General features: G+C 53.1%; 2 protein-coding genes across 4 annotated transcripts; one reads left to right on the top strand and one right to left on the bottom strand.

Annotated features, from left to right (window-relative positions):
- Positions 1-5,416: 5,416 nt before the first annotated feature.
- SLC16A1 (solute carrier family 16 member 1) lies at positions 5,417-22,122 on the bottom strand. 2 transcript variants are annotated; one of them, XM_075775568.1, is made up of 5 exons: positions 21,975-22,122; positions 11,972-12,229; positions 8,674-8,817; positions 7,310-8,173; positions 5,417-7,003 (listed from the first exon to the last, which is right to left on the bottom strand). In XM_075775568.1, the coding sequence occupies exons 2-5, from the start codon at positions 12,186-12,188 to the stop codon at positions 6,726-6,728; spliced, it is 1,503 nt and encodes a 500-aa protein (XP_075631683.1). In that variant the 5' UTR covers positions 12,189-12,229; positions 21,975-22,122; the 3' UTR covers positions 5,417-6,725. The 2 variants fall into 2 exon arrangements, with proteins under 2 accessions (XP_075631683.1, XP_075631684.1); XM_075775569.1 differs by lacking the exon at positions 21,975-22,122 and adding an exon at positions 18,519-18,609.
- Positions 22,123-41,948: 19,826 nt separating this feature from the next.
- Positions 41,949-66,337, top strand: LRIG2 (leucine rich repeats and immunoglobulin like domains 2). Of its 2 annotated transcripts, none has more exons than XM_075776216.1 (20): positions 41,949-42,238; positions 47,977-48,048; positions 48,539-48,613; positions 49,112-49,246; positions 49,775-49,918; positions 50,049-50,192; positions 50,811-50,954; positions 51,225-51,368; positions 54,128-54,208; positions 54,868-54,939; positions 55,079-55,147; positions 56,556-56,719; positions 57,917-58,237; positions 59,131-59,412; positions 60,001-60,450; positions 60,930-61,079; positions 62,005-62,286; positions 62,910-63,072; positions 64,864-64,948; positions 66,077-66,337. In XM_075776216.1, the coding sequence occupies exons 1-20, from the start codon at positions 42,006-42,008 to the stop codon at positions 66,332-66,334; spliced, it is 3,468 nt and encodes a 1,155-aa protein (XP_075632331.1). In that variant the 5' UTR covers positions 41,949-42,005; the 3' UTR covers positions 66,335-66,337. The 2 variants fall into 2 exon arrangements, with proteins under 2 accessions (XP_075632331.1, XP_075632330.1); XM_075776215.1 differs by having other exon boundaries at positions 62,910-63,135.
- The last annotated feature ends 3,034 nt before the right edge of the window (positions 66,338-69,371 follow it).

The following is a 69,371-nucleotide window of genomic DNA, read 5'->3' as shown; positions in this document are numbered from 1 at the left end:
CTGCCCTGCCGGCACCGTGTCCCCTGGAACGGGCTCCAGCAGGGACGTTCAAGCGGTGGGAGCTGCCTGGGGTGCAGCACCCCAGGGTGCTCGTGGGCTGTGGGTGCGGTGGGGACCCCCGCAGGGTGCAGTGCTGGGGGAGCGGGGCTTTGGGGGGGGGGGGGGGGGCTGCCAGGAGAGGGTGCTCATGCAGCTGGATCCGTTGCCGGGCTGCCTAGACAAGGGCAGCCTCCTGCCTGCATGCTGCTCCTGCCTGCAAGCATCCTCCTGCCCTGCCTGCACATCTCGCAGCAGCCTGTGGCACCCCCCCACCCTCCCCAAGACCACCGCCCTGCAGCGATGCGGGCCGCAGGTCTGCCCCTTCCTTGGGCTGGCTCCCGCCTGTCCCGGAGCGTTGCGGCGGGGTGCCGCAGCCTGGCTGGCCCCTGCCCGGAGCACCGGCTGCCCGACGCCTCCGTGATCCCAGAGGGTCCCCCCGGCACGGCCATGGCCCCACAGCCCCATCCCTCAGCTCCAGGGCTGATGGATACACACCGCAGCCCCTACACCCCCCACGCATGGGGACGGTTCCTGCTCGCTGCAGCGCTGACACTTCGCCAGTTCTCACGCAAGAAGCGTTTCTCCCGGTCTGCAGGGCCGTATCCTGAAATGGGCACGTCTTGGCACCATGCAACATCCATCATATGCGAAGCGGGGCTAGTGACAGGCCTGGCTCGGAGCTCCTGGAGGAGCAGGGGTTGGTGCCGCACCGAGCTGGGACCAAGTCTTTGCCCTTGCCATGGCAGGCAGTGGTCCCGAGGCAGCCGAGCCCGGAGCCATCCCCGGCACAGGTCACCGACGCTCTGCCCCAGCACTAATTCTACCAGCCACCAACCACTCTGGCTGTAAATCTTGGTGGCTGGCTCTGCAAACCACCAGCACAGTCCCTTCTCATGATTAATGGTAATAATTAAATTCATATCAAGCCACAGAGAAACGTCACAGGGCAGCATGGCAATAAAAGCTGCTGTTGAGACGCTGACAGCCCAAGAGGGACGAGCAGGCGATGCACTGTGGCCCCAGGAGGCTCTGCTGATTTACAACAGGGTCAATCAGCTCGTCCCCGCGTGCCCGGGGAAGCCAGCCTCGCAAGTTCCTCCTGCTGGGCCCGGCGGGGCCCAGGGTGGCCACGAGCATCTCCTCCCCTAGCCACACGCCGGGGCATGGGACGGGCAGGGCAGTGGGCACGGCTCTGGGCCGAGGCACTGGCCCGGTGGCTGCGGGCACCTCCTGGCTGCCAGCACGGCAGCCGTCAGCCAGCACTGCACAAAGTCTGGGGTGCTCAGGACGTGTCCGGGCTCATCGTGGGGCCAGCGCAGGCTCTTCCCACCGTGCACAGTCATGGCACGCAGTGCAGACAGGGCCAGCCTGCCCGCCGTCTGCCTCCAGCCAGCTTTTTGCACAAACATCTCCTTTGCCTCGTTGGCCCGGAGCCACCCCGAGCACCCTGCGGGAACCTCGGCTGCAGCGTCCCGGCCCCTGCCCAGGCAGCACCGTGTGCCCCCGGAACTTGGGGCTGTTCTCCAGGCTGCACCTGACTAACACAAGGACGCTCCAATTTGCATGAATCAGAACAAAGGTCTCGGGTCCACCCAGGGAAAAAGCCTGGCCAAAGTGCAGCAGAGATTGTCCTTGGCGATGTTTGCAGTGAACACAGCCCATCCGCCCCGCGGGAGCCACCCCGGGGTGTGTGCTGCGCCCTGCAGTCACCTCTCTCTGCCGCGCAGCAGCTGAGCATCACTCACTTCCCCCGTAATGGCTCCATGACACCGGCAAAGGGCCCTCATTAACAGAATATAATGTGCAGTGAAAATAATTGATGATCATCTTGTAGCAATTGATTATCTGTCTCCCGTAATGCTGCTTTGCTCATACGTTAAGGGCTGTTGCTTTTCCCCGCAGAGTCCAGACCAGGCAGCGAAGGCTGAGCGCACGGCCGTGGCTGTGGCCATCTGCCCGGTCCTGCCCATCTCCCCGCCGTGCCGCAGGCAGGGCTGCGGGGTCTGGGCCAACCTCAGGGCTGAACCGGGGCGTTCACCACGTGAGCGCAGGCAGGGAGAGAGCGCCCTGCCTGTGCCAGGGCATGAGCCCAGAGCCAGCTCTGTCCCGCAGGCAGCCCAAGGAGGAAGAGGAGGAGGAAGGTTTCCCCAAGGGCCATGAGGTCCTCCTGCAGGTTCCTCCTGCTCCTCAGCTGCAAGCTGGGGGGGTTTGGGTGATGCTGGAGGAAGCATCTCTGCAGCCACGGTTCATCTCAAAGCCTCTGTGGTAGCAGAGGTGGGTGCTGTGGGGCTGTGGTCACTTCCACGGACTCGCCTGTGGCGAGAAGGTGGCAGCCAGCAGCGGCCACCCCGCTGCTTCTCCTTGCCCGTCCCAGCCAGGGTGATCACCCACTGCCTCCCACCACAGCCGAGCCTGGGTTCTGCACACCCAGCCAGGCAGCTGGGGCCGTGGGACAGTTGCCTTTCCCCGTGGCTGCCCTCCCTTTCCCCAGCACAGTGCTCGCCTCGGCATCGCCCAGGCCAGCGCCTTCGTGGGCAGCTGGGAACAGCAGCCGTTGTTTGCAGAGCAGCAGGCCCGAGCGCTCGGCCAGAGCTGCACACTCAGCAGAACTCAAACCTCCCAAAAAACCTGAATAAACTCCCTGGGCAGAGCAGGAGCCGGGCAGGGACCCAGATCCACTCCTCATGCTTGTCACATGAATGAGCTCTGCGGCCGGGCTCCCCCCTCACCGGGAAGGGGATTGTGCCGCATTGTGGGGAGGATTAGGCTGTTTCAGGATGCCAGGAGCTGCTGCGGGGCTGCGCTCTCCCCTGCCTGTCCTGGCCCCTCGTGCTACCGCAGGCATCACAGCAGGAGGTTCCTGCCCCACAGAAAGGGGAGATGGGCTCAGGGCACCCGTGGGGCTGGGGGTGGTGGTGGAGGACACCCCAATGCCAGGGCAGAGGCAGCAGCAGTCCCCAGCCTGTGCCACTGCATCCGCCCCCCACGGTCCCCACCAGGGAAGAAGGGAAGGAAGGAGAGCAGCCCACAGCCTGGGTCTTCCTGGCTCCCACCGGCAGCACCACCCCACTGTCAGCCGGCCGGGGCTGCCACCGGCGGTCAGCAGCTGGCAGAGGTTCCCGGCCATCGGCCGGAACGACCGCCCGCTCCTCTGGGAGCCCCCGACCCCCCCCCCCCCAGCCACTGCCGAACATTTCTGGCCAGCGACCTCAGATGTTTGGGAAAACAAACTGCACGGGAATTAGCTCCCAAGTATTTCCTCAATTCTGCCTGCTATGAAGAGAATTTTATTTTGCTACCCCCAAGAGGAAGGAAGGCGGCCTGGCGGAGTACGCAAAGGAAATCTGTGCAATAACTCAGGGGAGCTGCCTTCCCAGGGCTGCAATCAGCAGGGGCCAGCCCGCAACGCCCGCCCGCTGCGGGCAAGACCTCTTGGCCTGTGGAGTTTGGGGAAACACCACGTCCCCCACGGGCTTTCTGCAGCCCTTTGTCTCAGCAGTTGCCAGCCTGCTGTGGTTAAGTGGTCCCCCGGGGTTCAGCCGGCAGGGATGTCCCTGCGACACGGGCTCTCGCTGAACAGCACAGCCCCGTGCTGGGGCTGACACCACCCCAAAGTGGGCAAAGCCGGGGGCCCCACCAGTTACACCATGCCCCACAGCTTATTTTAGCTCCCATTTTACAGGTAGGTAACAGCGAGGGGCTCTGCAAGCTGAGCACCGCTTTCGTACTTCCCAGCACTGCAGATAATTTCTGCGAGCAGAAATGATGTGACCAAATATAGCCCCACTCCTTCTGCGAGCTGAGCTGCGAGGGAGGGATGGGGGCAGAGACAGCCCCTGCCCCACCAGGCTGCTGCAGGAAGGAGAGGCTTGCCGCAGGGCAGAGTCCGCACCCTGCCACGGCATGCGGCGAGGGCCCCCGTGCTCTGCCCTTACAAGCAGGGTAATTATACGACTTCTAGCCTGAGTCACTTTGTAGTGTAATACAGAGCGGGAGCACTCCTCCTGATCCCACGCACCTTCCTCCTTCACCTGGGCTCCCAGGATAGCAAGAGCTTCGGAGCAGTCACACAGGAGGTCCCCGAGCCACAGGTCCAGACTGCACAGTGGGGACAGGGCACAGAGGCCACTCTTAGGAAACAACCCAGCATTTACTACTGAAGTGTTCCCAGCCAGCCAAGTCCAAGCAGCAGGAAATTATTTAAACAGTTTTTCCTTAGAAAAAGGGTTGGCATCCTGCCCTGGCTGCGTAATCATGCAGCGCTGGTTACGGTAACGCCTGTGTCAGCTGCGGTGCTGCGCAAGCCAGGGCGGACAGAACATCCCCTGCCCGGGGGGGGGGGGGCAGGGGAGGTCAGGCACTGGGGCGGTGGAGGCTGGGGCTGAGGATTTCTCACTGCAGAGGGCAGAGATCCCTCTCCACGCAGGCAGCAGCAGTGCTCGGCAGCCCCCACCACCACAGCCCCCTGCCCAGAGCTGCCAAGCGACCTGCCTGACAGGGAGACAGCCCCAGTCAACACCGACCCACATCTGGAAGGGAGCAGGGCAGGGCTCACAGCTTGTCCACACCTACGAACCCGGGGACACCAGGGGCAGCTCCTCAGGGTTGATTTATTACGATGTGAACCCGTTACTGCACCTACAACAGACACACCACGTATGAAAATGCAACTATTTGGCTTTACAGTATCACAGCTCAGCACTGTACAACAAAATCCTTTTGTACAAAATACTGTTGGCTTTCTAAAGTTACTCTACACTACAAAAACACCCTGGCCTGCTTTCTGAAAGATTCGGACCAAAACAAAGTCCAAAGCAACCCCACAGCTGAGGGAGCACACGGAGAGCCTGCCCCTGCCAGGGACTGCGGGTGAGCTCAGACAGGAGGACCTTCGTTTACCCCTTCGTTTGGTTTCAGCACCGTCAGTGCCTTGGCTGCGCACAGCGGTGGCCCCGCTCAGCCTGGAGGGAGACAGCACGGACAGGGGGACAGTCTGCCCATCGCTCGTTAAACAGACTAAGTGTGTGTGTCCCTCCCCCCGCAATAAAGGGTGAGCTCAAGGCTTTCACAGGCATCCTTTGAAGAAGGGCAAGGGAACAGAAGTGTCTCTAAAACCAGAGTGCATGGGGACAACTGGGCTGTGGCCATCCCAGACCCCAACCAAAGCCTCCTCGTGCAGCTGAGGAGGTGGGAAGGGGCATCTCACCCTCGCTGGATGGGGACCAGCTTCCACAGCCAGCAGGACCCGCTCAGTGGGAGCCGTGCGGTACTGGAGCAGCACGCAGAGACCCAGGCTGTACCACAGCCCCACTCTCATCTCCCCAAAACACACATCGTCTGGCACACACAAGTGTGATTCTAGAAAAGAAGTTCAACATTTGATGGGTAAATTGTAAAAAAACAAGTTTATTTGAAAAAACTCAGCCTCTTACACAATTTCTGATCAACATTTACTAGAACTTGAGAGCCATTAACCTGCTCCACGTACATTAAGATATTTTCCAGCACTAAAAAATAAAAAATAAATACGTACAAATTCTTTCCTCCCCCTTACATGTCCTAGATTGAGTGGTTAGGCATCCACCACCTTAAGATCTCAGTTGAACAGAAGCAAGTAAAAGAGGTTTCTCTAAGGGATAAAAGAGCGAAAGCAGAAGGCCTGTCTCAGGGATGTACCATCTCCACCCATCCCACCCAGCCCCTCCAACTCTGCCTGGGGTCAGCACCCAAAACACCCATCTGGGTGGGATTGATCAGCACAGGGATGCTCCAGTGGAAACCCACCCCGTGGGGGGGGATCAAGGCCAGCACCCCGACCCTGCCGTGCTGCCACGTTTGCACCCATTTCACATCACCCAGCATAAGGCTGAGAAGAGGCACATCCAGGGCAGAGTCAAGGGGCAGGGGGGGGACTGGGGGGGACCCCAGCGCTCCCCACAAAGGCTCTGTTGCAGGGGCTGGGCACATGGGGGCTGCTGCAGCCCTGGAGTGGGCAACACTGCTCAACATGAACCACGGCCATCCTTCTTCAACTCCATTATCCCATGAGAGCACAACTAAAAAAAAAAAAGAGGGATTTTAAACAACTACAGTAGCTAAAGTGTTTTCAAAACATACCTAAAGACCACCTACAGAGCCAGGAGGCACCTGGCACAGGAGCTGAAGACCACCATGCCCCGTGCCTGGATCTCCCCCTCCGCGGAGGGCCTGCAGTAAGAAGCGTGTGAAGCAGTATTCATCCGGGGCTGGCCCTGAAGCCCATCGTGCTTCAACAAATCCAGTATCCTGCTTTTTATGGCTTTTTAACAACAAACCCCCGCAAAACACAGGCATAGGCACACACACACCCATCCTGAGCAGAATACGGAGCTAAAGCACGGTTTAGAGTTAAGGCTCATCCAGATTCGGCTAGATATGAAGACTATAAGGCACATATTAGTACATTCATGTTACTGTTAAAAAGCCAGACTATAAAAAACCCCCCGCCCCCCAACACACGAGGATACTGCATGTGTAGCCCTGTTACCTTTGTTGAACACAGATGGAAAGACAATTCAGAGCCTGGTTTAAAATGAACACCTGGTTTAAACACTTCTCACAGCCACCCAGCGCCAGTGGAACACTGCCCCAGCCACCACACCAGGGCAGCGGCGCTTCCCCAACACTCCGGGATTGAGACCGGTCCCTCACATGTGGCTCTCCTCCTCTTTGACACCATCCTCCGCGCTCTTCTGAGGCGAGGGGGCCACGTCGTTGTTTGCCTCTTTCTGCTTCTCAGCCTCATCCACGTTGGTCTCCTCTTCCTTCCCTTCGTTCCTTGCCTTCTCCTCTGCCTTCTGCTCCTTTGCCACCAGGCGGTAGTTGATGCCCATCCCGATGAAGAGGTAGATCCCAGAGACAATGAGGATGATCCCGCAGGCCCAGTACGTGTACTTGTAGTCACCGTACATGTCGTTGAGCTTCCCTGAGGGACAGAGATGGGACAGCTTAGAGATGTCCCCAGAACTGCTCCCGGTTGTGGATACATTCCCAAGAACAGCCCAAGCCCATCACCCTCAGCTTCAGGCCTTTATTCCTCTGGCCCCTGCTCCCCCACCCTGTGCCAGGGGCTCAGCCCTCTTTCCCTGGCCATCCCTCAATGCTGGGGTGGCCTCGTGGCTGGTGCTCGCCCCTGCCCCAGTGCCCAAGGCTGCCCATGGATCGGGGAACCCACCACCCTTCAGCAATGCTAGGCAGGATGGGCAGAACTCACGGGCACAGCACACCATACCTAGCAGAGGGGGTCCCAGAAGCACCGGGCAGCACTCCACGATGGTCACGAGGCCAACGGCGCTGGAGAACCGCTGTGCTCCTACCAGGTCCATCAGGGTCTCAAACAGGACCGAGCTCAGCCAGCCAAAGGCAAAGCCAAAGAAGCCAGCATAAATGCAGAAGCCAGCGTAGGTGGTAGACATGGGGGCCAAGAGGTGGCACACCCCATTGTAAATCACAGAGATGGCAAAGAAATACTGGACTCTGGGTCTGATCCACTTGGTGTTTGCCACCAGTCCCATGGAAGGTCTGGCCACCATGTCTACAAAGGCCAGGATGGAGAGCAGGAAGGCTGCAGACTCATTAGCAATCTTCTTGCTCTTTGCGTAATTGCTGAGGAAGACCAAAGGAGTGAACAGCCCAAAGAACATGATCACATTGCCTGACAGATAGAGCAGGAAGCCCCTGTGCGTGAACAGGGACAAGTCTAAGAACTTGTTGATCGTCTGGAAAAATGTGCTCTTCTGTTTCTTGGCCTTCCCGCCAATGAGGTCTGTGCTAGTGTCACCATCGTCCTTTTTCACCACCTTCCCGGCTTCCTGCAGCACCTCCTTATTGGCTTCTTTCTTCAGCTGATCTGGCTTGGGGCCTATGGGCCGCATCAGGGATCCGGCAACACAGCAGTTCAGCAGGAGACCGCCGAGGATGAGGAAGCTGCCGCGCCAGCCAAATATGCCAAAGAAGAGCTGGTTCACAGGTGCCAAGGTGGAGAGGAACACGGGGCTGCCCGCCATCGCCAGCCCGTTAGCCAGGGGACGCTTCTTAAAAAAGTACTTGCCGATCATAGTTAAGGCTGGGTTCAAGTTAAACGCAAGTCCAAGACCTGAGGGAGAGAACAGGAGACGAGGGGCTCAGCTCAACCACCCCCACAAGCCAGCAATGCCAGAAGAGCTGCTGGGACGAGCAGGAGCAGGGTTTCACGGCCGACTCGGCTGTATTAACTTTGAGCGGCACTCAGCCCTCGCTGCCGACTTGGGAGGAGGCACCAGGGCAGCAGCGAAGCCGCAGGCAGGAATTTGGGAGCTGAAAGGGGAGCGTTGCCCTGGCATTGACCGGTGGGGCACAACCCTAACCTGGGGCAGGAACAAGAGATGCTTTATACCCTCGGTACCAAATACTAGTCCCATGTACAGTCACTAGTACTGTCTCTCCACATTATGTCACCGGGCCATCTCTTATTAGACTATACAACAGAAATCTAGGATTTATGCAAATTCATTGTAGATGTTCCCTTACAACTACTGGGTTTAAGGTGCTCCTCTTGCTGCCCCAGGAAAGACCTTACCTCCGCAGAAGCCCCGTTAGGGCAGAGCCATCACTTACCCCCTACGACCCCCACGCAGAAGTACAGCTCCTCCACTGTGTTGCAGAAAGAGGCTGCAATCAACCCGCAGCCGGAGAGGCAGCCGCCAGCAATCATGATGGGTCGGCTGCCGTATTTGTTCACCAGGATGCTGCTGATGGGACCTAGGGATTTGAAGGAGATACGCCCAGAGATGAGTTATCTTTGCACAGGAGACAAGATGGATGCATGCAAGCACGCTGGAGGTTTATCGCAGAGGCTTCTAGCTTTCGCACAGTGACACTTCACCCAGGGAGGGAACTGGGGTAAGGGGAAAGGACGGGAGGTTCAGAGGCAGCTGGAGATAAGAGAGTGACATTTGGTCAGCAAAGAAAGCTGAGACTTCTCTGAGCAAGCTGCCTTCTGTGGGCTAAACCAGGAGCTGCCCCCCCAGGGACAGGGTGAAGCTACTCTGCTCTGGGGGCTTGGCAGCAAGGCAAGTGCACAGCAACTGCCCATCTCCAGCAAGAGGCTTCTGATCAAGACCAAAGCTGTGAAAAAACAGCTTTGATGGGCACAGGCAAAGCTCCCTGAGCACTTGCAGGAGGAGCAGCAGCACCGTGCAGCCCTGGGGAGAAGGGGTGCTTCTCATTCCACTACTACCCCTATGGCAGGAAGAGCCCAATTGCTCTGCATGCTCGCCCTTTAAGTGCTTCGTTATTAGGAGCTTTAATCCAAAGCAAACAGCGATTAGATACTGTGAAGCATGCTCTACAGATACTAAAATGTATTTAAATAAACTGAATGAACATCCATTGAATATTAACAGACCCAGTTTTGCCATTAACAGATAACAAGGTTGTCAACATGTTATTCATGGGTCCTCAGACACTACTTGACCTTTTTGCCCAGTTTAAACAAAGCTTGGTGAAGGTTACAGAAGCCCTGCCGCCGCAGAGGCTCCCCCAGCCCTGCAGTATCCCGCTCCCCGCAGCCAGCTCAGTGCCTACATGCCGGCCAGAGCAGCCTGTGCTAGCGGCTGTGACCTGATGCCACCAGCAGTCGGGAAGGGGCCATGTCCCCAGTCCCATGAGAGGGGGTAGCAGGTCCCAGGGGCTGGCACATCACCTCAAGCCTCAGACACTTCCCTGCAGAGCTCTCAGCACTTTGCAAAACCTGTACCTTGAACTCAAACGTGATCCCCTGGACAGAGTCTAACGGCAGCAGTGGCCTTTCCTCCAGGAAATCCAGCCCAGAGCAGCAGGCTCCAAGGACAGCTAGCAGGAAGCCACTGGCTAGACAGCACCATGTACCCTGGTGGCAATCTTTTTTTTTTTTAATTAAAAGATAAAAGAATTCACACCTACTCCTATTTTATAGATTCACAAGAAGCATTTCTGACCAATTGTTAGCTGATCTATTTTGATTATTCATGCTGTGAAAAAAGTCTAAGTAACAGAACCAGAGTCCTCCCTAATCCTAACGTGGAGCTGAGAAAGGGGCATCTAAGATTCTAACACCCACGGACCCCGACAGTGACTGCCCAGGGTGGCTGCATCAGGCTGCAGGACACACTGCTCCACAGCCCTGGCCGGAACAGAAGCTACCCCAACTCTGCGCGACACCATCAGCCCAGGATGTTTTGCCAGAACATGAGCTACTTTTTTTGCCTCCAAGCAAGCATACAGTTCCCACAGGAAGGTGCCTTTGGGAACAGCGAGAACGGGATGCACACTGCGACCACTCCAGTGCGATTCGGACCCTGCAAAGGGTCTGGGCTCAGGCTGCAGGAGGCACGGAACAAGCAAGAGGGACAGCAGCACATTCCCACGCTCTGGTAGCTGGGGGATGCACCTGGGCAGGCCTGGGGTACCTTCAGCATCTCTGCCACTGGCATATGGGCAAGCAGTTGAGACCAGCAGGCTGCTGGGATTTAATGGCAACAGTTGAAGTGGAGCAGGAGAGGCAGTGTCAGCTTCCTGCTAGCTGCCCTTGGAGCCTGCTGCTCTGGGCTGGATTTCCTGGAGGAAAGGCCACTGCTGCCGTTAGACTCTGTCCAGGGGATCACGTTTGAGTTCAAGGTACAGGTTTTGCAAAGTGCTGAGAGCTCTGCAGGGGAACAGAGGACAAACCCAGGACTGGAGGAGGGAGCTCTCACCCCCACTGCTGGGCAGCTCCAGGCAGTGCCACCCCTGGGGCACCCAGGAGAACCAGCCCTGAGCTATTAGGAGAGAGGGAATGGCCCAGATTGAGTCTCATTAAGGCAGTTACAGGGTTTACAAGCTTGTTATAACATCAGAGCAGGGAAATGTGCTGGTCGCTTCGCTAGCTGAGCTAGGACAAAGCAGAGCCTGTTCCCCAAAGGAAAAGCCTCGTGCTTAGCTGGGTGCTGACGTCAGCTCCTTTCGATGCACAAATGCAACGAGGACCTGGGCAGTTTGCCAGCTGAGGATGGCAGTAGTACAAGCTCCGATTCGCCTCTGAAGTGGACACAACAGCAGGCTCCCAATAAGAGTTTCTTTCAGCTGAGCAACCCAGCGCAAAGCTGTGTTTGCAGGCAGGTATGAGACACTGGGGTTTGGAGATGGGCGAGGCGAGGTCTGGGAGCACATCACCCCGCAGGGAGTGCTCTGCCTGCTCCTCGCCAGTTAAAGACAAGCATAAACCACGCAGCCTGGGGATTAAAAGACTCCAAGAAGCCGTTTCTGAAGGATTGGGGAGGGGAGAGCTGCTTCAGTTTAAGTAGTTTTGCTTTGTTTGCTCATGTCACCATACTTCCAGTGCACTCTGCCACCCTCAAACACTGGGGAGGAAGAACAGGCAGCACCAGGTTTCGGTGCACTCCAGAGCACAGCTGAACCGTCAGAGCTGACCAGAAATTGGGGACAGATCCCTAGATACAGCCACTGTTTGCTGGATTAATAAAATTTTTTTTTAAAAATATGTATCTTGTCTAAAAGAGACCCCATGACCAGGGCTCCCACGCGTGGCTCAGCAGCTCTCCTGGCCTTCAGGCATCTACAGCACAATGTAACAAGGACAAGGGCAGAATTACACAAGTCCTAATTCCCCGGAAAGATTTTACTTAGAGCTTTGCAGAGGAGGACAGATTAACCCGGTTTTTGTATTCTGGGCATTAAATAGAACTTTTTGAGCAACCTCCTTCAAGCAAACTTGCTAACTGAAGTTTTGCGCTCACGTAAGGAGAGAATTCCAGCTTTTAGCAAAGTTTTGGTTGTTGTCACTACAGCAAGATGTGAAATCATCAGACCCAGCAGGAGAGCCGCATCCTGCACTTCAATGCGCAAGCACACGTACTGCTGCCTCCGGTCCACTTACCTCCTGCATACATAACAGCCAGCATGATGGAGGAAATCCATGAGACTTTGCTGCTGGATGCATTGAAGATGACCTCAATCTCTTTGAAGAACACGGTGATGGATTTGGGGAAGGCATAGGAAAACCCAATGGAGATGAAGGCTCCGATGACCACGGCCCATCCCCATCCTCCTTCAGGAGGAGTATATCCCACAGGGCCTCCGATGGCCGGTGGCATCTTGAACCAAGTTGGTGATGACTCAGTTGGGGTTCAAAGATCTGCAAAGGACAAAGTATTGTCTCAGCTGAAAGCAGGCGGTTGCATCTCTGCTCCCCAGCATGCAATGGCATGGCTTGTGCCCCAGACCACCTCTGGGAGAGCTGATCCGAGAGGCAAGCACTCAGGGCTCACCAGCACACCGGCCTCATAAGGCCATCCCAAAATACATGCTCAGATTGCAGCTGGCCTTTCAGAGCCCTGGCCAGCAGGTATTTATAAGCCACAAACTTCAGACACGATGCCCTGTCCTAAACTGAAAAGGGCAGGCGATGACCGTACCAGCAGCAGCCAGGGCACAGCGGTGAAGCAGCCAGGGCTACCGGCAGTACGGGGCTGGACCCACGGAGGGTTGAGCAGGGCAGCGGCCAGTCTGGCCAGGACTCGCCTGCCCAGGGCAGAGCCCCTGCAGCTTCCCCAGCAGTGCGATCCCAGCACAGCCCTGGCACACCGCAAAATCTGGGGAAGCCCCAGGGCACCCAGAGCAGGAACAGCACACCCAGGTTATTAAACACAGACACACCAGGGGAGACAAGTCCACACACACAAGCCAGGACACCTCCATTTCTGCGAAGAAAGAGCAGGCAAGCAGGTGTCACAGCACACCCACCAGCCCTGAAGGTCACAGGCTGTGGCTAAACTTAGCCTGAGCAGTGACCAGGAATGCTCCCACACGCTGCCAGCGCTGCCCGGGGAAGGAAGGGACATGGGTCTGCCCGGAGCAGCCCCAGCAGAGTCCAGCTCCCCAGGGGCTCAGCCCCAGCAGGACCCCCCAACCCAGCTGCAGCCATCCCCTCCTCCCCTGCCAAAAAGGCTACAGCTGGTTTCACAAAAGCACTCAAGTGTAAAAAGAGTTCACCTTAAAAGCTCAAAACCAGAAGCTATTAGAAAACAAAATAAATGGGGAAATGTCATCCTGGCTTGCTGAAGTGTGGAATCCCCTTAGAGAGGCTGATTCAGAGACGTTTGGAAACCAGCAGGGTCGGACTGCTCATGCATTCCCTGTGCTACAGCTGCTGCACAGCTGGATCACACCCTGGAGCCGCGGTCACTCAAAAAATAAGGTTGCTTCAGGCAGCAGAGCACAGCACAAGCCATCCCAGGGAGGAAACACAACCAGGAGCAGCTGCTCACAAACGTGGTTTACAATATGCAAAGCAACAGGAATTGCTACAGGCCCCAGAAGTCCTCTGTGCCCCTGCAGATTTTAGAAGACATTTTGACGCCCCACAGCCCTCCCCAGCCTCGCAGCCAGAGATCCCCCCTGCCCATATTAAACACCATCAGCCAAGGAAGGGGACAGACTCCTTTGCCAGAGCCCACTCCTTGCTCTGCAGTTCTCTGCTCTGCTGCTCAGGTTTCCACTTAAAGAAAAAGCTGCCTTCAAGCAGGAAAGCTTTCTTCAGAGCTCCCCCCGGTCACATCAGGCACAGCAACAACTTCAAAGCAGCATGCTGGCTCAGAGAGGTGCAACCTCTATTTATAGCATGCATTCATTCAGGCTCACAGCGATCACCATCTCATCCACGGCTGCTGACATACCAGCATCTACCTGGCACGTCCCCTGATGCCCTCGGCACACCACAGTACCGTAGGTACCCGCCTTGCTTCACTTGCTCTGTGTCACTTCGGTACACATCCAAGCCCAGAATCCAGGCATCCCAGCTGAAGCACAGCCCGTGGCCCCAAGCTGCGGGGAGCCCCTGCTCCCACCCGGCACCGGAGGCACAGGCAGCAAAGTTACCCGATACGGGACGGGGTTTGCCAGAGCCACCCGACACCTGGACATGCTCAGATGATGCCTCAGACCCACGCAGGGCAAGAGGAAGCAATGCACAGAGCAAGAGGAAGCAAAGCATGGGGAGGCTGGTTTCTGTGAGCTGCTAAGACTGGTTTAGCGTGACCTGGACACCAATTTTTTCACTGGCAGCGTATTTTCCTGCTTTCTGGCCAGTGCAACACATGACCATCACGAGCAGATCCGAGCCACCCCGCCACTCCAACAAAGGAATCATTTACAAGACGCTGCCTCGGGCACGTCCGCGGCTGAACTATGCTCGGGAGCCAGAGGAGCTGATTTCCTCTCAGGCCCACGGGGACCACAGCCGTGCCGAGCAGCCTGTTCAACACCAGGTCGAGCCCACTCCAGCGGGGTCTGGCGGCAGGCAGGCCCCCTGCGCAGAGCCCGGGGCCAGCACACACCTGCAGGCACCAGCTTGGCACCGGTAGTCGGGGGATAAAGTGCCAGGCTCTATCTGCAGAGGCCCATCATGTACCTTCAGCCTCTCGGTATGGGAAGCAAGCCACCCGCCCCTCGTGCTCTTCCTGAAAAGCCACTGTGAACCCTGGGTTTTGCTTAACATCACTTCCCCACATCGGCTGCACGCTGGAGTTTCCAGCCGCCCCTTGTTTTGAGTCATACTGAGCTTTCACAGCACTCAGTGAACTTTAAAGCATCATCTAACTACACTGATTTGTCTGAAATGTTTTTAAAAGATGAGACTACCAGGTGTTGGCAATAAAAACTACCAGCTAGGAATACAATCTACTTGTTAGCACTAATTAAAACTACTGGCAATTAAAGCTATCCAAAGCAAAAGCTGGGAGGTGCTGATGAGATATCGGGGATTTTTCTGTTTTGCTCCTGAGACACACACAGGTTTAATTCTTCCACCCCTCCCAAGGAGCTTGACAGCACCAAAATTACTGTGGCTTGGTTCATCTATTCGTTCTTTCCCTGGGAGCAGCATTCCTTCTCCTGCGGGTGCTCAGGTAGCATGTCTCTATAAAATACAAAGACTTCTGGCAGGTTAGACATGACCTCTCTTGCATTGCTGAGGCACAGTGAAAAGCCTTGTACTGAACAAGGTTTGAGACCATGAAGCAAGATTCCCAAAGACTGACGCCAGAGGGTTTACATGATGAGTTCTGCATGCCACAACATTTTTCCCTGACTCACTGAAAATCCTTATTAAGAAAGATCAGTTTTAGAAAGCTCTTCCTTCAACCGCATTAAGGCTTCTTGCTGATTTCCTCCTTGCCCCCACACAGAAGTAGTTTCAAACAAGAGACAAAAAAAGCACATGTAAGGCAGCCAGTTCAATTGGAAAGCTTCCCTCCCCTTTGCAAAAAGGAAAAATAACCACCCAGAACATAGTTAAGGCATTTACAGCTCTGTTTTGGAAGAGCTGCGACGTGTAAGACGTGTTTGGAAATCAAATTCACAGCTGCCAGGCAGCCAGCTACAGTTTGCCCTATTAGGGAATAAAATAACCATATTTGCAGTAATTAAGACTGATGAGACCAAGTAATGACTGCAAGTATCACATCTGCTCCCCGTGTCTTGACTAATCCACAGGAATGGGTAGCCTACAGCAAGCCTCCTCTGCACAGCAGTGCTGAGAGCAGGGACTCAGGTTTCTCAGGCAATGAGAACTGTATCATCTCGAAACAGATACCACAGAAGACCAAAACCCTTTCCATTTCCTAGGTTCTACACACAACACTGTTATCCCTTCTCCAGAGGGGCCTGGAACAGAAAGATTTCAAGACTTCTAGTTACATAATGCGGCAAATTGCTGTGCTTTTAAAAGCCCCGGACTGGCAGGACTCCAGAGCGGAAAGACAGAGGCTCACATTTATAAAGCGCTGCAAATGCCACAAAATATTTCTGGGGCAAACCCTTTATGAAAGTGCCCTCACATTGCTCCTTTTCGGGGTCAGAGGAAGAGGGACGTTCCATGCCCACGCAGGGGGCCATGCCAGGGCACCTCGCACCTCTGCCTCCCCTCGCGCATCCCTCCAGCCCAAGGCTTTCTTACTCTGGGCATACGCTCACCTGGCATTTGCTGCCACGTGAGCTCGCAAAACCCTTCCCTCGGAGCAGCTGGCAGAGCTGAGGCTGGAGAAGGGCAGGCTTCCCTGCTCAGCCACAGGGCAGGCAGCAGAGCCCCAGCTTCTGCTCCTGCAGCCCATCACCGCCCCAGAGCCTGCACAGGCTGGCAGGGCTGCCCCGTGCCGCTGCAAGGAGAGAGAGGTTCACCCTGCACCTCGGCACGCTCCTCCTCAGCGGGCGAAGTCCACGGTGGCTTGTCCCAGCACTGCTGTGGGCAGGCTGCCTCTGCTCCTGGCCATCTGCTCCAGAGAGGGACACGGCAATGCCCAGAGCGGGATCTCAGCGGCAGCAAGATAAGATCCCCAGGGATGTCCCTGTTGCACAATGGCCATTTGGGCTCCTCGTGCCTTTGTCAGCCAGACCCGACCTTTGGCCAGCAAATGCCAACACTGAAACACCCAGGCCAGGCAGGACAGGCACAAAGCTGTCCCTTGTCGGCAGCACCAGATGCCGCTGCTCCCTGAGCAGGCTCCTGCCTTGAGCTCCCCACATCCCTCCCCTCTGCCGGAGCAGGACACTGCTCCCTGGGAGCCTGGCGAGCACCCATTCCCACCTGCCCCATCCCAAAGCATTATCCAAACGAGAGCCTGAAACACATCTATCCCTCCCCACCCTGCCGTGGGATAGCACAGGACCATAAACACCCCCGTGGGACATTTGTCCACATGGGGAGCCAGCAGACCCCGAGCATCCCTTCTGGTCTCTGAAACTAAACTGAGATCTTGTACCTCCTGCTGGGGAAATGGAGGTGCTGGCAATCACAAACTGTTCACAGCCAATAACGCTTTATAGCTTCAAATTCAGCCTTTTTCTGGCCAGAAGCAAGATGAAATAGAAATTGCTATGAGCTAATGAGACACCACTTTCACCAGTTTTAAGCGGGTTTATAGCATTAAGCACAGAGCTGTAATTCCAGCGAGCACCCACAGCTGGGGTTTAACCTGGCAGCGCATGGCCTACATGACTCCCCAGCAGTGCAAGGGCTCTGCACCAAGACAATAGTCGATTGAGGTCCTGTTCGGCCGCAGCGTTTGCTCACAGGGTGAGGCAAGGTCAGCAGCACGGGCAGGGTTTGCTCAAGGCCAGCAGCCCGCACAGGCGAGCTCAAGGTTTTAGTCAGAAGCAGCCCGGCCCGCTCAGCGCCTCTCCCCACGGGGGACAGCGAGCGCACCCTCAGACGTGCCTCGGTCTGCCAGCCTGGTGAGCTAACGCGGGCACGCAGACAGGCAGACGCCATGGGGCACAGCGGCCGCGCTGGCAGAGGCAGCATCGGCAGCTGCCCTCCTCAGGCTCCCAGCTGCACCCCGCCACGAGCCCCAGCCTGCAGAGGCACGGAGCAGCCCACTCACCCCGCCGGCAGCCAGCGCACCCTGGCCAGAGCCAGAGCCCTTCCCTGGACGCCTGCCACGGGTGTCTCTGGCAGACAGAGACCCCCGGCCACCCGAGGACAACTCCCTGCATGGCAGCTGCAGCGCACAGGGTGTGAAAAGCTGCAAGCCGCCTTGCAAAGTGGGACCTTGGGATGGTTTGTCGGAGCTTTGGGGGGAACAACCAACCAGAAAGATGGGCAGCTATTTCTGCCTACCAGGCAGATACCAGACAAGCTCCCATCCTGGGCTGCTGCGCCCAGTTATTAGCACTCAGCCTGTCTGAGCAAGGACCAAGTGTCTTACTAGTACAAGAAAGTGTGAAGTCAGGCTTAAGCAAGCTATCAACAAGACCAAGGCAGAAAGCAGGGCTTATTTCTATACTGGAGCCTGGCTATCAACCACTGGAACAGGCTGCCCCGGGAAGCAGTTGAGTCACCATCCCTGGAAGTATTTAAAAGACACGTAGATGTGGTGCTTAGGGACATGGTTTAGTGGTAGACTTGGCAGTGCTGTGTTAATGGTTGGACTCGATGATCTTGGGTCTTTTCCAACCTAAACTATTCACGTGAAGCAGCTTTTATGGGTGTCTTCTGGGCTCACATCAGCTTCATCCCTAGGCACAGCACCCAGAGCCCCACGAGAGGACAGCTAATCCCCAGGCAGCAGGGGCTGGCAGCTGCCCACCCTGCGCTCACAGCCCATCTCGCTGCCAACCCAGGACAAGGTACCATCCCTCCAGCTCAGGGGTACTGGGGACAGAGCAAAGGCACTGCTGGTGATACAGACTCTCCTCACGCTCCTTTCTCTAGGGGAATGGCTTCCCGCAGCACTGGCTGTCAGCCCCCCAGTCTCGGGAGGGGACAGGGGGCTCTCAGCCCCTGTGCAAGATGTCACAGTCCTACCCTGAGCACAAGCCGTGCTCTGCCAGGGAGCAGAAGCAATCCTCTCTGCACTAGTGGTGCTTGGAATGCTCTTGGGACACCCCGTGCCCGCCAGGAAATCCTCAGAATGAGAAAAATGTGGTACCAAATAGCATTGGCATTCTTTCATTAGACACCCGCACCACCAGCCAGGGACACGACCACTCCAGGTTTCACAGCAGAGCAGGGTAGCAGGAGGCTGCAAAACCCCAGAAAGTCACAGTCAGAACGTAACTGCTGCTCTTCCCTAAAAGCAAGACTGAGCAGTCTTTGCTCCCAGCCACTGCCATATTATCACTTCATTAAAGCCCCAAAACCACAGCTGAAGCAGTACAGGGACAGAGATGGGAGATTCTCACCAAGGACCCAGAAGTCAGGTGACTGCAGTTTCAAGAATTAACTACAGCCCCATCTTTGGCTCCAGTACAACTACACTGCAGCAGCTTTAAGGGCACATTTGAAAGCGAGTCATACCGACATCACTAGCGAGAGGCGCTCGCTTCCTTAAAGTCGCTGTTATAGGCTGATTCCACATAAGGAAATAGGAAAAGCCATAAAAGCGCAACAATGAGATTAGGGCTACAGTGCTTAATGTGATGCAACTTGCCTCCCTTAGCCTACGTGCAGCTTTTCAACTCCTCATAAAGGATATATAAAATAATAGCACGCAAGTCACTGGGTATTTTCCACCTTAGGTGCCAGATAAGTCAGGCCAATTGCGTGAGATAGGAGCCCACAGAGAACACATGCAACCATTCGCACCTTTTTCAGGAGCCACCTCCTGGAAGGGGAGGATGCTTCACACCTTCCCGGGCCAGGACCAGGCACAGCCACCCCTGTGACTTCGTGGCAGGAAGGTTTGCGGTAGACTAGCAAAACACTTATTTGTAATTAATCACTGGGGTGATGAATCTCATAATCTAAGACTGAGAAAGCCCCTTCTGAAAGCCACAGGAGCTCTAGGGGTTTCTCTACGCCCCCCACCCCTCAGCTAGTCTGTGCCCATTTCTCAGCCCTGCTCCTTTCCTTCTAGACACAGCCAAGAAAACCTCAGAGCAAAGACACCCAGGAGAATCAGCCAGCACTAAATTACCTCACTTAGCATGAGAATAGGATGCTTGCGCACCACAAAAAGGCTTAAGGCTCACAGAAAAGAACAAAACCAGTATCATTAGACTTCAGGTTTCTTGTGATACAACTAAAAAAAACCCCATCTTTCTTCCTTAGAAGAACCTTAAAGCTCAAGAACATCAGTAACCCTTGTGGAGCCCAGCAGAAGGAGCTGTGTAACACTTCAGCTATTTGCTGTCAGAGGGGAAGGACACAAATCCCACCTCTCCCACTGCTCTGACAAGTTATCCACCATTTCCTTGTGATCCTCCAGTTCACCCTCATCCCCTGTTCTCAAGTCAACTTTGAAACCCTCAAGCATTGCTCACCCTTTTGTGACACACTTGCACACACCTTGCCTGTGGGATCCCGGCCCCAGCCCAGACACCCACCCGGGGTGAAGCACCCCAGCAGCACATCTGCTGTGGCCCACTCACCCTCCACAGGACCCAGCTGTCATCCAGCCCCGCTTGGCTCCCCGAGCATCTCATTCTGGTGCAAACACCTGCCGCAGGCCACTGGGCTTTGCACACAGTGGTCCTCGAGATCCCAGACCACAGCAAGCTCCCACTGCGCCCAGCCACAGGGGCAGGTAAGTGCTTTGCAGGAGCCGTCAGCTCCAGCAGCATTTCAACAGCCTCTTGCTGCCAAGAGCAAGAGAGTACGGGCTGCCCAGCAAGCTCCAATGGTCCCAGCTTCCTGCTGCTGATCACTGCAAGACCTCACTGGCTGGTGACAGCCTGCCTACACACCTGAGGGCAGGCATACACCTCGGCACACAGGCACCGCTGCCGGGGACCTCGGTACGTGCAGACTCCTCCCTGAGCAACGCAAAAACGTGCGTTAACAGGCGCCTGTCCTGGGGCTCAAGCGATGTTAGCACAGTCCTGCGGGCTCCTCCGGTGCAGCCTCTTCCCTGCAAATGCTGATCGCAGCAGCGGATCACAATGCTGGAAGGACTTCAGCACCTCACCCACCCAAGTGACTTCGAGCACCCGATGTCCAGCTCCCGAGCGCCTGCTAAAAGGAAACACTCGAGGGCTGGCGCGAGCATGAGCGGGGAGCAGCATCTCCATGTGGTCCCCACGCAGTCGCAGAGGGCTCCAGCAGTGCTCCACTGGAACACTGCCCAGGGGAAGGGGAGAGCCCCCTCCAGCCACCAGCACTGCAGACCCATCGCGTTTCCAGACCCACTCTCGGAGGACACACTTCTCATGCAGCTCCCAGGGACCTCGGCCGGAGCAGCCTCCCCGGAGCTCCCCTTTTCTTATCGGGTGCCAGAGGCTCGGGTTAATCACCTCTTCCCCCCGCACCCCACCGCTATCGGGCACCTGCAACGCGGTGGGGCAGACTCCCCCACACGGCCCCTAAAAACAAGCCAGCCGTGTCTCCGGTGGGGCGCGGGCAAGAGCGGCCAGGCCAGCCGGGCCCCGTCCCCACCGGGTCCCCGCCAGCCGCGCCGTGGACGAGACTTGCCGGGTAACGGCTACGGCGGAGGGACCAGGAGCTCGGCGGGTGTGTGCCTGCGGGGCTCGGCACCTCCCCCGGGACCGGGCACCCCGCAGCCCACAGAGCCCGCGCACCCTCAGCCCTGAAGCCGGCCGGGACCCCCGAGGCCGCAGGCCGGGACCCCCGAGGCCGCAGGCCGGGACCCCCGAGGCCGCAGGCCGGGACCCCCGAGGCCGCAGGCCGGGACCCCCGAGGCCGCAGGCCGCTCCCACCCTCCCGCTGCCCCGGCCGAGCACCCCTCAGGGCCCGCGCCCTGCCGAGGGAGGTCACCGGGACAAGGGCGCGGAGAGGGCGGCGCTGCCCGCGACGGGACCCGGCCCTGGGGCGCTGCTGCCGGCGGCCCGGGGGGGGTGGGGGGGGGGTGGAGGGGGCGGCCCCGGGCACCCAGCGACACCTCAAGCAAACGGAGCCGCTCCGGGCAAGGCGCGCGTGAGCCCCTCACGCACGCGCCCGTCCCAGAGCAGTACCAAAACACACCCCCCCACCCCCCTCCCGTGACCCCCGGGCTGGGGGCGCCGGGGGGACCCAGCGGCACGGCCAGCCCCGCCGCCCACCCCACCAGCGGGGAACTCCCCGGCTCGCCGAGCCCGGCTGCGCCCACGTGCGACGGGGCCGCGGACCGAACAGGAGACCGGCCGCCAGCGCGGCCCCGCGTACCCGGGACCCCCCACGCCAGGCCGGTCAGCGGCGGCTCGGGGCTGCGCGGAGCCGCGGGGCACCGGAGCGCGGGGAACTCCCGGAGCCGGGGGTCGCGGCCCGACCCGCGCCATCCTGTCCCGTCACGTCCCGTTCCATCGCCCGCCACGGCCCAGCCGGCCACATCCCGGCCCGGCCACATCCCGGCCACGTCCCGTCCCGTCGCCCGCCACATCCCGCCACATCCCATCCCATCCCATCCCATCCCGTCGCCCGCCACGTGGGCCGCCGCGGCGCCGGGCCCTACCTGCGCGTGCCGCCGCCGGCCAAGTGCCGCCGCCCCCGCCCCCGCCGCTATAAGCAGAGGGGCCGCACCGCCGGAGGGCGGAGATGGGTCGGGCCGCCGCCGAGCACCGCCCCCCGCCGCGCCATGTGCGCCCCGCGCCGCCTCGGCAGCCCACGCGGGCCCCCTCCCGCCCCCGCCCCGGCCTTCCCCCCCCCCCCCCCCCCCGCCCCGGGATCTCCGGCCGAGCGGAGCCGTGCGCCCCGGCACGTATCACCCCGCCGGGCCGCCTTCGCCCCAGCCGCTCTGGCCCCACGCGTGTCCCTGTGTCCGCGGGTCCCGCGCGTGTCCGCGGGCCCTGGTGGCGGAGGGGAGCGGGGTTTCAGGCTGGTTCCGCCGGCAGCGGGCGGGAGGCCGGGCCGGATGCAGCCGGGGCTTTGCACGGCGTTAGCAGCATCAGCTCCGGGACTTCTCTTAACCTGTCCCGCAAGGGTGACTCCGTACGGGGGTTCCACCCGTGGGGGGGTGGGGAACAGGGGGTCCCCCCTGCGCCCTGCAGGTCACCTCCCCACGCCGCCAGGCCCTGCCGTCGCGGGGTTCTCACCCTGCCGTGGGAGGACTGCCTTTGGATGGAGAACGCTGCAAAGCGTCTTTATTAAAAACCATCGGCTCTTCTGTTGCCTGACTGTGATATTTTACGTGTTCACCACAAAATTTCTGACTGTTGCTAGCCTGAGCTGGCAGTCTGCTTTTCCACGGAGGCAGTGACGTGCGCTGCCTGTGGGGGATGTTTCTGGTGTATCTGTGATTATTTCAGCCCAAGCAGGCCCCGTGCAGCCTCTGCTACAGACGGCTACTGCTCAGCACCCCAAGCAGCCGGACGCCGAGGGCTAGGGACAAGATGGATGCCGTTGGCATTCCCCTCACCGTTTGGTTTTGCAGGAGAAAATGAGCCTGGGCTCGGCGTGCCCGACGCCTCGGTGTACGGAAGAGGCCCTTGCAGGGAGCGCGTCCCCATCCCAAGCAGAGCTCCTCGCCCTCTGGACGCAAAACTGCCTGCGGCACCCGCGCGTCGAGTACTGGCCATTCCCCACGTGTACCCAATGCTGCACAAAAGGACTGTTACCTGTGAATGCTTTTCTCTCCCACAGCCTAATGATGCTAATTGTCTCCTGGGTCGCATGTCTGATGCTCCAATTTTAGAGCCAGAAGAAGTGTGGTGTAGTTAAACTCGGAGGCAAGAGAAGGAAAGAAGGGAAAAAGCAGTGACGCTGCAGCAGGAGATCAGAGCAGCGGCAGAGGAGGCGCGAGCCCTTTCATATCAAAGGAAACCACTGCTCCTCGCCGTCGCAGCAGGCGTGTTTACGGGTGTGCTCTCTGCGTGTCAAGGCGCTTAATGGACCAGGTGCGCTCGATAAAAGACCACGGACTACAACAAACTCATTCACCCACTTCTGAGGCAAGACACCGTAAACCAAAGAGCGAGTGGGTGGGAGGTTTTCTTGATACGTCTGTTTCTGCGTGACCTAACAGGGAGATGTCTGCGCTCTATTTTGCTTAGACAACAAGATGAATAACGATGTAAAGGGGCAATTTTGGATCGAACTCAAAGCACCGCTTAGCTTTGCCGTTCTTTAACATCCCATCCAGGATCAAGCGCTCTGCACTGCCTGGGCTGAGTGCCGCCAGTTGGAGGTGGGAAGTGCTGGGGGGGGGATCCCCGCCGGGACACGGGCTGCCAGTTTCCTTTGAGGAGACCCAGCGCCGCTGGGACGAATGAAGCCGTATGACAGCTAGAGAGCGTGTCCTTTCTCTGGCGCTGCTGTACGATGCCCCGAGCACGGCTGTGTTGGAGAGAACTGCAGAAAACGAGAGGCCAGGGGTGGCAGAGCTCAAGTGAGCAGGGAGCTGCCCGAGCAGCTATGGGCTGGAAGGGCGGGCGAGAAGCCGTAGGACAGTGCTGCTGCTGCTCTTTCTCCATCTTGTGGAAAGTGGAAAGGAGTCTGCCGCTGGATTTTTGTCTCCTTTAAAAGACGGATTTAATATAAATCCCATTAGGAATTTTTTTCTCGTGAGGAAAACAGGATATTGTTTCAGGATATTGGGCAACAAAGCTGTCCTTGAAAAGCAACTCTAAGCAGCCTTGCAGTCTCGCTACTGGCTGCATTTGTCGTGGACACTAACCGAGTTCAAAGTCGGGTACAGCCAAACCATTTTACTTCCAGAGTGCAAGAGAGGCCACGGCAGAGCAATTCAAGTTCAGATTTTCTGTGTCCCGTTGTAAACACTAAGGACCCATAGTAATCTTAAAATATAATCACTAGCTCTGGTTTCTCTTGGAATTAATGTCTCTAGCAGGTGTAAAAATCTAGCCCTCTCCTCTGTCATGAATACACATGTCCTGCTTGATAAGAGAGGTAACAACACGAGTCCAAATCCAGGAATTATTGGAAATCTCTTGGGAAAGTCTGTTCTTTTGAGATATCCATCCTCGTTTCCTGACTAGGCTTTGGGAAAAGGTTTTCTGAAGTTTTGGATTCACATTTCACTTCAACTGAGCTTCCAGGCTTTGAGTTTACCCATCATAGCAACGCTGTGACAATAGATGGGGAAGAGAAGGCGTCGGAGCGCTGTCCTCGGGGAACGCGCAGGTTCTGCCTCCGTCAGATGATAAAGGCACGACATTGTTCAGGGGTGTGTTGGTGTAACGGCCTCCGTCATTGTTTAGAAAATAATCTGTCTTAGGAAGACAGAGTCTGCTGATAAGATGTTCAGAATGACCACGGAAAACCTTTGCAGTTGTGGTCATCTTTACACTCATTTAGGTCAATACTTCTCACCCGTTTGGGCTCTGTCCTCCGCCTGCCCTCAGGCTCACACAGGTCCCCCCAGGGACACAGACCGTCCCTAGCAAGGTCATGCCTCTGCAAGGTGGTCCCACGTCCCCTGGGTGAAGATGCTAGTGACCGCGTCAGAGACACCTGCATCTGCCGGGGCATGTCGGCGTAACTGGGAGTTGAGGTTTTTCTTGCACTCAGCACATTAATTGCACCCAATACGTGTTACCCAGTGGTAGCGGAGCTAATTCCTTATTAAAATCAGTTGTAGGAGCATGGTGTGACCAGTGATTGGTGAGACAAATACAGTGATTTGGGGCAGGAGATGCTGTGTGGCCAGTGGGAAAAGGATGGTCTCACGTAGTCTCTCCAGTAGTCCTGACGGAAGGGTGAGTGCCACCTCCACGTGAGCCCCGGGGGAAGCGGGAGCCGAGGAGGACAGTGTGGGGTGGTGGCAGTCAGAGACACGTGGCAGCAGTAAGCTTGCTAGATGGGAAGAGGGTAACTGCTCTGCGGAGAACTTTGCCTGCTGCATTTGCTTTGGCCCGGCTTTTCTGCATCTTGCCTAGGAAAGCCAAGGCTGCACCGTGCCGCCTGCCTGGCTCCAGCCCGCATCCCGGCAGCTGGCACGCCTGATCTTTGCTGCCAGGAGAAGGATGCTCTGCTTGGCAAGCTTGCCTAGAAATAAGGGATCCTTGACCATACAGCAAATGTTAAAAGACATCACACGGGTGCTGTGGTCCTCCCTTGACTCGCACTGTGCCTCTTCCTCATCTTCTGGGGTGAGTGCTCTCTGGCTCCTTTCCGTGGGCCCCTCGTGCTGCAGCGTACACCGGCGTGTCGCCTTTTGCCAAGGAGCTTATCTTATGCCAAGAAAGAGTATCTCTGTTCCTCCTCCCTTGCAGTCCCTGGAACCAGAGGAAAGTGATGCCGCTCGATGTGCTTTCAATGCTAATTTGCTGCTCTGCGAGGACTAGGGAGGGTCTCTGCTCGCTCTTCAGGGAGCGTGGGGGCTGCCGTCCTTCCCTGCAGATTGCCGTCCCATATGTTCCCAGCACAGTGACTCGTTCCTTCCACACTCTCCCTCCTCGTTTCCTGAGCGCTGGCTGGCTGACAGCACGTCTTGGCAGCGCCGGTCCTCCGCTTGAGTAAGCAGCCCATCCTATAGGGTCTATAGCAGGTGCTGGCAGCACCCCGGCACGGGCAGGGGAAGGGGCCGACGTTTCCTCTGGCAGGAGGGGTTCAGTCCTCTGCTTGGAGGAGAATCTCACCCCAGCGAGCGACTGCGCCTTTGCAAGCGTGCAGCCTGCTGGGATGGGGCATCACCGTGCGCTGCAGGTGACAGAGAGGCCCCGTCCTCAGGATGATGCTGGTGGATGAACACCGGCCTGCAGCCCATGGGCACTGCTGTCCCCTTCCCTGTCCCCTTCCCGATGGGGTCAACGCCCTCAGGGACACCCAAACCAGTCTGACCAGCCACGAGATCCTGTTCTGCTGCATACGCCAGATGCTGGGATCATCTTCCTCAGAAAGCTTCCCGGCAGACCTGGGGACCCCTGAGGAAAGAGGCAGGGGTACCGGGTCAGGCCACGGTGGTGGGCGTACTTCTCATCGTGTCCAGCTCTCCCGCGGGATCGCCGCTGTCCCAGAACATGCTGTTTTAATGGCTATTCCTGTTCTTGGGGTGGGGAGGAAAAGGTGGGGGCTCTGCAAATAATTTAACCATATCCTGGACCAAATAACTTCATATGTTGATAACACTGCCTCACCTGCATTTCACTCCCGCTGGTATCCCTGCCCAGAGAACCTGTTTCCGCCTTGTTTCATAGCTGCCTTGCGTGATCCCCAGCTGTCAGAGGCTGGTGGCATTCACGGCCATGTCTCTTGATCTTCAATCAGGCTGCAGCACCTCTCCCTCTCCACACAATGCATCTTTAGAATCGGTTTCCACTGCTGGTGGGTTTGGTGGCTGGGCTGCTTCTGGGAGGATGGCACATTCGGTGATCTCAGGGTAGCATCACGATGGGGATAAGCTGGAGCTCCAGGCTGCTCTCCAGCTCTGGTCCTGCTTTGTGGCATCCGTAGCAGCCGTTTCCTTGGGATGTTGCACAAAGCCCGGCTCCTCTCTGTAGTACTTGAAATTTTTGGTCCGGTGTTGTCTTGAGGAAGCTTGGGACACTCTCAGAGGTCTGAAAAGGAAGGGAGAGGATTGCAGACAGCCTGAGAGCCAAGAGGATTGCAGGCAGCCTGAGAGCCAAGAGGATTGCAGGCAGCCTGCTCTTCCTCCAGGCACGGGGCTTGCCCAGCTGGCTCTGACGCCTCTGGAGGTGCCTCGGCCCCCGCGTGCCCTGCTCCCACCGCCCACTTGCACAGGGCTCCCCAGTGCTGGGCGCAGCTGCTGTTCCTGCTGCCTCCCGCGACCACCAGCCCTCAGCCCTCCCTGCCTGGGGGGATCACCGGGGAGGCCCGGGGCACTCCGTGTTTTGGCACGAGAGCGTGCGGGGTCTGGGGAACAGGGCGGCAGGGCCCGCAGACTCCGGGGCTCTGCCCTCATGGAGGAGGAGGCTGAAGCGGATGGCAAGTGCTGGCCAGGGCAAGTGCCATGGATCTGGGTGTGAAAGGCTGCATTCCCTCAGCTGCCATCGGGCCACTCCTGGCTGATAAGCGGGACTGAGCGCTCCCGTGGCGCGCAGCGGAAGTCTTGCCCGGCATGCTCCCCTCCCGAGCCGCGACATGGCCGAGGACTGCCGCCGAGACGTCACGGCTGCGTGAGTCGCCAGGGAGGCAGCGAGCGCTGAGCCAAGCGCCTGCCGAGAACAGACAAAACACAACCCCCAGTATTTGTTCTGAAACCTGCCCAGAATTGCTTTGGCCTCGATGAGACTGGAGGATTATTTTCCTTAAGTATTTTTAAACCTGGAGCCTGGCAAGTACCAGAGGGCTGGGATTTCCTGGCTTGAGCGCACAGGTCATGGACGGCAAGGAGCCGGCTCCTGCCGCTCCACCTGGGAAGCCCTGAGCCCCAGCGCCGGCTGAACCGAGGTGACCAAGCTGGCGGGCGCTTGGGAAGGAAGCCACCTGCAGAGCAGGCTGTGCATGCCGCCCTGGGGCTCCATGTGTGCACCCTCCCCGGGGCCGAGCACCCGCCTGTCCTCCTCAGAGGCACCCAGCCCTCTCCCTCTGCCAGGCCAGCACCGGTGCAGAGCCCCATGCTGCAGGAACTGCCCAGCCTGGGCTGCTCTGTGTCTGGGCGACCGTCAGGAAGGAAAGGCAGAAGCTGCAGGGAGGAGATCAGGGACGTGCTCCCTTTGTCCTGCACCAGTAAGGGGGATGCAGAGCCCTTGAGTGAGTCCTGATGGTCCAGACTGGGGGTCCAAGAGGGGGGAACACCTCTGGAGCTGCATTCGTGTCTGTGGAGTGAACGTGACCCCGCTCGTGGGGCCGTGGGGAGGCAGGACAGCCATTAGACCGTGTGTCTGTCCCCTGACAGCCCTTCCCAGGTGCCCCCACCCGGCACCCTGCAGATCCTCTTGCCCACAGGGATGGCAGCAATGTGGGACCATCCAGCCCTGCTCTCCTGCTCTGGGCTGGCTCAATACCTGAAAGTTCCCCAGAAATAACCCCCCCAGAGCCCATCAGGTAAGGAAAAGGGAGAGAAAGGCGGCACCTGCAGCACCCCATGCCAGCGACGTCCCGGCCGGAGCGGCCACTTGCCCCCTTCTCTGCATGCACTGCTTCCCTGGCAGTGTCCCAAGCACCCGCAGGAGAGATGCCCCAGGGCACGCTGGTGCTGAGCGCTGCTCTGCTCTGAGATTACCGGGCATGGGGGAGAGTAGAGCACAGCTCAGAGGAGTGGTGAGGCTGCTCTAATGCAGGTGCATTTTTTAAATACCCTGCCGTTGGCCCACAACCCCGCAGGCTGCGTGGAGGCGGGCACAGGTGAAAGGGAAGCAAAGGCAGAGCTCTGTGTGCTGGCAGTTTCTTCGTAGCTGAGTTTATCGGTGCTGCTGTCTTCAGTCTTTCCCTTGCTGGCAGGACCCGGCCATGGTTTACTCCCATTCAGCACTGGTGAGCACACGACCTATTGTGTGCACGTGTAAATACACATTTGTGCTGCTTGTTCCAAAAACCCTACTTATTCCGTTCCCAAAGAGTCAGGACTGACAATGTCAGGAAAGCCTCTGTCCCTCCACACTTTGTTCGTCCGCGGTTGTTTGGAGGAAAAATCCCTGGAGAGGAGCTCACAAGCCGCTGCATGCCCCAACACAGGCTCGCTGTCGACACGGGGCAGTCCCCGGTTGTGAGCAGAGCAGGGGAGCCCGCGGGTCTGCTCCCTCCCAGGGCCCTGCTCAGCATCACTCCTGGCTTGGGAAGGAGGGAGCAGGGAGCAGCGCGGAGCAGCGCCCGTGGCCGGCGGAGCGGGGAGCGGAGGCGGTGGGGCCCCGGGTGCTGGCTGGAGCCTGTCCAAAAGGCTCGCTCGGAGCCGGCTCCTTCTGAAGCGGGTCAGGTCCCTTCCCTGCACAAACACAGGCCTAAGTCCGGCACCACCAAAGTACACTGAAAGCTGGAGGCAGTCCTGGCCCTGGCACAGGCTTTGGGGACTTTGCCTTCTGCTGCCGCGGAGGCTGGGGTTTCATGCCCTGCCAGCAGCGAGGGGCAGAGTGGGATGGAGGTGGCTTTTCCCTGGGAAGCGGCTGCTGCTTCATCAGGGACCGGCCTGCTGCCCCGTCCACTGCTCGGCTGCACCCTCCTCCTCCCGCCTCTGCCTTGCCGGGATGCTCTGCCCGCTCTGCCCACTCTGCCCCACTGGGATGCTCTGCCTGCTCTGCCTGCTCTGCCTACTCTGCCCACTCTGTCTGCTCTGCCCCACCGGGATGCTCTGCCTGCTCTGCCCGCTCTGCCTGCAGCCTGTCCCACTCCTCTGTCTCCTCTTCACCCCCGGCGTTTGTGCTCCCGCACGGCAGCTGCACAGCCCGTCTCTGGGAGATAGTGCTGCCCGTAGCCGTGCGCAGCAAGGGAACCGTTGTGGGGGAGAAAACACACTTACAGACCCCGAGTCCTGTCTTCCACCTCCACGTTACCAGGGATAAGGTTTGGGTGAATACTGCAACGTGTCCGTCAAAACTAGCTCTCGCTGGCAAATTCAGTTCTGCTTTCTTCATGTGCTTTTTGTGTTTGGTTTACACAAACTCTGGTGTCTGAGCTGTACAGGCAGGAGAACCAGTAATTTAATGAGTCTTACATGCAAGCCAGAACTGCTTCCTCACCCGGGCAGGTGCCCCGTAAAATGTCTTTTGACCTACCTACCCACCACGGCAGCACAACAGCCCATGGCATGAACGCCGGCACAGGCACTGGGCGCGTGCACGCTCTGTCTCTGAAAAGCCTCAGAAGAAAATCCTTGCAACAACCACAGTTATCCCACATCTTCCATAAACAGAGAATGGGGGTTAAATGTGCCTAATAAACTGCTCATTCTGAATTATCATCCCTGCTCTAATAATAGCTGATAAGCTAGTCTTTTGTAGGACAACAAACATTTATGTTATTCCCCAAGCCCAGCTCTGGGTTAAATAAAGCCAGCTCTTGTTTTTAACCAGGAGGTCATGCTCCATCTTAAGATAAAGGTGCTGCTACCCTTTCCCTGGTTTACAGGCTTAAAAGAACAAAATGTATTGAGTGATACAAAAAGTCAGAGAAAATTAGAGTAGGAGCAGCTAAAGACAAGTCAAACATGCTGGTATTAAGCTCCCTTCACATGTGTGTTTAGCAGATAATTTGTTATCATCCCAGTCCAAAGTTAACCTGCTGGAAAGCTGCTGTGGGAGAGTTGGCTGCATCTGCAATGTTTCAGATTTCAATGTTTCAGCTGGGCGCAAACAAACCAAAAAATGCTATAAAAGCTTGTTTTTAATTAAACCTGTTGCTGCCGGGTACAAATACTTATTTTCTGGGTGGAAGTTCATTGGGGCACAAGCACCAAAGATCATTAATCCCCGGTAAAACATGAACTGTGTGCCCAGTGCCATGGCTCGGCCAGCAGCAGCTCTCATGGGGCCGGGCAACGCTGCCCTGTGGTTTCCACTTCCCCGTCCCAAAATGGAGGGATGAGGGAGGAGGAGGACGAGGATGCCGGGGTTTCCTACCGCCCTCCGGCAGCCCCAGCCTCGGGGGGGAGGGGGGGTCCAGGCACCGGCCCCGGTGGGTCGGGGTCTCGCCGTCATCCCCTCCCGGCAGCGGTCCCGAGCCCCCCGTGTGGCTCCGGGCGCCCCAGCGCAGGGGCGTTCTCCATCACCTCCATCTCCTTGGGGCTGCGGGGCCATGCAGGAAGCTGCGGTCGCGGCTGTTTTTCTGGCCTAGCTCATCTGCTATTCTTACACACCTCGGGGAGGGGGGGCAGGGAGGGGATGAGCCATATTTTCACTGCCTCGGAGACAGGATTTGCTTCCATTACGCCTTGGAAAAGCAACCGGCTGTGTTGCAGGGAGCCGAGGGAGCGGAGGCGTGCGGTCTGGGCTCACAGGAGACGTTTGTCGCAGGGCCAGCAGCAGACGCAGATCCCGCTTCCAGATCCCACACAGCAGCCCAGCCGCCAGCCCCTCTGCCTCCACGGGATTGCGCTCCCCAGGATACCTGGGGTGACTTTCCCTCTCCGGGTCTGGGCTCTGCCGAAACCAGCCCGGGGGGAGCCCAGCACTGGGGCACACGGTGGACAGCCGGCTCCCAAGCACTGCGTGCCGGCCAGGCGATGCTGCGTGCCAGGCTGTGCACCCGCCTCTCCCCTCTGCCCAGGGGCGAGACCCCAGTGCCACCGGGGCAAGGACGGCCACACCGCCGCCTGCCAAGGCTCCTCACACCCCCCGGGGGGCTCTGCGCCCCGCCACAAAGCCCGAGCACCACGTCCCAGCCTCTTGCGTACTTCAGGCAGCCCCAAGTCCCAAATGGCACCGTCTTCCCTCGGCTAACCGGCCTCGCCTCTGCCGTCTGGCCTCAGACCAAGCTCCAGCAAAGGGACATCCCGGGCAGGTCCTCATGTGTCACCAGCCACGGGCACGCCGGGGCTGCGTGTGCGCGTGGCTGTGTAATGCCATAACAAGATTACCCTGTGACATGATGGCTGTGAAATAATCCACGGTATCATTCAGTAAATCCCGGGATCCAATTACCCTTCCACATGACACCCCTTCCCGGGCGCGGGGAGGCCGAGGGGCCACAGCCCAGTGCCCTGCCCCTCTGGCAGCCGCCCTCTTGGCTCCTCCGCTCCCCTGCACCTCTCTGTCTCGGTGTCATTTAAGATTAGCAAAGTTTGCGTTACCCTGCGGGAGCCCCGACCCTCTGCCAGGCTCTGTTGTGTTTTCCCACCCGGCCGCGCGCTCCCCAGCGCTGCACTGACCTCCCTGCCCAGCTGGCCTCGCGCTCCCTCGCTACCCCGGCAGCACCGGACCCGGTTGGGCCGGTGTTCAGCTGGCTCCGGCGATGATGCCAACCTCCCCGGGATGGGGACGGAGCCAGCCTGGCCGGCCAGAACGTCTGCGGGACACGGGAGAGGTGCGCCATGCCGCGCTGTTGAACCTGGCTGCACGGAGAGCCCGGCGTGCACTCCACCTCCCACAGCGGCACAGTTGTTTGCAAACAGTTTTCCAGGGCATTTTCCTTGTCCCAGCAACCAGCGTATCCCTTTCTGTGAGAATAAAGCCTAGGGCATGGGTGGACCAGCGCTCCCCAGCCCCGGCAGCGGTGCCAGGGCACGCATGATGCCCCACGGCCGGTTCGGTGCACTCTGCTGCAGGCGCCGCAGTTGCTCCTGGCCCTGGCAGGTGTTCAGACACCAGCGCTGCTGCCAAACCAGGCAGGGAGTGTGGCCAGCTGCGAATTTCGGCTTCGTTTTTGGAGCCTTTGAATCGCTGGCCAGCTGCCAGGTTTGTTATTTGTTAGTCTAAGTACTTTTTTCCCAAGTGAATTTCAAGCTGGTGAGAGGGGCTGGGCAGAGGGAATTTGGCGAGGAGCCCTCGGCATCCTCAGCGCTGGGGGAGTGGGGGCGAGGGCGGGATGCTGCAGCGTGGTCTGCCCTGCCCAGGAGACCCCAGGCAGCAGGGCAGTGGGCTGCAGCAGTGCTGGCAGAGCCATCGTGCCAGGAAACCTTGAACTTCACCTTAGCTGCAGAGGGAATGCAGCCAGAACTCCCCCACACGGGGCAGAGTTCACGCACCCGCCTGGAGCACCTCTGCAGACCCCTAATGCCGTGCAGGACTCCATGAGATCTCAGAGACTTGTGACCCCAGGCATGGAGCCTCAGGGTGAGCAGAGGATTCGTAACACCCATTTCTCTCTGAAACACCCCAGGGTCCCACCTGAGCCCAGGGCTGAGTCCGTGCAGAGGCTGAGGGCTGCGTCTCGAGCAGGTCTGCTCGGCTGCATGCTGGAGCCCACAAAGGCAAACCCTGGCCCTGCACTCAGATCCCACGTTGCCCGGCCACCCTCTGGCATGGGGACCGCTCCGCAGCTGCAGCTCTGTGCTCGGCCAGTTTGCACTTGCTGAGCCCCGGGGTGCAGGCAGCTCCCCTGGAAAGGCACCCGCTCCTGCACCCAGCCGCGCAGCTACAGAGGCACAGGCAGAGCTCACGGGGGACTTGCGCTCGCTGGGCACCGGGGTGGCCCTGGGAGCCGATGGGCAGCCACCGCGGCGCCTGCGAGCTGCCCCGGCTTCCCAGCCTGTGTGAGCGGAGTCAGCGGGGATCAGGAAACAAAACACAAGAGGGGCAATTTGCAGGGGAAGAAATTGCTTTTCCACCTTGGAAACCTGAGCCTCAGATCCATTTCCCTCCAGAGAAGGGAAACAAAAGCTTTGGGAGGGAAGGGCCAGGCGGATGCCTCGGAGGGCAGGGGAGGAGAGGGGCCAGGACAGAGGATGGCAGGGAGCTGTGGGGCAGGAAGCCGTGGGACCAGGGACGGACTGTGGCCAGGAGGCAAGTGCCAGCAGGAGGGAGCCTGCCGGGCTCTGGCAGGAGCAGAGCGCAGGCAACTGGAGCGTGTCCTGTTGTTTCCCCCCCGCACTTCCCAGCTCTCCGCCGCCTTCCCTGCCATTGTTCGGCAGCCCTGGGGGTGAGGCACAGCATGGAGACCGGCTGCCCTTCCTCCCTGCCTCCTGCCTGCCCTTCCGCCCCAGCTCCCGCCCCACCACCTTGCAGGCGATGCCCGTGCCCGGCTGTCGGGGCGCGTGCCACTGGCTCCCCAGGGACGTGGGGCCGGGGCACCCTCCCCTCCTGCCTGCCCCGACACTCAGCCGCAGCGGGGAACGGCAACCGGCTCATCCCAGCACGGGGCGGCAGTGACCAGCACCTCCGCGGGAGCCAGCCCAAGGCCAGGAATGGGGCCAGGATCTGGCCCCACACAGACAGGGATGCTCACAGCAGTCACAGGCAAGGGGCTCTGGGGATCCCCTCGTGCCCCAGTGGCCTCACTGTTTAGACGGATAAAGCCTCCATGATCCCGTCCGCAGGCAAAGCCATTTCTGTCACATTACTTCATTCCCCTGACATTAACGTGGCAGATTTTGTAAGGAGACCTTTCCACAGAGTTGTCTGAGTGTTATTCCTGTGGCTCAGCAGCTGCCGTGGCTCACTGGCCACCGCAGCCATGTCGATGCATCTCAAAAAGGCAAACCAAGCCCACCTGATGTCCGTGCCTCACGGGCTGTGCAGCGGCTCCTGCCGATGGAGCAGGAAAGACATCGGTACCCCAGCACACGGTGCAGTGGCCTGCAGCTCTCTTCTGGGGGAACGGTCCAGATCCCAGGAGATTATTCCCTGCTCAAGGACCCCACCAGCACTCCCAGCACAGCCCGGCTCATGTACAGTACCGGGCAGAGGGGTACGCGGGAGCCCCCAGTGCCACGGCTCCAAGTCCCAGATGAGCCTGAAAGATTAATGACCTTTCTTCGGTGTTTTCTTTAGGGAGAGCTGTCACTGCAGACCAGAGGGCTCATGCTCCAGGGCTTGGTTCAGATGACGGTCTGGTATGAGAATGAGCTCCCCTGGTGAGGTGCAATTTGGACAACTTGAATGGGGGCTCCGAAACTGGTTGCAAAGAAAGAGATTAAAATCAGTATTTGTCCTTTTTTTTTTTCTTTTTCCTTCCTACTGGAGCAAAAATATTCCTGTTTATTGCTATGAACCCTCGGGGGCTTTATGGTAAACTCCCAGTGGGAATTACTGTCTCGAGAGATCAGAGATCCCGAGAACATCCCCTTGCCAAATTCACAGTTACTGTTAGCTCTAATCAGCCTTGTTTATCTCTCCCTGCGGTGGTATTTGGGAAACTAGCACAGGTCAAACACGGGACAGTTCCCTCATTGTTGCCAGGTATCCGAAATCTCCCGTCAGGCCCCACCGACTCCCTCACGGCGTGGACACCTTCCTCACACCTTCTCCTGGAGCCTGGCTCTGGGCTCCGGCATGTCCGAGCCCAGCGAGCAAGCGTGCTGCTCCTGCTTGCGCCGCGCTGCCGGGAAAGGGCCAGGCGAGGAAGAGCCCCCGGCTGCTCCCGGCGCAGGGTACCCCCATCATCCCAACCACCGCCGGCGACTCCGGCTCCAAGCAGAGCCGCGGGACCCCACACGCAGCGAGCGCCGGCACCGACCGCAGCCCCCGGCCGCCCCAGCTGCTCAGCCCCTGCCTGCTCCTGAGAGCGGGGACGGCTGCGGCGTCTGTGCACTCACACCCTCCCTACTGTATATTCTTCCTAAGAAAATAAAGCATCACTGTCCTATTAATTATGTGAGCAATATTTTTCCCAGAGTCACCTACTGGTTCACATATTCGTTTTCCAGGCAGCTTAGCCAGTAGCCTGGCAACACGGTGACCTTATGCTCTGCTCAGCTTTGAGCGTTTTATTAGCCACACTGGACTCTCTCCACCGCTCCATATTGCTGAGCCCCTCATTAGTACAATTAATAAGCCGCTTCTGTCAAGTCAATCAAATGCCAGGCTCGACAGCAGGAGAAAGCTTTGGCAGATCAAGTAGGGGAGATTCTGGGTAGCACTGGGAAATTGCAGGAAACCTTTCATCTCCCCCAAGGAGTCGAACAAGAATGGAATTGTGGGATTGGGATTCTCTCAGGTCATGTTTATTTATCGCCGGCTCGTTAGTATAATAAATCAGGTCCCCTGTCACTTTGAATGAAGTCATAGGTTTGCTGGAAGGAACTTGGCAGAACACCTTGATATTATTAGTGATGGTGTGGACAAAGCCTCATGAAAGGCGATGCCCTGACCGGGGTGCGCAGGCACCCTCACACGCACTCGCTCGTCCCTGCGCCCAGCCGACAGAAGGCCACTGCCGGTCCAGGCTGGCGCGGTCATCCCGGGGCAGTGCCTGGGGACCACGATGGTCTCGGGACACGTCGTGCAGCGCAGCTGTGAGGTGCCGGCGGCACGGCTGCAGTGTGGTACGTCCCAGGTACCTCATAGCCGCGGAAAGGGATGCTTCTCCCTGCTCCTGCTGCCGGCTCCGGGACACACGCATGGTGAGAGACATCCCTGTCCCGGCCCTGCTCTCCTCCTGCCCGCGCATGTTGCCAGGATGCGGCCGGGCCAGTGCAGAGCACTGGGCAGGCTGTGCAGGTGCCGGTCCTCTGCCGGCAGTCACATGTATTGGGCACATGTGACGGCACTTTGCCTTTCACACATCTCTGCATCCTGCCAGACTTTGCCCGGGCTCTGACGTCGGCATGCTCTTTGGATCCCGCGCTGGCTCCGGGAGCTCCTGCAGTGCCCGGAGGTGCCGGGCAGGACACGGCTGCTGCTGTGGGGCGGCCGGGCGGCAGGCAAAGGCCCGGTGCTCGCACGGCGGTGTGACTGGGGTTCCTGAACGTAGTCGGTCCCTGCGTCCTCCGAGCAGGACCTGCCAGCAGCAAGGGACCAGGAGGGGGCTTTGCAGAGCCTTCAGCGTGACACCTCCCCCAAACCGGGCACCCTGGCCCGGGGTGCGTGGGGCACGGTGGCCTGCTGGAGATGCTGGGGAGGTCACGGTCTCCTTGCCTGGATCCAGCGCTTTTCCACGCAGGAGAGCAGATCTGCAGGGTGGTTCCTGTCCTATTGCTGGGAGTAATGCTGGGTGGCGACAGGAGCTGCGACTGGTCTGTCGTGGTCTGAGTGCCCCAAAGAGTGCAACATCGCAGGTGTAAGTCCCAAAAACGTTCCTAAAATAAACTTCCACAGGAAATCCTTTGATCTGGTCTGACGATGCAAACGTAAATCTGAATAAAGTCAGATTTTTTAAAAGATTAATTTCCATTTGTGTAAATATAGCTTAAAGGTTATGGAATAACGGCTCTATTTTTTTGTTCAATTTATCACAGCGTTCGGTTTCCACACTGGGATAAATATTAAACTGTCCCTTTTGTATTGTCATAGACCCACTTTAGGGAGACGGTCAGCTCTCGATTTCATAGTCTCTGAGCTGGGCCTGCACTAGCGTTGACACGCAGGGTCGCCCGCCTCAGCTGTGTGCTGCAGGAGCCTTCCCCAGGCCAAGCCATCGCCATCCCTGGCCCCATCCCCTGTGCAGCGTTCCGTCGGTGGCCTGGGAAGCGCCCGGGGCCGCGCTCATGTTCATTAGCTCTCTTGACTCCAGCTGACCCATAAATGTTGAAGGAAACAAACAAACCGTGGGGAGGGGAGGGAGAGGAAGGGCTGTAGGTGTTGGCCACATGTCTGCAGAGCCGAGCCAGAGTTCAGCTGAAGATACTATTGTGTTGCAGTGATTTCCCAGGAAAAACAGGCCTGGAGATGTCCTTACTGTTCCTGGGAAGTGCTTTGTGACCGGGAGGGTGTGGATTCGGACGAAGGCAGCCGGAAGGCCATGGATGTGTTTGGTGTGTTTGCTGTTACTTTATGACGATGCCATCAATGACACCATGAGCTGACACAATTGCAAAACTGCAGCTCTGCATCTCCTGGCGTGCACTGCGACAGCACTGGACGAGGCGCCGGTGCCCAGCTCCAGCACACGTGCCTCAGGACCACTGATGGCTGGCAGCGTGGGGGCTTGGCTCTGGCTCCCGGTCAAACAACGGGTGTTTCAGAGGACGCGCAGGCGCTGCACTTGGGGAGGTGCATGCACACGAGCGCTCACACGGGCACCGCAGCTCCTCAGCCACCGCACGTCAGCAGCTGCGGGGTTGTGTTCCTGCAGCCACCAAACCAAATGGACCTAGGGCCAGGGAGGACACCATGGCAGTGTGGTGTCTCCATGCGTGCTCCAAGCAAGACCTGCAAGCCCTGGCCAGGCCCATGGCCATTGTTCAAATCACTTGCATCTTTTGCAAAGTCTGGCCTAAATAAACCAGCTAAATAAACCACCGTCTGAGCATCCCGTGGATCCCCAGTCGCTACCTGCCGTCTGCGTGGTAGCATGGCAGGCTGCTTGGGGACACAACGCTCTCGCTCTCCTGCACTGCAGGGGACCCTCCTGCTTCCGCCACCCCTGGAAGGCCAGTAAATGCCCCCTCCCTCCTTATCTTCCCTTTAGCAGCGGGGGTCTTGGCATCTCCTTAGCCCCCGTTTCCTCTCCCAGCTCTTGTTGACACAGAGGCCATGGGAGAACAATGGGGCCAAAGGCAGCAGAGTGACACCCTGCCCCTTCCTCTGGCCGCCCGTTCACCTTCCCGGGCACAGCTGGGGCACCCAGGCCCCAGGGACGCGTGGCACAGCCAACGAGGTGGTGGCAGCGAGGTGAAGCCAGGGCAGGCTGACCGCACAGGGGAGCCGCAGTCTGGTGCTGCTCCATCCCAGCAGCGCAGCATCGGGCATCCCGCAGGACAGGACCACCCTGCACCACCCGGATGCTGATGGGAGCCATCCCAATGAGGGGAGGGACGCAGAGGTACCTCTGTGCTGGCGAGAAGGAGCCAGGAGAAGGGGGCTGAGAAGGGGATAGGGGCAGATGTGGAGGCTGGTCAAGGAGTCTGGGTAGAGAGAGAGGCTTTTATTGGGAGTTATCAGCCAGGCCGACACCCTGCATTCCGCCAGGGTCGTTGGCAAGAAGGACGATACTAAATACACAGCTCGTTTCAGCCCGTGCTTGTCAAGGCCGGCAGGTTTGAAGACCTCCCCGGTTTTCCAGCCTGAGAGGCACAGGGCCGTGAGCTCGCCCTTATCTGGAGGGAAGAGCCTTGCCTGCTCCCGCGGAGCCGGGGTGCGCAGGAAGCGCCCAGCCGAGCTCCGGGCCCCGTCCGACCGAGCGCGAGGCTCTCCGGGGCTGCGAGGTGCGAGCGGAGCTGCGGGGCTGGGAGCCCAGCTCCCTCCCCCAGCACCCCCCGGGCACCCCCGGGCACCCCCAGCCCAGAGCAGCCGGGGGTTTGCGCAGCACCCCGGGACCACCCGGGCTCCTCCGCCGGGGCTCGTGTGCCATCCAGTGGCGGAGGCCCGGCCCGGCGCAGGCTGAGCCTCCCCACGCCTCGGCTCAGCGCCGGGAGGGAAGGAGTCCCGCTGGGCTGGGGCCGGGGGAGCACCCACGTCCCCGGGGAGCACCCCGCAGAGGTGCAGATGGCGAGGGGACGTGCTGAACTTCCGGCGCCCCCGGCCAGGGAGCCATGGCCAGGCCCGGGCTGCCACCCGGCAGGGCCGCGGGGGCTCCGGCGGACGCTGCGGCAGGAGCCCCGGGCCTCCAGCGGGGTGCTCGGGGAGGAGGAGGAGAGCAGCCCGAGGGGGCCGAGCAGGGCTGGGCAACCGCAGAGCCTGCTACCCCTGCCGTGGGGATCCGGGAGAGACTCCTCATCCCAGGGACCGGGAGCCGTGCGAGTCCTTCGCTGCTGAGCCCCTGGCCGCTCCACACTGCTCGGCCTGGCCAGGGATGGGACAGGTATCAAATGCTTCCCCTGTGCCAAACCACGCTGGCACTGCTGGCCAGGCTGGGAGTACCTGCAGCAGGACCGTTTTGGCTGGTACCAGGTGTGCCGCTTCTACCGACTCTGCAAGGGCTTGCACTCACCCCCAAGCAGTGCTGGGGTTCGGGGTGCCCAGAGGGAGGTATGGGCAATCCCGGGCATGCAGGAGGTGCACTGCTGCAGCATCAGCCGTGTGGGTGCAGATGGCACCCAGCAGGCAGGACGGGAGCCCGGGCCTGCACTCCTAGTCTGATAATGTGTGGATCTCATGGGAGCTGTGCCGGACTGGGGCTGGCCCAGGGAGTAGCAGGGAGAAGCAAGGAACTTGGCTGGGAAGGCAGGGCCCCCAGCAGCAGCAGTTGCAGCTTGGTAAAACACAGCAGGCTCCTTTCTGCTCGGAGACATTAGGAGCAGCTCAACAATTAGGACTGGCTCCTATTAATATGCAAATTTCTGCTGCCATGGCAATACTCTTATAAATGCAAATTGCAGTGGGAACCATTGTTGGAGAGACTTGTGCTGGGCCCTGGACTTTGTCTGAGCAGATGCTCCTAATTGAGATGCCCCCGGAGCTGGTGGCTCTGGGCAGCCAGGGACAGCACTGCCAGCAGCCACCGCCACACTGGCAGCAGTTTCCCCAGCTGGCAGCACCACTGTGGTGCCCCTGCCCCTGCCCAGAGCTCGGCCTGTTTGCACAGATGCTGACGTGCCTGCCAGCAACAACAGGTTGGGCGGTCGGGCCTCACTGCTCTGTGGGAATCTCGTTCCACCTGCCACTGGCATCTGATTCCAGTTCCTGCAAGCAGAAGCTGTGCCCTGAGCTGCTCTGAGAAGCAGGGATGTGTGCAGCTCCCTCGGCCGGGAAGCTGGGGAGAGCACGCCTTCCCGGTGCAGCCAGACTCGCCTGCAGCAGGACCTGGCTGCTGCCCAGCCTCGCCGCAGGCCGCTCAGTGAAGCTGGGGCTGGCCCGGGACCGCAGGCGCTGCAGGTGCCAGCACCAGCTTGCCCTGCTCGCGGGCACTGCTGAGCCGCAGATCCCGACCCGAGGGGAAGGGAGATGTTTTCTCCTGAACCTGCTTGGGAGGAGCCTCCAGCAGCCGCACACCAACTGGGCGGGCTGGGTTTGCCATCAGCTACCAGCCCCGCTGCTGCCGCAGGCTGCCCTGCACCGCAGCATCGAGGGCTGCAGCGGGGAGCGTGGTACCTGTGCCTGGCCCACCTGAGGCCTGATGTGGTGCACGGCCAGACCCCCGGAGAGCAGAGCCTTCCTGCACATGTGTCCATTCTGGTCGCGGCCAGGACCACGAGGTGGCACTGCATGAACAGCATCAATGGCGCCCGGGGCTCCCGCCACCCCCAGCACAGACCCCTCAGGCCTCCGGGGAGCAGCCAAATGGCTTCCCACTGAATCCTGGGGTGCACCCACTGGGTGCCTGCAGTCCAGCTCCCCAGAGCCCTTGCCCATCCTCAGGGGCTTGGCGTGGAGCCGTGGCCATGGCAGTGAGCCGCTGCCTCTGGCAGTGAGGTGTGGGGGAACCCCAAGCCCCTCAGTAGGATGCGAATGGGATGGATGGGGTGCAGAGGGCACCAGCAACAGGCTGCAGCTATGCCGTGGTTTGGCTGCTGCAGGCTGTGACCGGGTGTCGGTAGCAGGGCTGGGTGCTGGTGGTGCTCAGCTGTGCACCAGCAACCACTGGCACCACGGGGGCCACTGCCAGGTGGGCCCGGCCGCCCCCATGCCGGCTGTGGGAGTGCAGCACCGGGCAGCACCGAGCCAGGGTACGGGGCTCTCCAGGCAGCGCCCCTCCACCAGCGCCCCTCGGCCCTGCGGCCTCCGGCGAGGAATCACCTCCCCTCTCGCAGAGGGACTGCTGCGCACAAGCAGCGTGAGGTGCAGTTAACTCACAGCCCAAGACAGACAGACGTGCGGAGAGGGGCACGCACCCTGGTGAGAGCCGCGGGCTCGGGGGGCACCACAGGCCTTCGCGGTGCACCCCATGAGCCCCGTGCCCCCCGAGAAGGCCCTGCCCGGAGCAATGCTCGCTGGGGCCGCCCGGGACCCGCCTCACGGCGCCGCCCCGAGCGCAGAGCTGAGCCGGCGGTAGGGCTGGGGACCGGCGGGAGGGCGGTGAGGGGAACGGACGGCACCACGGCCCGGCTGACGCGGGGGCGGAACGCGCTCGAGCTCCGCCCTCTCACGGCCCGCCCCCGCAGCGCAGCCCCCGCCCCTCGCCGCCTGCGCGCTGAGGTGGCACGGCGGGGCGGGGCGGGGCGCGGCGGCCGGGCCGGGCGGGCGGCGCGGGGCCGGGCCGCGCCGCGCTGGGCCGGGGGATGCGGGGAGCGGGGCCGGGCGTGCGGGCCGCCCGCGGGGCGCTGCCGCGGACCCTGCTGGTGATGCTGGCGGCGGCGGCGTTGCTGTGGGCGCGGGCGGCCGCCGCCGCCGCCGAGCCCTGCGCCGCGCCCTGCTCCTGCCGCCGCGGCCTGCTGGACTGCAGCCGGCACCGCCTGCCCGGCGGGCCTGGCCCGCGGAGGATCCCGCCGCTGCCCGCCGGCACCACGGGCCTGTGAGTGAGCGCAGCGGGCGGGCGGGCGGCGGGGCGCGGCGAGGCCGCGGGGCCTAACGGGCGGCGGGCCGTGCGCAGGCCGCGGCCTAACGGGCGGCGGGGGTGGGGGGGTGTGTGCGGGGCAGGGGCCTAGCGGCGGCCCGGCGGCAGGGTGCGAAGTCCGGCGGCGGAGCGCCGTACGAGGCCGGGGCCTGAACGGTCCTCCCGGCTGCCGCAGTGTGGCCCTCGGGCGGGCGCGGCAGGTCGGAGTGGCCGGCGGTGCTGGCGCTCGGTGTCCGTGGGTTGTTGCCGCGGGCCCGGGGCGGTCAGGAGCGGTACAGCCGTGGACAGCGCTGTGGCGGTGGGGAGGAAACGACGGCCGGCTCTGGAGCCTGGCTCGCAGGTGCAGCGGCAGGGGCCGAGTCAGAAGCCGGGGGGGTGAAGGGGGGGTCTGGCCCCGCGGGTGCAGCAGGAGCAGGTTGTGGCTAGTAGAAGTTTTGATAACACAAATCAAGCCAGGATTAACGGTTTGGGTTTTTTTCAGATTAAGCTGTAGGACATCATCTCTTATGATTATGCTTAGAAATATTCCTTCTAGCCCCCAACTTCAGCTGTGTGCTGTGGCAGTTCCTAATGCTTCCGATTTCCTCTGCATCCCTTCGCTGCTTTGAAACTCAGCGACTCCCTCCTTTTCCCTCAGTAAAACCATTGCTGCCGTTGTTTTTAAAAAAAAAAACAAAAAACCACCCACCAAAACCCAACTAAACAAAATGATAGCCCACCCTTTGTCTCTGCTCCCAAGAGTTTAATTAGACAATGTGCTACATAGTGTTCGTGCAGGGTTGAGTGCAGTAATGCCTTTATTGTTCCTTGGCCGTTACTGTCATAGTCACCGTTGTGTTTGTCACCTTTGGCTACAGTGTACTGGGTTGGAAGAGGTGCTGAAGCATGAGGGATGTCAAAACCCACTTTTGTCCACAGCAGAGTTCTCAGGCCCTCTTGGAGTCATCGTTGCTTCCCAGTTGATAGAAATAAGAGTATTTCAGACCAAGAAGAAAAGGCTGTTTGGAACATAGTATAAACATAGAAACCACTGTCCAGTTAACTCCAGGAATTCCTCTAGCAGGACTCAAGAGTCTGAGCTGTATTAAAAACTGGACATGTCTGAGGAAGCTTGTCACCTTCTTGCCTCTTCACGGTTCTGTAGTTCTCTTCCTTCCCTGCATGGTCAGCAGTTCAAAATGTTTGAGAGAAAATGTGTATTTCAGCATAGAAATACAACTAACTTGTCTGTGAAACCTTTGTGTTTAGGAAGGTACAAGGATGTCTCACCCTTAGCACTTGTCAGGGAGGGTGTCAGTGCTGAGTTAGCAGTTCATCAGGTGGCTAATAACCAAAACGATATCAATGCTGTTTATAGAGCAAGTTTTCAAGCTTCAACAAATACTTGTATCTTTTTCCAAGCTGATAGAGGGTGTGTTTCAAACTGCTTGGCACAAAATGCAGTGGGAAGAAGCAGTGATGGCGCTGCGCTACGTTGTGCAATCTGACATGTGCTGCAAACAATAATTAAGTGTATGTTCTCTGTTGTGGCTTTCAGGATTTTGGCACACAAAGCGTGTGTGTGTGGGGGTGACATTTTTTCTTCACTAGGACTACTCTAGCAGTTCTGAATCTAATTGAGTTATAATGCATACAAGCTGTTTAAAATTAATCAAAGCTTAATTTTTTTTTTGCATGAAAAAGTCCCTGATGTGTTTTTCCTTCTCAGGTCTGTGATATCATTTCACCTAACTTTGTGGACTAAAAATTCTCGTTTTTCCTAACTCTTTCAAACTACCTGCAGGTGATACTTCCAGTGTGTGGGTTTTGGTTTTGTTTTAGGTTTTTGTTTTTAGTAAGGCTAGGAGAGCACCTTCAGAACTCATTTTCAAGACAGTAGTATTCAGGCAACTGTAACTTCATTTTTCCTGCTAAATTATATATGTTTTGTGGATAACCTGGCAGGTGATGAAAAGGGTGGGGAAGTTGAGGAGTTAGCGAATATTTTCTGGTGTGTCTGCACCTTAACATCACTTTTTTTAGAACAAGGAGTGCAAGCTGTGCTTGTAGGGCAGTCATCTGTGGGGGAAAGAGTAGCACGATGCTGGTGGTCGCTGCCTTCCAGACATATACTAGTGCCTGAAAGTGTGTTTATATATGCTGGTAACTAGGGAGATGATGAATAAAAGTAGGTTAGGTATTAGTTAATTAGTTCAGCTAGTTCCGTTTACAACAGGGGGTTTTGGTGAGGTTTTGTAGTTTCAGCTCAAATGCCTGGCTACGTTGCTGCATCACCACCTGTACCAGCGCAGTGACATGGGTATGCTCAGTTGGGTTAAATTAAGATCATTCTCCAGGACTAAATATACAGTAATCAATTTGGTGTGTGCGTTCTGTTTTATTTACTTAAGAAATGAATACTACTTCAGCTCAAAATGAATGTTTAGATGATTTTATATACAATACCAGATGAATCTCTAAAATACAAATTTTGCATGTTTGCTCTGTATCTTGCATAACATGGGCCTCAGTAAAAACGCAACTGCTTCTAAAATGTCGGGTTCTTTGGTTTTGGCTTTTTCAGAGCAAGGGAATTACATCTGGTTCTGCATGATAGCAGAAATCTTAGCTGTGTGATTGAATTATCTATAAACACAGAAAATCAGACAATGTGTTTCACTTTGGATTTAGTGATCAGTCAGTCTACTTCAAAAAGAAAAGCATCAGTAACAGCAACTAGATATAAATAATGTCAGAACTGTTTTAAGTATGAACTATACCCAACTGCTTGAAAGAGGACTTAATGCGAACTTTGTTATAGTCCAAATCTGAGTAATAATAGAAAAATACTTTCCTGGCCTTTCTAAATTAAAATCTTAATTACTCAGTAGTGAGACAGTAGCTTCTGGGGGGACACCTGCATGTTAGCAGGTCCTTGTCACCCAGGCCCCATGCCGGTCGGTGTTTGAGGCATTTGGACAATACCTTTAATAACAGGCTTTCACTTTTGGTCAGCGCTGAAGTGGTCAGGCTGTTGGGCTAGATGATCATTGTGGGTCTCTTCCAACTGAAATTGTCTATTCTATTCTTCCTGAAGGCCTTAGAAAAATTAAGTTTCTGTTGTCTTTGCGTATTAATCTGACTCCCAAGATCTTTATCAGTGCCCGCTAACCATGCCTGACACATGGGTTGGTCTGGCTCTGCACCTGTGGCATGGTTTTGCTGCTCAGTGTAGTATCTGGACACCTTGAGGAGTGTGGTGTTATCTTCTGTGGCCATTGTCTCATCCTTCCTCCACGGGTTGCGCTCAGGTCCTTTGGAAATAGCGTGGTTTAGTACTCCCCGGTCTGGTTAAATCCACCACTACTGAGATTAGTCTCCTCAGTACTGGGGGTGTGCCTGCACGTTTGAAAGATCCAGGAAAGACTCTTCCTCTGGGAATCAGCGCTGCCACTCGGTACCCCCTGTGCTGAGTGTCACTGGTGGCTCCCAGCGGCTGTGCCGTGCTCCTTTGGTGTACCCAGAGCCTCGGGGCTGAGCCGGGCTCCGGCAGCAGTGGGCAGGGTGGATCTAGACACCCCAAGAGGGTGTCCTGGGTGCTCGGCCTCCCCCAACGTAGGAAGGTTGCTCCAACTGCAGTTTGGTTGGTTTTATGTGGTATTTGCTTTATTACTATATTTATTGAGGGAGCAGGCCTGCACAGTAGCATTCAGTGGGTGCATGTGTATTGTTCTCTTCTCTAGATTCCCTTGATTTTTTTAATTGTAGGAATGAATAATTGTTTGCAAACCTGTTTGCTGCTCTATCTGTATAATTTACATCTGGATGTAGTTAAAAGGATACATTAACAACTGTCTGACTTGCCATGGCACCCAAGATTTTACTAATTCATTGCTAGAATGGTATCTTTCTTGCTGAGCCTGAGTGGAAGCAGAGGACAGTCTGTCAAGTCCTTGCTGTCTCCCAGTAGATCCTGGTCTTACAGGTGAGAACTGTATCGGTAGTGCCGTGAGCACCGGGGTGAATAAACCGAGGTCTTGTTCAGGGTGTCTTCTGGTTATCGGCAACTCCTCCCTGTGCAGGGGGCTCTTGCGACAGCAGTAGCACCCACTGATGGACACTTACTGGTACTCGGCAAGGACTGAATTTGTACTGCGACCCCTTCTTCAGCAGGGACACCAGTGTGGTTTCTTTTCCTCCCCAGTCATGGTTTTCGGGCAGCTCCGTGTCTGTACGGGTTCAACCTTTGGTGCAGCTGAAGGCCCGAAGCTGTCACAGAAGCAGATACGCGCCTGGCTGTCACCAGAAATATTCCTAACGACGATCAATTACATTTTAATGTTCTTTTTAGCAAATACATGGTAGTTTTGTTATTAAAGGATAATTTTGTCTCCTCTGTCAGCATAGCTGCAGCCTGCCTGATGATCTTAAAATTAGCTGTACTTAATACGTACTGTGTTACTTCGTAATCATGAAAGAGAATCATTGATGCAGGACCTCATCAGAGGAACTCATCAGAAGGTGAACAGCTCTTGCTGAAAATCATTCATTATGGCTCTGTGCTCGATGTCAGAATTGGACATGGAGTGAGAAGCGCGATGCCTTGCCGACAGGTAGGCACAACTAGCTGGCAGAGGCAGACTTTTTGATTTAATAGGCAGTGTTCAGTTATATATGCATCTATCAGCAGTGGTGAGCAGGTAGCAGCCCTATTTCACAAGCTCGGTGGCAGTTCCAGGCCTGTTCCAACACACAGTGGCTCAGGCTGTTGGCACGAGCTTTGGGGAGTCGTCTCCGTTCTGGAGATGTGCCAGAAAAGCGTCAAGAAGATGAGTTGGTTTCGCTGTTTGGAGTGATGTCTGTCTCTCCTCACTGATATGGCTGGACCCAGGTTTCCATCATAAACCTGGATTGGTTTTTTTGTTTGGTTTTTTTTGGTCGTGGTTTGACTAGCATGTCAAAACGGAGATAGTCCGTGCCCGAGGAGTTAGCTTGCGGAAGTGGACATGGTTTTGCTTTTCTTATAACATCTTATGCACCGAGGCAAAAGTAAAATCCTGCTTTAAAGTTAAAGCAACGGGAATAGCATCAACATCCAATATCAGCATTAAAAGCAGACTTAACAGCTCTCTTCCCCATTGAAACAATCCAACTTCTGCATTTGTTTCCTATAAGCAAAACCAGCTGGCACTAGAGCATGCCTTCTATAAGCTTCCCAGCCTCATGTTTCTCTCCCCTCCAGCTTGTTTGGTAATTGTGTGTATGTTGTTCCTTTAAAATAAGCCTTCCTTGAATAGTCAGCTGCTTTGAAAAGCTGGGCAGGCTGAGAAAATGGGGATTGTTGCTACAGGAAAACAGTTCAGTAACAGGCAGTTTGTAAGAAATTATTTTCATGTCCCTGGAAAGTTTTTCTTTTTTGCAATAGGCAAATATTGTAGATAAAGCTATGATTTAAAGGAAAAATGCTCTGATCAGATACCATCTTTCTTTCAAGAATCCTTTTTAACAAAAAGTTACTCGATTCAAACAGAGAAACAGAACTGTGTAGACTTTTATGCTGAGTGACCACAAGAACAAGCTATAACCTCCTCTTCCTTTGGCAGGGGAGGAATTGCATGTATCAAAAATATGGTTAAAAACTTTTAGGTTGCATAAAGTGGATTTTTTTTTTAATTTTTATTCCAGGAGCTAGAATAACTTTTCTCTTTGTTCTCTAGGGATTTAAGTCATAATCATTTATTGTCATCCAACTGGAGCATTGATTTGTCTGTTCATACACTACAAGAAGTGTAAGTTGGTTTTTATGAGGATAAACTAAAGATTTTGTAGCTAATTCTAATTAGTACATTTCATTGCACCTCTATGTGTCTGGTCTGACTTGTAGAAATATTCAGTGCCAGTTAATTAAAAATAGATGCTCAATGATGGCAGCACATTTTATGTATAAAACTGATGCTTTGTGAGCAGAAAACTTTCATAAGAGGTTAGAAGACCAATATTTTAAAAAAGAAATGAGACATTTGTTTTGACTATAGCTGATTCTAAGTTAAAGAGAAGTAATAGTGTCCATGAGAATGGTAAAACCTAGCGTGCTTTGCTATTAAATTATTCAAATTATCAATATTTAAGCTTTTAGGGAATCTTTTTGTCAACTACTAAGTATTATTAACATAACAAAATTATTAAACGTGTTCTGTGATACAAGTTATTTCTGCTGCGTACAGAAGGGTTTTACTTCTCTTTGAAGTGCCAGTAATCTTTTTTGTTTTTCTTTTAAAGGAAAATGAATTACAATGAGCTAAGCGAAATTCCGTATTTTGGAGAAACAACTTCTAATATAACTCTTCTCTCATTGTAAGTAATAGCTCATCTGCCTTTTTCTCGTTTAACAAATGGGAGAATTGTATTAGAGTTCTGCCATCAAGTTGTAGGAAAACATAGCTTCTTTTGTCTTGAAATACTACTCATCTAAAGTGCTTTAGGGAATATGTAAGCACTCTTTAAAGAAATACAAATCAGTTAGACAATCAAGTCACCCTAAATTACCAATAAAATGCAGTCAACCAAGGCAGGCAGCTTTGAAGGGGAGGGATTCAGTCTCGGAATGACAGTTCCCACAAGGAACAGCCCAGCTACAGGCCCCAGAATTTGAATCTATTCATATGTCAGAGTGGCAAATAGCTCTTGGATTTTCAGTATTGCTTTAGGAATTAACACTCTGAAGTGTGTGCTACATGTCCCATTTAGGAGGCTTACTAATAATGTTGATCTACAGAATCGTACAGCTGTTTCAGTGTGCGACTTGAAGGATGGCATGTTTTGATAATCATATTTGTTGCCGGTATTTTTCAGGGTACACAATACCATTCCAGAAATAAATGCTGAGCAACTCCAAGTTTACCTTTCATTGGAAAATCTAGATCTTAGTTCTAATCTTATCTCAGAAATTAAAGCTTCTTCTTTTCCACGGATGCAACTGAAGTACCTGTAAGTATAAGTGATCTGTTGTTACATCTGGCATTCCTGGCTTTACAACAATAAAGTTGAAGACCTCATCTACTCTAAGCTACTGTCTTAAAGTAGGCAGTCTTGAGTGGCTTTGAACTGGTAACAGTGCTCAATGTAGCTACAAATGTGCTTGAAATAAAATACTTTTCATACCAATCTGTATTGCATTTTCTCAAATAGTGTGGAAAATAATAACTGCTGTTGTCAAATGCAGGTACTTGAGCCAGCAGGGACATGGAATGATTTCTGCCCTTTTTGAGTAAATCACTTTTGACATTGTCTTGACCGTGTCTGGCTGAAGCATGGGCATGCAGTAAAAATCAGCCCCTAAGCACTGATTCCTTTGGGAAAAATGATTTAGTTCTGTATACCAGAATTCAGACTTCTGATGTGACTTCACAAAGATTTTGAGTTCTAGTAAAAAGTGGTTGCTCTGAAGTGCTTGTGCAGTTGTGTTCATAAAATTCTCCATGTTCTGAAAGACTTCTTTTCCTCTTCCTTTCCTAGGAATCTGAGTAACAACAGAATAACTACTCTAGAAGCAGGCTGTCTCGATAACTTATCTAGCTCGCTAATGGTGGTAAAGCTGAACAGAAATAGGATTAGTGTGATTCCACCAAAGATCTTCAAATTGCCTCATGTGCAGTTTCTGTAAGTAGCAGTCTTGAAAGGTTAAAAACAGTGTTTCCAGCTGTGGTGTTCATCTCAGTATGTGTTCTTGACTCACAAAGTGGTGCTTATCAAAAGATGTCTTAATATTTGAATATTATCTTTATATAAGGGAACTGAAAAGGAACCGGATTAAAATAGTGGAAAGCCTTACGTTCCAAGGACTGGAATCCTTAAAATCCTTGAAAATGCAGCGCAATGGGATTAGCAGACTAATGGATGGAGCATTCTTTGGCTTGGGTAATATAGAAGAATTGTGAGTATGCCTAGTTGTGGAATTTCTTTTAGGGACTCTGGCTGTGGAGGGTTGTGTCCTGTCTGGCTTCCCTTACATCAAGACTGTGCTGAGATGTTGATGAGCATCACAGGAAAGGAGTTTACAGATCTGTATTTTCCCATTATTTTGATATCATGTCTGGTTATTTCAGAAGTGGAAAGATACTGGCATTATTCCCCAAATTCTTCCCACTTGGTGATTAAGAACGCTTTGTAGGTTGCTTTTTGCTGGTTTTCTTTTGCACTCCCTGTAACACGAGATGGCTCTTTGTTGTGTGCCTGTTTGACAGCAATAGCGCAGGGGTGTGCCGTGCAGTGTTAGCGAATGATTTTTTTTTTTTTTTTAAAAATATTTTTGAGAACAGGGATTACAGTTTTGCTTCTGCCATTGGATCACTGCAGCTGTTGTTGAGTTACTCAGTTCTTCATATACTTTTGTTCACTCTTTTGTTTTCAGTGGGATGACTATAATTGTGCATTTCAGGTTGCCTAAGGCTTAATGTTAGTAAATAATTTTGAGATCCACAAGATGAAATTTTGTAAATATATGTTTCATTGATTATCCATTTGGCAAATGTTTTTCCTTCTAATTCCTTAGAGAACTGGAACATAATAACTTAACAGAAGTAAACAAGGGCTGGCTGTACGGTCTGCGGACATTGCAACAACTCTATGTTAGCCAGAATGCCATTAACAGGATCAGTCCAGATGCATGGGAGTTCTGCCAAAGACTTTCTGAGCTGTAAGTCCTGGGCTGCTTGGGCTGCTTTTCATTGGGGATTTTGTAATGTTGCAATACCAGATTGGATAGCACGTATGTAGCAAGAATGAATTACCAAAGGAAGTACTCAATTTCCTTGTTAGGCCCATGGTAATGCTGTGTATTTTACTTGTTTTTATAAGTGTTCTGTTAGATAAATTAATCAAAATTCAATAGTTAGTCAAGTTCGATAGTATCTTCATAATTAATCCCCCTCTACTTGGCTTTAAAGTGCACGTTCAATGTTTCTAGAGACTTGTCATACAACCAGCTAACTCGCCTCAAGGAGTCTGCCTTTGTGGGACTTGGTTTATTGGAGAAACTAAACCTGGGTGACAATCGCATTAGTCACATCGCTGATGGTGTGTTTAGAGGTCTGACAAATCTTCAAACTTTGTAAGTACAGAAAACTTCTCGTTAAAATCTCAGTTTAATGCAGTGAAGCTTAAGGCAATGAATATTGCGATGTGCAAGCCTGAGATCAGTGTTTTGGCATTGTTGTGTGCTGTCCCACCTGCAGGTGTGGCGGGGCTGATAATCGTTTGGTCTGCCCAGATAACAGAATTCTGGCCCAGCTAAAACAAACCAACCACCGCTTAATCTTAGAGGTGATAAGAAACAGCAGCTTGGTGACCTCGAGTGCCCAGCTGCATGTCATACCGGCTCTGAGGTGTGGATAGTCAGCTTGTGTAAATGCCGCTTGTGAGCGAACGGTCAGCCCGAACCTCTCTTTATGCCAGAGGCTTCTGTTAGGGTTGGAACCTCAGAAGCCAAGCGGTGAATCCATGTGGTCGCAGAAGGTGCGGTCAGCCCACCCTGCTCGCGTGCTGAAGTCCCAGCGTATGGGGGGGAGTGCAGGATTACCTCTTGCTGTCGGAGGCACAGCTCTGCACTTGCCAGGACCTTGTGGAGCAGCTGCAGCTGTTTGATATTTCTGACAAGAAAAGAGTCAATCCTGGCTCTTAACAACAAAAAAAAAAGTGTCCCAAGTAGATCTGAACAGTTGTAATCATCCTAAACAATGGTACTTGAGAAAGGAGTGAAAGTTTATAACCCCTCTGTCAGTTCATTAAATAAATGCTTAAATAAGCAAACTCACCAGAGAGATTTATGTAAGCAGTCATATTCTGTTAACCTTAATGCAACCTTTTAATGAAATAATTAAAACTAATTTCTTAGATTTAGAGTAGCATGAAAAAGAACAAGAGCAGATTAATTAGTAGGTTTTCCTGGGCTCCTCAGGGGCGTCAACAGCTGAGAGGCTGGCCATTTGCTTGGGGATGGAATGTGCAGGACAGGGCAGTGGTGATTAACCGGGCTCCCAGCATTCGTGCCCAGCCAAGCATGAGGAGCCAACTCCTCAGCTCACACAATGAGGGGCTTTTCTTTTGGGTTGCTCACTCATTTTGCTAAGTGGTCTGAGTAGTGGAGTGTAAAAACACTTCAAACAACAGGAGATACCGTGTTGCTGTCGGATTAGTTCCATTGTTGCTTGTATACTGGTTGGTTCAGTGCTAAGGCTGATGTAACTATTTCTCTGTATGTTCAACTCCTGCTGCTATTCTGCAATTTAGCTTTAATTAACAAGAATAAACTGTAAAAACTGTATATTAACTACAAAGTAATAAGAGCAAGGTAGCATTAAAGGTGTGTCTAAGAATAGCAATGAAGATTTGAAGTTTTACATCATATTTCATTATTTACTTCGTAATACTGCGAGTAGCTTGGCACTGATACCCCTCCAGCATTCACAATCTAAAATTCCGAAGCAGACCTGGAGATAATTCTAGAAACAAGTTTCAAATGACAAAATTAGCAACTTGGAAATAAATTTGGCATATTACTCATCTAGTCATTCTTCTCATTAGATCACATCCATGTCCAGTACCTTAGCTTGAATAATTTTCCGAGGACAATACTTCACGTAAGCAAGTAGCAAGGCTGTATTTGTTAAGACCTTGTGATGCATGAATCCTGGAATTCTTTTCTTTTTGTCCTAAACTTTAAAGTCTATATATATTAATTGTGGAAATAACTGCTGCATGGTGTTAAGAACAAGGCTTCCATATTTCAAAGTAAGAAAAATAAGAAAATAACATGTTACCACTGACAGTGTCCTGGAGGTTGATCCCGCTCTCTTCCAGGATGGTGTTGTACGCAGTTTACAGTCTCACCCAAGGGGAAGTAGATGCTTCATTTTTCCACCATTAGCACAAGGAAAGAAGTGTTTATATGAGATGATGCATACAATTGCCTGTATATGTAGTTTGCTTTCTGTGTCAGTTGACTTGTTTGGAAGCTCCATCAAGCTGACACATATAATATCTTGGAAAATACAGTACAGGCTATTTTTCATTGGTGTCTCTTTCTTTAAACGCAGTCCTGTCTGCAGGAGCTTCTGTGCACAGTGGTACCAAAAGAGCCAAAAACTGTGACTTTGACGGAAACTCTTGGCTCAGTCCATGCCTTTGAGGCTAAAAATGCAGCTGCATTTGTTTCACCTTCTCTCTAAAAAGAATTTAATCCTCTCTGAACCATATTGCTATATTGCTTTTGCTGTTCAGACTGCTCTTCTACATGAGGGGCCAAAGCACTGTGCAGAGGTCAAACAGAAATCCTATTAGCTGGTAACGAGATTTGTGAGCAGAATATCAACTTCATTCTGAAAATCTACTACTTTGTGCCTGGCAGCCTTATGCTATAACCTGTGTGTAATCTTTTAATATGCTAATGCTATTATAAGCCTGTTACTCAGGAAGATTAATGCTGCTAGTATATTGGTTAATTCACTTACATGAACCAACTTGCTTCAGGAGCCTCTCCCAGCTTGTGGTAAATAGTCCATCACATGAGAAGTGCTAGTCAGACTGGGTCTTTCCTTAAATACCACATCAAGAAGTTGTACTGCAGAATTTGTTTGTGGTTCTGTCTGCGGCACTGATCTTGAACAGTTCTGTTTTGTCTTGCATCTCTGAAATGGAATAGTTGTCTGCTGACAACCTTGGTTTTATAAAAGACTTGAGACCTCCCAGGTGACCCTGTGCCAGAACCCCCTAGCATGCTGTACAGCAATGAGTTCTCTTCCCTAGCTCACCACTAGCAGTGGTCATGATGGTGTTGCAGGGCTTCTTTATAAGAAGGCTCTTCTCCTGCAGGGACTTGCGGAACAATGAGATCTCCTGGGCCATAGAAGATGCAAATGAAGCATTTGTGGGACTCAGCAGGCTGGATAAACTGTACGTATTGCAGACCACTGAAATGACAGCACTTCCCAGGCATGCAGCGTAGAGGGAGAGTGCAAAATATTAAGTAATTGTAAATCAAAGACACGAGGCAGAAAGCCTTTCTAGTTGGCAGCTGATTTCAGAGTGTTTCCACTTCTGTGCCACAACCTCTTGATGCAGGCTTGGCTTTCATGGTCAGCAGCATTGGATTTGTGTAGCACTGGATCACCTTGCAGCACCAATTTGAAGAAATTAAGCATAAGTATTTGTCTGCATTTATTATTGAATAGACCAGCCTTGGATTGTCACTTTCTGCTGCTTTAGTTTGGGTAAAAATTAGCACTTATTTAAAAAAAAAAATTTGATTGTGGCAGATTGCTATTGGGAAGTTATTGCTCCACGCCCAAGTTTTACTTATCACTGTTCCATTCTGCTGACTTAAATTATCCTCTGACACATCTCTAACCCAAATCTCTAAGAATGGAAAAGAAACCTTGTTCTTGGGAAAATTAATTGAGCCTTTAAGCTCAAAAATAGTATTTGGTCTTTTAGCTCAGATAGAATTAGGAAAACCATAGTTAAACATCACAGAGAACTGCTTTTGGGTCTTATTTGTGAACTCATATTGACATTCAGACTGGTTCCTGAGTTTGGGGGGCTTTGTCTTTCAGAATCTTGCAAGGAAACCAGATTAAGTCAATTACCAAGAAAGCATTCTCTGGTCTCGAAGGACTTGAACATCTGTAAGTACTTTACTTTGTGGGACTTCTAATTATTTGTCAACTTCAGTCTTGTATTCTTTGTCAAATTTTCAAGAATTTAACTGAAGGCAGCATATGAAATCATGCTTACCCATTATTATTCTCTTTGCTTAACTTACAGAGATTTAAGCAACAATGCAGTAATGTCCATCCAAGAAAATGCATTTGCCCAGGCTCACCTGAAGGAGCTGTAAGTTCATGACAATTATTTACAGATTATTTTACGAGGTAGGACTTGTAAAGAACCCTTCAGTCATTGTAGGACTGGCTGAAGTTGACTGAACTATGTCATCATGAAATATTTAAAGCTATGCTGATAAGTTATTGACTTGAAGTCAGTAGCAGTATACTTGGAGTTAAAGTTTGATAAAATCTGCACCTCCATTTCCTTTGTTGCAATTAATAGAAGATTTTTTTTTTACAGTGCTGAACCATTAAGTTTTCAATATCTTATGATTTTGCAGCAAACTCAGCACGTGCTAGCATATAGACAGTGGAAAAAAAATAAAATTCATCAGGAATCTTTTGGGGGGGTTAGCAAACACTGCATTTTGTCTTCCTGTTTTGGGGGCTAGGGAAAGGCTTTAAAATTTGCAGCTAGACCAGAATTTTTACTTAGCAGATGCTTAAGCTGCTAGAGCCTCTTGTGATCTTCAGACGTTTAAAGTATTTTAATATGAAGTGACCTTCACACCCAAGACTAATCCCACTGTAACTCAGTCATCTCTATGAGTTAAAGTCTCTGAATATCGTGTAATCTGTTTTAAAACTTATGCAATTAGTTAATGTGGGCCAGATGGACCGTTAGTCTGCAAGATCTGCTAGTTGGAGGAGACACATTTTAGGTGTTAAAGACAAGGGTGTCATTGCCTTCTCTAATGTATCTTAAAAGTGAGGAATTGTTGGTATGTACAGGCAAACAACAGGGTGGAATCCTGGCTTGTTTGTGTGCCTCTCCTCTCTCTCTCTGCTGGATTCATCTAGTGGCAGATCACTTCTTAAAATGCTGGACTCTCTCCAGACAGTTGCACATAATATTTAGGAAACTTTGAAAGCAGGTGGTGGGGAAAAAGTGACCCATCATTGTTTCCTGTTCGCAGTTTTTCTGTGGAGCAGAGAAAACAATCTGCAGTAGGTGCCTATATGGAACAGATCACTTTCATTCTTAAATATTTGTTAGCTGGTGTGAAAATGAATATTGAGGCTTATACACATTTCATAATGGCAAGTGTGTTTAGTTTGAGATATACAACTGCTCTGCAGTGTTGTTCCTTTTAATTGCTTTAAAGAAGGATGGGATAATTGTAAAGACAGGCTTAATTTTTTTTTTTTTTTTAGAAGTTGAAACTCCAAGGTTTTCTTCAGAATTCAAAAGAAATGTAAAGTTTTAATGCTGACACAGAAGGAAGGTTTTTCTGGATTGTTTCTAGCATACATAGCTAACATTTTCTAATAAATACCCATAGGCAGAAAAGAATACTGTAAATCTTGACATTTCTGAACATATATGCTGTAAGTGGTTTTGCTGCAAGAAATCACATGTAGGAGTGTGAAACACTGAACTTTAATCAGACTTTGATTTTGCCTTGTTTCTGCAGAATTTTGAACACTAGCAGCCTGCTTTGTGACTGCCAGTTGAAGTGGCTGCCGCAGTGGCTCGCTGACAGCCATTTACAGCAGGCTGTAAACCTTAGCTGTGCTCATCCTGAGTGGTTAGCGGGACAAAGCCTTCTCAGCGTGGACCCTGATGACTTTGTCTGCGGTTTGTGTTTTTAGTGACTTTTGATCTAAACCCATGGTAACACACATCTGCGCAGGTACTTTTCTGAAATCAGGCTGTAGCGGTGCTGGAGGTACTTGGTCTTGGCCATGATGCACGTGTGGACCTGTGTACATCACTGGGTCTGCTTTGGAGTTTGGGATTTAATTCTGTTTCTCTTTGCTCTGTTTTGTTGTATTTGAACACTGAAGCTAACCTGAGGGAGTAGTTCTGTGAGACTGCATTGTTATTCATTTAGGTTACTGTTAAAAACTAATTATGCTTCCATTCTCCCTGCTTGTGAATGCCTTTAGCTTTGGAAGGGCTGTTTGAGACTTCCTTATTGGTTCTTGTCCATACCAGCAAGGCTAGAGTAGTTAATACCCTGGCACGTTTTCTGATGCTCCATATCTGTAATGTTTATCTGGTCTCTGCCACCACAGTTTCAGACATAAGCCTGTTTATTTTTGTAACCGAACTGTGAGATGGAAAACTGAGAGACTCTTTGCCCAGAGTCATGTGTGAAGTCTGTGGCAGGCCTGGAAATAGTCTGGTGGTCCGTTTTCTGGGTGAGCAATCTGCTAAGTGTTACTTGTGTGTATGCAATTCTTCCGTTCTTTTGGTGGTAAAGGCTACAATAACCATCATGTAGGCGCAAGCACCCACTTCTCCATTCTGATATCACCACCGTGGTGCCTGACACCGAACACTGTCTGTGCCCACGAGAATGTCTTTGCTGAAATAATAGGTATTGAAATAACTCTCATCAAGTGGGATGAGATAGTGAACTGCCAGCTTGCTATGCTTTGTAGTTCTAGAACTTAAAGGCTCTTCAGGATATTTAAACTATCTGAAAATAAGTCTCAGTCCTTCGTAAAATAGCCTAGCTCTTCAGCTGAGCACGGCTTTTGTGTGGGATCTAAATATAGCAAGTTCCAGACAGTTGTACAGCAGGGCACTGCTCAAGACCACGCTTCTACGCTGATTGTTCTCAGTGCTTATTCTGTGTGCCTACCTGTGGTCCTAATCCTCTTTCACAGCTTGATTTCCAACTAGAACCAGCTGAATACGTGCACCTCAAGCAGGACATCTGTTCCCAAAGCTTGCTTTCTGCTTACGTTGTCTTTTGAGTGAGTTTTCTTGCAATATTAATTGCAAGTTGAAGAGGAAAGTAACTAATCTTAGTGCTTTTCTTTTCAGATAATTTCCCGAAACCGCAGATAAGAGTGCATCCTGAGACCACAGTTGCTCTGCGAGGCATGAATGTGACTCTGACTTGCACTGCTGTGAGCAGCAGTGATTCACCCATGTCCACTGCCTGGCGTAAAGACAGCGAAGTATTGTATGATGCAGAGGTTGAGAATTTTGCCAGGTATCAGCAGCAAAGTGGTGAGGTGGTCGAGTATACCACTGTCCTGCACCTTTTCAATGTGAATTTCACTGATGAAGGAAGGTATCAGTGCATCGTCACCAATCACTTTGGCTCCAATTATTCCAACAAAGCCAAGTTGACTGTCAATGGTAAGCAATAATGGTTACAAAGGAGAAATGCTTTTAACCTAAAGCTTTATTGAAATAGCTACAAGTCTATTTTTCACTAGAGCTGGCCAAAACAGTCTTGCAAGACTGTCTGGCTGGTATTTAGAAGTATCAAATATCTTTTTATAAAGCAGGAAAGAAGTGATTTATTTTTTTTGTGGGTGAAGAGCCTTGCAGATGTCTCCCATGCTTTCATTATAACACAATTAGTTGTTCATTTAGTTAAAGGGAGGTAGAAGTCTCTTAAACTAAAAGCTCCCTCTGCTGTCTCTTCAGAACTAAGCACCTTTCCCACATGTTTGTAAAGCTAGGGAAGATTCAACTAAAAATAACTGGTGGGACTGGAAACAAACTTTGAAAAATCAATTATGAAGTCATTTGGTTTTAGCCATAATGATTCTATTTATTTTCACTGAGGGAAGGGAGGTAAGAAGGCAATGTTCACATCGGTCAGTAGACCACTGGTCCCCATTGTCTCCGAGAGCAGAGGTGCCTGTGTTGCTTTTTCTTGTCCAGAACAGATAATGCAGACTTGGGCTGACAAGATAGACGTTGACCTTCCCTATTCCCAGGGAAGAAAAAGTGTGAGAAAGGGCTTGGGAAGAAGGCTAAACCTGTTCCCTGTCTCTTCCCCATAAGAAATGTTGTCCTTTGGATAATTTTAAATGATCGCTGTAGATATTGTATTTAAACTTGGAGGATAGGTTCTTTGAAATGACCACTGCAAATTTATGCAGTTCTTCAGAAGAATCTGCCCCTCTCAGGGAGAACTACAGGTGCGTTTCAGATTTGTTTTCGGATATTCTCAGTGCTGTGGAGCTTTTGCTGCTTTTTTCCTAATACTGAAAATACTGAAACTGTCTCCTCTGATCCAGAGCTCCCTTCTTTCCTGAAAACCCCCATGGATCTGACCATCCGCACTGGGGCGATGGCCCGGCTGGAGTGTGCTGCAGAGGGCCACCCTACTCCGCAAATCTCCTGGCAGAAAGATGGTGGCACAGACTTCCCTGCTGCGAGAGAGAGGAGGATGCACGTCATGCCTGAGGATGATGTGTTCTTTATTGCAAATGTAAAAATAGAAGATATGGGAATCTATAGCTGTATGGCACAAAACATAGCAGGTGGTTTGTCGGCAAATGCTACACTGACTGTGTTGGGTAAGTGGTGTACTAAACTATGCTTGCGTATGGATCCCTTCACTTCCGCAGTGATAGCGTAGCTTATCTGTAAGTAGCAAGCTTAAGTCCTAAAGAATGATGTTAAAATACAAAGAGCAGCACTTGACGTGATTTTTTGAACAGTGAAGCTTTAGAAGCTAAGCTGCGGTGCTGACCAGGCGAGAACTGAGGGGCATATCTCAATCCAGCAGCGTAGACTAGATAGATAATTTGTGTTGTCTTGGAACGAATTTAGTCACAGGTAACATGAACTATGCTGAGTAATAACAGTTCCTTCTAGAGTGCAGTATTTTTTGAAGACACTAACTACTACCATTAGTCATATGCAAATTTAGAATTGGAATACATAAAGCAGACTGTGGCTAGCATAATTTTGGGGGTGTTTGCTCTACCTACATTTGCTACAGTGATCCATAGAAGAGCTGAACTCACAGGATTTCCTGAATCCTCTGTTTCATTGCTTAAGGTTTAGGTTCAGGTTGCAAGATCAGTTTTTAAAATATCATGCTGGTGTTGCACAATGAAGTTATCTTACAATTTTTTTTTTTTTTCCTTCCACTGTCACAGAAACTCCTTCCTTCGTTAGACCCCTGGAAGACAGAACGGTAACCCGAGGTGAAACTGCTGTCTTGCAGTGCATAGCTGGTGGCAGTCCTGCCCCGCGCCTCAACTGGACCAAAGATGATGGCCCTCTGACAGTCACAGAACGGCATTTTTTTGCTGCGGCCAATCAACTCCTTATCATTGTGGATGCTGGACTAGAAGATGCTGGGAAGTACACGTGCATTATGTCCAACACACTGGGCACTGAGCGTGGCCATATTTACCTAAATGTCCTGGCTTCCCCAAATTGTGATTCTTCCCAGAGTGGCATTGCCCATGAGGAGGATGGCTGGACAACAGTAGGCATTGTGATTATTGTCGTCGTGTGCTGCGTTGTGGGAACGTCCCTGGTATGGGTTATCGTCATCTACCACATGAGAAGGAAGAGTGAAGATTACAGCATCACTAACACAGGTAAAGTGCAGAAGCAACAGTCTTCATCCGTGTTTTTAATTAAAACGCTTGTTAAGGGTGGTGAAATTTCTGGATTCATTACAGATGGATAGGATTGAAGCAAATCTCTTCAGGGATTTGCTCAAATTCCTTCATTCTAGGGTTGTGGGGGTTTTTTAAATATCAAGTCTGTTAATTTTTTTCCTTCTACACTAGATTGGCTCTACATTGAGGAAAAATACTAAAGTTTGAAAATAAATATTTGAATAAACTTATAAATGTTTTCAGGACGTGGAATAATGTGTGTAAATTTCTGTTCTGACCCTATTAGTTTTGAACTAGCTATATGGATTTTTAATCACCGAGGTAGGAAAAAAGGTAACTATATGTGAGCTGAAATTCTGGATGATGTTTTTGTTAATGTGGGCAACAGCGTTGGTACTACCTTGAGGTCTTCACACTTAGCTGTTAACGTCATCAATGTTAATTTTGCCTTGCAGAGGAGATGAACCTACCTGCAGACATTCCCAGCTATCTGTCCTCCCAAGGAACTCTGTCAGAGCCTCAGGAAGGCTACAGTAACTCAGAGGCAGGAAGCCATCAGCAGCTTATGCCTCCAGCTGGCAGCTACGTGCATAAAGGCACAGATGGTAAGCAAAACCCTCACGTGTATCACTTGTGTTTCAGCAGGATGCCAGCGCATGATCTAGTCCTCATGGCTGGCAGCAGTATTGCACAATGCAGGGTAGTACTGCATGCTAATGTCAAAGGTGACTTTTCCTAGAGAAGAATTCAGGCTGATCTGAAAATTTCCATCGATTGTTCTGAGTTTGAGGCATCTCCTGTTTTTCTTCTAGTGTTTGTTTATATTCTACTATCAAGGCTTCTGTATTTCGCCTGTGTGGTTTAATCTTTGGTCCAGTGACGTCTAGGCTCGCACCTTCTATGAGTGCCTTTGCACGTAGGTGTCATGACTGCTGTCCTTCAGGTGCCAGAGTAGCACAGTTCCCTCCAGAACCTCTTTGCTTCAGGGTTTGTGATCCGTTCAGCAAGGCAGGGATGCCATTAGAGAATTCCATGGTTAAATGTGAAGGTAGATTCTTGTGCTCAAGGGTACAGGCAACAGTGGAAGAAATAAAGTTCTCTTGGAAGATGACTCGCTGTACCTTTCGTCCTTGGCATAAAATTGCTGTCTCTGCTTGCTACAATCATAACTAAAGGGTCTACACTATTTCCCTACCTCGTTTGGATGCTTTTTGGGATAGTTGCATCGTGGAGTCTATAGAGATGCTATTTTTACCATCCAAATGCTGAGAAGCCATCCAGTCCTTACACCGGCTGGCTTTCAGAAGTGATCCTTCATTTTTTCATGTGTCCCATGATCCATTCCCTCTAGTCTGTAGTCTCATGGCACTTCTTCAGTCAAGCTGAGTGCTCTTGCCACATTCACTGTGTAAAGGCCCTTCAGACTGTGCTGCTGTAATACAAGATCTTGCTAAGACATGAAAGAGTCTATGGAAATCAAGTATTCTTATCCTCTGTGAGAGTATTTTGGTTTTCCATTGTGTTTGTCAGGTGGTGCAGTGCCATTGGTGATCTGCTCGGACTGTTATGACAATGCAAACATCTACTCCAGGACACGAGAGTACTGTCCCTATGCCTACATCACAGAAGAGGACCCCCTGGATCAAACTCTCCCTAATCTCATGGTGCAGATGCCGAAGGAAACATACACAGCACGCACCCAGCATGAAAGCAGTACTCTTGATAATCTCTTAGCAGACAGAGACAGGTCTGTCTTCCTTGCCAACCAGGACAAAATAAGTGAAAAGAAAATCTCCTCCCAGCAGATTAATGGTGAGTGTCCCATTTTCCCTGTTGTTGCTTTGTATTCCCTCGTAACCCTGATCTTCCTCGTGCTGCCCTTCCCTATTGATACACAGCGGCTGTAGTTTGTGGAGGAGCTCTTCTGTGTATTAACCACCTGTTCTCAGAAGTAGCCCTCAGTTTGCATTCAGTACCCAAGAGTTGAAGAGAGTGATGTTAAAAAGAGAGAATTTCTTAATCTGTAGTTATACAGAATGCAGCTTGTGGAATGTAAATACCTTGCATGTACTTCAAGGATATCTGTTAGCCAAGAGTTAAAGCTTCACGTAGGAAATTCAAATAACCTTTTTATTTGAGCTGGCATGAGTTTGAGATCTCCCAAAGATTTCTTTTTTTCTAAATTGATTGTTTTTATGTTGACTTTCTTCCAGGTAGCCTTTTTAAAAATTCACACTGAAACTGTGTGTGTTGTTGCTGGTTACTGTAACAGATTGCTGAAATGGGAGAGCATCTGGTGAAATATGCTCTCAGAAATAGAGAAAATAACCTCAGAAAGACACTTACTGCTGACTTGCACAACTCAAATCTGTCTAAAACTTGAGTGTGTTTATCGTGAACTCATTTCTGTTCATCTTCTAATTTTTCTTCCTCAGAACCCTTTCAGATTCCTTTATGGGGAGTAAACAAAGACCTAGCGCGCTCTCACTCACACTTTCTGCATCAGCAGTCGGCCCGTGAGACTCCACGACCTCTTCGAAGCGAGGGCATTATTGACAGTGACCAGGAACAAGCTGCTTCACCCAGACCTTGCCACAGGTTACGTGAACATAACTTTGATTTTAATAGGACACGGAACATTCGTGACTATAGTGAAACCACGTAAGAAACTAAAATGATGTCTTGAAAGCAAATCCATATCAGCTGACTTTTGTATTTACTACCTCAGGACTAACCCCAAGGCCAAAGATGCTTGTGTACGTGTGTCTGCAATTACAGGCTGGCTAAACAGAGTCAGGCTTCCTCGGAGGAGGTGGCACATGCCCTTTTTCCTTGGATTTCTGTGGATTGGAAAATGGGGATGTGCAATAGAACACATGGATGATGAATATCCACAAGAATAGCATTAGAACATGGATTTTCTGATGTTGGAAGCAGCCTTTGTGTTGGTGCATGCTTTGAAAATCTCTCAAGAATGCATAGCTATTTTGCACTGCATTGTCTGCTTGAAAACAAATGTTCAGGGCCTCCTCATGGAATTCCCCAGTAATTGTAAGCATAAAACTCTTGGCCAGCTTTTTGTTCCTTAGACTGTTGGCAGACGTCTATTACCAGTCTAACTTTGGGGCTTGTTTTCTCCTATGAATAATGGACTCTAGTTGTAAATAAATTTGCATTTATAAATATTTTGTATACACTAAGCATATAAATGTGTTGGCTGCAATGTAAATATATTTTTTATTATGCCAAAGTATGTATCATACTGTTAGTCTTGACAGCTGCATATCAAGCCATATGGGTTTTTTTGTGTGTGGTGAGACTGAAAGCTTGTTTGTGAGAGGATAGAGCTGTCTTTGTTTTGGAAAGAGATGAATTTACTATAGGTAAGTGGTGAAATTGCGATATTGATGGATTTCATTGTTCCGTACAACTCGGTATGCATTAAGCCCGGCTGACCTGACTGCAAGCTGATCCATTTCACGACATCAGCAGAGTTCCAAGTTTGACCCATTTAAGTGTTGAGAGTCCTTAAGTCTCTGTGTTAGGCACTACATCATAGAGCATAAAGCTCAACAGACCCTGCTTTGACAAGCGGTGTTAACTTGCGTTCCAGGCTGTAGTATCCAACTTCCCAGAAGTTCTTGTAAGTAGCAGACAAAAGGAACAATACACAAAATGTTTCCTTCTGGTCACCTGGTAAAATAGCTGTAAGATGGGAGTTTTGAGTGGTTTGTTTTGGAAGTTTATCTAAGCTTTTATCTTTAAAAAAAAGCCTTTATGTTGTGTATGGTGCAGAGAAGTCTCCATGTATTTTTCCTAGCTGACAGTTAAGTGAACTTTTAAAAAGAATGTTGTGATGAAAAGCGTTGGATAAATTGGGAGATTGTTTGATAAATACTCAGTGAACTGTACAGTGGATTTTCAGTTTCGTCTGCACAGCCAAGAAGCGTATGTAGTTTAAAACACTTCTGTCCTTTTCTGCTGTAAAATACGAGGCAAAATTGTTGTTGTGTTGAACTCTCTGGTTCTCTAGACCTCAGCATGGCCAAAATGTTTAAATATTTGACAGGTGAGAAATGAAACAATATGCAGGGAACCACTCAATATTGAAAATCCAGTACTTGCTGAGGCAGAGGAACTGCAAACTTCGTTACAGTAGAATGTGCCTGACAAAATTAGGAGGAAGAACATTATAAAGACTTTCTGAAAAGTTCTTTCTTCTGGGAAGATGCACCTTGGTGCAGCAGGGGTTAAAGACTCACCAGCGAGTGACTGGTTAAAGACTTTCCACGAGTACGTACTCGGCGCTGGAGTGTTTCAACATTATGATGTATACTCATGCCTGAAGAGCAAGGGCTTTCTCCCTAGTCATTGCTGCATTTTTTCAAGTCGTAGGACATGTATTAAAATGAAAACAGCTGCATGGTGTATTTTTATGAAGACAGAAAAACCTTTTTGGACCAGCCCAAGAGAGGTATGTAAGACTTCCCGTTGATCCATCCCTAGAGAGAAGGGTGTGTGACTGAAGTATCAGATGCAGTCATGCAGAATCACAGCTGAAACTGTTGAGACTGTGGATTATTTGAGTAAACGAGTGAGGAAACGCTGGGACTAATGGTTATTTTCCCACAGCTCTTTGGGCATGACTAATAGTCAGATCTATGCAAACGAGCAAATATTGTCAAGGGCTCTTACCATGCTCTCAAAGCAACTGTGGTTGCTTTGATAGCCAGCAGCTTTAGTAGGAAGAGGATCCAGTTGTCCTTGACCTTTGAATAGAGTAGAGAAACACAGGTGTGTTAAACTTTTTGGGCTCCGACATCTGAGATGTTTTAATAACATACATGCTGGCAGAAGAATCTTAAGTTCATTCCTTTCTGTTTTTATTTCCTCCAGCCTTTTTCTCTCCAGGCAGCATTTAAGACAAGGTGCTTATTTTCAACCCAAAGTTCTCTCTGTTGCAGGAGCCCAGTACTGTCAGTTTAAATCCAGATGAGCAAGGTCAGGTCATGAAACTATAGCAGCAGCAAAGTCTCATCCTTTTGGACTGCTTTCTCCAGATCTTCACACAGGCTGCTGTGGCAGGGTGCTTCTTGGCATGTGCAGAGCCTGATTTCCCACTAGCAGGAAAATAGCACCCTACTGCTACTCTGTCTGCTGTCACCGTTTGACAAATGCTTGTTCCTTTTTCTTTCATCCCTCTCTTCTGTGAGAGCTGAGCTAATACAGATCTGTCACAGTACAGACCTAAGGTGGACTTGGGGCGCAACTCCTTAGTGTGATCCCTTTAGGTAAGATGTGCTTGGCCAAGACCAAGGCTTTAAAATGAATGCTATCCGCACCAGAACAAACTGAAGTGCTGGAGCTAAAGCTGCACTAATTTCTGTGAGATACTGGCTCATGAAAGCTGCCATGATGAATTAGGACATTTGCATCCTTCCATGAGCAATGGTATCTCTTTAAAGTCCATAAGCTATTGTAAATAGCTGAAGCTTGCAAGTAGGTGAACACCTTGCTGTGCTTAGGATTGCAGGAAAACTTCCTAAGCAGATTTGTGGAAAAAATCGTGTCTCTCCTCTCTCATCTTTCCCCTTTCCTCCAGGAGGGGCAGGTAGGACAGCGTGGCCATTCTGTTTTCCGTAAACGCATACTGGTTCTTCAGTCAATGCCAAAGTACTACCAGGACAGGAACTGGGGGTTCGTACGACAGCGTGAGCAAAGCTGTTCTTGTTCCCTGTTGCTATTTCCCAGTGTCTATTTATATTTTTTTCACATAAGAATGTATATTTTGTATAGCATGTGTAATATATGTTTGTCTATTGTAATATACCTTCATTCAATAAAACGCTATATACATTGAGCATCCAGTGTAACTTTGTTAATTTGCAGATTAAATAACTCATTTTTCTTCCATGATACTTAATTTTCGTAGGGAAAAAAAAATACGGTAAACTTTGCCATCCGGACCTGTTCCTGGGCAGCTGGCTCCAGGTGCCCCTGCTAGAGCAGAGGGCAGGACAAGGTGAGCTCAAGGCCCCTTCCAGCCTCACCCTGCCTCTGATTCTGTGATTCTTATTTCAGTTTTCCAGTAGAAAACACCCGGTACCCTTTTCTGAAAATGTGCAGGTAATTCTGTAACGGTGCTGTGGACTTGGGGCCGGGAGACTCGCAGATCGCTGTGTTCCCAGCGCTGTCCTCCTGCTATTTGCATCCTTCAAAGTACCCAAGAGATTTTCTTTCTGGCAACAGCCTGTCAGCATGAATGAGTTGGTGAGAGTGTGCCCCCACGTACCTGCTGCAGGCGGGGAGAGGTGCGTGCCTCCCACCCTACCAGCTACCATCCTTCCTAAGAGCCAGCATAAGTTTTTTTTTTTAATTCCTTTGAATAACTTACTCTATCACTGTATTCTTGTGCTGGTTTACGTTCTGATGATAAATCACCTTTGCTCTCCTGTGCTTCGTTTTGCATGCTTCACCATTTTACACAGATCTCAGCACCATGCAGCTTTTCCCAAGTTAACCTGAGCTCCCGTAGCTGCCTCGTCCTCTGTTCTTGCTGACGAGTGAAGTTTGCGCCCAAGGAAAACCTGGCTCACGAGAGCTGGGTGTACGCGCAGCCTGACAGGCGAGAGTTGGTCACCTGGCTTGGCGCGCTGCTCCAGCGCAGCACGACAGCCTCCAGCGTAGGGCTTTCCTCGGGGCCGCAGCAGCCAGGGGCTGCCCGGGGGCCGGTTTGGCAGAGAGCACCCCCAGACGCAGCTCCCGCGAGCGCCAGCCAGCCCGCGCAGGGGCTCTGCCTCGCTGCCGGCGGTAGGAGCAGGCTCTGCGGCGGAGGCCGGGGCAGCAGCTGGCAGCATCGCTTTGGGTCCCCGCCTGCTTTTATATGGCAGTGTGTGATGCGTTTGGCAGCGCTGCCCGATTCCTCGTGGCCTGTGTCCGCTCCCACACGCAGCTTAGTGTGTCGTGTCCGAAGGACCTACGCTGAAACAGCCGCAAAGCGAAGCCAGGCTGTACGCAAAGGTCAGTACTTCTGTTGTCTCCCTTTGTAGCAAGAAGTAAAGCGCTGCCCTTTCTCTGCACGTAGGCTCTTCGCTTTTGTGTTCCCCAGCTCACGTGCCTGACGTCGGCTCTGGAGGAACTGCTGGTTACCTGGCCTCGGGACCTGAAGCATTCGCAGTGTCCGCAGCATTCCCCAGAGCCCAGCTTGAAAATACTCCTGTATTTTCAAGCCACCGCAATTGCAAGGGGGATGGCCTCAACGATACGAGCCTGCCCCACAAGCCTTGATTTATCCGGGAGCAGGAGTGTTGTGAAACCCCACCCCATCCTGTGATCATTCCAACAAGATGCTCAGGAAAAACCAGCTATCGCCTTCCCTGGTAAGTTCAGCTCTCCTGGTTCGTTATGTTCCTCTCAACCCTGGCACAGTGTCAGAGAACCAACAGCTATTGAAGATAAGATCATGAATAGTTAATGTTCTCAGTTACCCAAGCATATTTAAAAATTAACACTGAAGCCTGGTGCTGATGAGATTAAAAAAAAAAAAACTGGGTCATCAAAGAGAGGAAAAAACAGAAAACAATTGCATCTACCCTTGGGCTTCGCTAATGACTGACTTTTTGTGGAAGAACCTACCCCTTCCTTGCTTTAATCCCTCAGTGGTTTAAAATTCGGGATACTTCATTAAACCACCTTCCCTCCCGCCTCCCGACTTCTCCTCTCCTCCTCCCCTCCCGCAGGAGGTTGTGGGCCCTTCAGATGCGTTTCCAGGTATGGGGCTGACGGCGCTGGTCGGTGCCGTGAGCTCCTGCCCCACGCACGTCCCCGCCACGGAGCTGATGGGCTGAGCCCAGCGTTTCAAGTCCTTCAGGGTATGTGCTTATCAAGGGAATAAGCAAATAACCAAGATGGAAAGAAAAGATGATCCTTCGGTCTGTGGGAGCCTCGGCGGGACTTTGGCATGGCAGGCTCCGGTGCCACGGCAGCCGCAGCTCTCGCCTGCACCGGGAGCCATCCCCGGGCTCTGGGCTGCTGTTCCCCACACGTAGGAACAGAGGGACAGGATTCTTTTTCAGAATGAAAGTAGGCATTCGTAGGCAGGCAAGGATATAGGGAACAAATAAACTCTAAATCCTAATTTTTATGGCTTTTGCCCTGGAGTAGGTAATTGGGAAAAGCAGCTGGGTTACCTCAGCCTGGAAAGCAGGCAGCTGCCTGCAGCCAGGTGTCGGCAGCATGGAAGCGCCAGGTCCCGATGGCACGGACCACGCACGGGTGTCTGCCGGGGCGGGCAGCACCGAGCGTGCAAACACGCCGTGACTGCTCACCCATCGTCAAGTGAGCAAAGGTGGCTGGTGGCTCCCGTTGTGCGTCTGCGTGCTGGAGATGAGGTTTCCAACGCACTTTAGGAGGGCGGGTGAGCTCGTACCCTCCAGTTACGGATGCAGAGGGAGGAGGGGAACGGCCCCCGTGGCTGCTGCCAGGTTTCCTTTCGTGTGTCTGACCTGGCTGTTTCTGGATCTGCTCGTTCTCGCTGCACCGAGCCGGTCAGGAGGGGGAAAAGGGATGAAACGCAGCACAGCAGGGAACGGGCAAGCTCGGAGCGTGTCCTTTAATCAAGGGCTTTTTCTGCCTGCGCCTGGGAGGCAGGTCCGGATTGGGGTTCCCATTTGCAGGGAAATGGAGCGCTATTAAGGCTACTGTTTATCTCATTTTCTCCCAATGAGATGCTATCGATTTGCTCTGTGGAGGGACACGCGCTGATTAAACTGTGAGCGTTTATTGACAGGCCCTGACGGCTGCTGCGCTCGACTGCGTGCTGGGGCAGCCGCCGCTGCCGCAGGGTCGATCCTGCTCTGCTTCCACTTTCTGCTGATAATGTTTCATATCGGGCTTCA

The sequence above is a fragment of the Balearica regulorum genome, chromosome 25, assembly GCF_011004875.1.
Source record: "Balearica regulorum gibbericeps isolate bBalReg1 chromosome 25, bBalReg1.pri, whole genome shotgun sequence".
Taxonomy (NCBI): domain Eukaryota; kingdom Metazoa; phylum Chordata; class Aves; order Gruiformes; family Gruidae; genus Balearica; species Balearica regulorum.
This window is presented reverse-complemented; position numbering and strand designations above follow the sequence as displayed.

Coding starts and splice junctions, on each gene's coding strand:
- LRIG2 (XM_075776215.1), top strand. CDS start 42,006: ATGCGGGGAGCGGGGCCGGGCGTGCGGGCCGCCCGCGGGGCGCTGCCG. Junction 49,919..50,048: donor TTGCCTCATGTGCAGTTTCT/GTAAGTAGCAGT, acceptor TCTTTATATAAG/GGAACTGAAAAGGAACCGGA. Junction 63,136..64,863: donor CGTGACTATAGTGAAACCAC/GTAAGAAACTAA, acceptor CATTTTTTCAAG/TCGTAGGACATGTATTAAAA.
- SLC16A1 (XM_075775568.1), bottom strand. CDS start 12,188: ATGCCACCGGCCATCGGAGGCCCTGTGGGATATACTCCTCCTGAAGGA. Junction 8,818..11,971: donor GGCTGTTATGTATGCAGGAG/GTAAGTGGACCG, acceptor TCAAATCCCTAG/GTCCCATCAGCAGCATCCTG. Junction 8,174..8,673: donor CTGCGTGGGGGTCGTAGGGG/GTAAGTGATGGC, acceptor TCTCTCCCTCAG/GTCTTGGACTTGCGTTTAAC.